Below are 72,089 nucleotides of genomic sequence, written 5' to 3' on the forward strand. Positions count from 1 at the left end.
GAACCTCCTTCCCTCAGCCAGGGCATTGAAAATGGGTCGTGGATGGATATTCCAGCATGACAATGACCCAAAACACACGGCCAAGGCAACAAAGGAGTGGCTCAAGAAGAAGCACATTAAGGTCCTGGAGTGGCCTAGCCAGTCTCCAGACCTTAATCCCATAGAAAATCTGTGGAGGGAGCTGAAGGTTCGAGTTGCCAAACGTCAGCCTCGAAACCTTAATGACTTGGAGAAGATCTGCAAAGAGGAGTGGGACAAAATCCCTCCTGAGATGTGTGCAAACCTGGTGGCCAACTACAAGAAACGTCTGACCTCTGTTATTGCCAACAAGGGTTTTTCCACCAAGTACTAAGTCATGTTTTGCAGAGGGGTCAAATACTTATTTCCCTCATTAAAATGCAAATCAATTTATAACATTTTTGACATGCGTTTTTCTGGATTTTCTTGTTGTTATTCTGTCTCTCACTGTTCAAATAAATCTACCATTAAAATTATAGACTGATCATTTCTTTGTCAGTGGGCAAACGTACAAAATCAGCAGGGGATCAAATACTTTTTTCCCTCACTGTAAATACATAGCTTGTCAACTATTATGTCCATTTTTGAAAAAGTAAAAAATTACAGCTTCACCCCTGACTCTTGCAGAGTGCTGGAACTGGAGACTCCTTCCAAGTCGAATGAGCACTTTCATATAAACCTGTGATCTTCCTTGCAGCCAAATCTAAACACCAAACACCTTCTGACCAATCAGATTTGAGAACTCATGTATGGAATATAAATACTCAAAATATACAGTATGTATCTGACCTGTTAAGCTCCTTGGACAATGTTGGCAAACACTTCTACGTGTTTTTCTTATGGTTTAGCTTCAAATTGGCCTACATGTACATAATTATAATCAAATCAGATGTTTGTGTCATTTTGTTGGGTCAAAAGATGGTGACAAGAAAGCCAGACAAACCAGGCTACACATTTATTCACATGTAAAGTATTTTTAGTGTCTAGAAAAGCGCCATATAACTGTAAGGAATTATTATTATTATTATTATTATTATTATTATTATTATTATTAATGCAGTGACCTTTTCACATATAAATAACAGAGGCCTTTTTTGCACTCAGATTTAACTTGACACTATTGATTTCATGAGTAAGGAAACAGAGAAAGGGAACAGACAGTTTTTTTTTTTTATTACTGGCAAGAAAAGACAAGTAGGTTGAGGAGTAGTTCAGAGAGTAGATATGTCTTTTTTAAGGCATTCATGGCTCTATTCATTTTTTGCTTATTAACTGCATATTTTTTGTTCAATAAATAAAATCCATTTTAATTAAATTGGCTAAATTCGGTCCACTGAAGCACGCATCTGCATTACATGAACTAGTTAATCTGGGCAAACAGATAAAAACCTGACCCCCCAAAAAGTCAATATATAATCCACACACAGATTATATACTTATATTCTGAAATCTATTGAAATGTTATGGTCTTTAATCTCTAGAGAGCTGAATCTTTTTATCTTCATGAACAGCCAGAGGGCTAAAAAAACAAAAAAAAAACAAAACAAAAAACTATTTTTTAAAAATGGTATTATCACTATACATTAAAGTCTTAAGTGTTTTCTTTTGCAAGCTTCAGTTTATCACCTAATTTGTTTTTGTTTTCTATTTCTATTTCCTTTTTGTTTATTTTGTTTCATGCCAGTTCATAAATGTAACAACAGGTGGCACTGCAGCACAATACTAATATTGAAATCATATAAGAAAATATTGAAATCAAATAAAACTGAAAAAGAACTACAAGAAATGTTCTATAGGCTCAATTCCATTTTTACCACAACCACAAAGAAAAAGAAGGAAAGAAACTTTGGAAAATTATAAGCATTCGGCAGTTTTTTTGCGATGCAAAACAAATCTGTGTCATAAAACTAATCTTGCACTGTATGGTGTTTTGTATTGTGACCCTTGAAACGTTAGATTTTTCCAATTTCAATTCAATTTTATTCGTATAGCACTTTTAACAATGGACATTGCCAAAAATCAGCTTGCTGTATATGGATGTAAACAAAATTATATTTCTCAAATACATGGTGTTACAATAACTTTTCTGTCAGTAGGATAAAGCCCCACCCCAGGAAATTGCAGCTCCGCCTACTCATATAGCAGCTTCCACAGTTGTTTTCACAGTCAGTCTGGGACTGAGGAGACATGGCCACGATGTACTCCAACCTGACAAGTAGGTGGAACTTTCATTTTGCATCATTGTTAAGTCTGGCAACTACTTAGCTACTACTTTCACACTGTCTAGACTCTAGAGCAAATGATTGAAAACAGACATTATTTAAAGCTCTCAATAGATGGCGATCCAACAGAGTACCAAAATAAATGTCTGATGTTAAAACAAAGGCAAATAGTTTTAGATGATTAAAAAAAGGGCATAGTAACAATAGCATCAGAAAAAAACGTGTTAGCCTTTTGTAATGTATTATTATTTATTATTATTGACCTTTTCATTTATTATTGCATTGTACTTTTCTGTGATAATGAGACCATTGTTTGTTTCATATATAGCTGAGGACTACTCTGAATATTACAATCAAATATTTGATGAAAACACACAGCTCTGCAGCAACACCAATGTAAGTGCTTTTAGCCAAGTCTTCATACCTGTCCTCTACAGCATTGTCTTCATCGTGGGATTCATTGGCAATGGCATGGTGTTATGTGTCCTTGTCAAGTACCACAACAGGTCAAATGTGACAGATGTGTGCCTCTTCAACCTGGCCCTTTCAGACCTCCTCTTCCTGATCTCATTGCCTTTCTGGGCCCACTATGCCACCATCTCTGAGTGGACCTTCGGGGGCTTCATGTGTCAGGCAGTGACAGCGCTCTACATGCTGGGATTCTATGGAAGTATCTTCTTCATGATCCTCATGACCTTGGACCGCTATACTGTCATTATCCATGCCCATAACTCTCTCTTCTCCAAGCACCGGTCTGTCAGAGCTAGCATAGCTGTGGCTTTCTTTATGTGGGCACTTAGCTTGGGAGCTTCTCTGCCAACTATTATTTTCTCCCAAGTGAAGAATGAATCAAACGGGTGGATATGCAAAGAGGAATATCCAGAAGGGTCAGCATTTAAGTTTTTCTCGTACATTGAACTGAACCTTTTTGGTTTGATTGTTCCTCTCTCTGTGATGGTGTTCTGCTACTCGCGCATCATCCCCGTCTTAATGGCCATAAAATCTCAGAAGAAACACAAAGCTGTCAGGCTCATCCTGGTCTTGATAATTATTTTCTTCCTCTTCTGGACGCCTTACAACATCGTCATCTTCCTGAAGTTCCTGCGTCAATTAGGCTACATGAGCACCTGTCAGTGGGAACAGGATCTGCACATGGCTACGCAATGGGTGGAAACCATAGCGTTCAGTCACTGCTGCCTCAACCCCATAATCTACGCCTTTGTGGGACAGAAATTCAGGAATTTGGTTCTCAAGATACTAAAACAGTGGTTTCCTGTTTACTTTGGTCGGTGCACAACAATCGGCAGTGAGTTCTCAGAGAGGAAGGGCTCTATGTCGTCACGGACCTCAGTGATTTCCAGCACAAAGATTGTGTAGCCAAAAGTGCAACAGCTGAAACCTGGGTTAATCATTGAAAATTAAAACTGTAACCCTTACTGTTAAAACATTGCATATAAATTTGTAAAAAGTTCACAATTCTATTTGTGTAGCCAAAAGTGCAACACCTGAAATCTGGGTTAATCATTGAAAATTAAAACTGTAACCCTTACTGTTAAAACATTGCATATAAATTTGTAAAAAGTTCACAATTCCATACTTTGGTTAAATCCTGCGTATTAAGTACAGATACTTTTTATTGACATGTTGTCCTTATGTATTTTTTTTTCTACTTATTTGGTCATTGTTGTTTATGTATAGTTTTTGTGTACTTTATGTGCTTAGTTTTCCATTTTTAAATGAAATGAGCATGTATTGCTTACAGCATGCAAATGGTGTTGTGAGGCAATTTTAGAGATATATTTTACTGAATGTAAATAGTGCCATCTCACATAATATGTAATCATTTTATATCAAGCATCATTAAATCACATTAAGACTTAAGAAATCTTTTCTTGTCATATATTTGTCATACTATTTGCACAGCATAATTGTGTTTCTGAAGCCCCTCTATTTTCTTGTATTTTGAATTATGATCCTAATTCGAGGTTTGATATTTCAATGCTTGATGCCACATACTGAATAATAGCAGAAAAATCCCCCTCCGCCACCTCCCCATGCAGCCAAGCGCTTGTGGCATACACTATATAACATAATGTATTCAACTGTACTAGTTTATATGCCTTAAGTAAGAAATAAAACCAAACATACTATTACTGGAAAATAATCAGTGACGGGGTGAGGTGATGTGGCCTGATATGAAGCTGAACATGACATGAAAGTACCCAGAGCTCACATCATGGCTGATTCGGAGTCTGACACTTGCATCTGCGAGCTGATAGTTCAAACCCCTCTGGATGCTGCCAGAACCAGGATCAAGGTGAGTTGGAAGAGTTTCACCATGGGGCATGAAGTATTGTATTTACCTTCAGCTCCAAAACCAGTTATTGTATCTGAGCCATGTCTGATGTCAATGACTTCATCTGCTCAGAGAGAGCCTCAAGGCAATTTCTGGGCTTTTTCCTCCAGCACAACGTCTTAGTATTTGCGTTTCAAAAGGCTTTCCTGGCTGGACCAGGATTTTAGGCCTGGCCCCCAACCTTGGGTTTTAGGCCAGCTTGCCATGCCTGTTGAGTTAGCATTGGCATAGTCTTGCATTTGGCACAGGAAGCATCTGAGACAAACAAAATATATTTATTGTAATAGTTCATATGCATTAAGTGAGAAATAAAACATTTTGATGGTGTGCTTTTACTGTTCCCACCCTGAAGCTGATTATTTCCCAATAACAGCACATCCTGAAGTGTTTTAGTCCTCTCATGCCACAGTGATTTGCCAACAATTTCCATTTTTATTTTCTTTAAGAAATGGCACCGTTTGCATCATATCCATTTATAGTTATATTTACTGGTGTAAAGTTAAATAAGTTTTAACAGTTCAGATACACAATTAAGGACAATTAGGGTTCAAGCATTTTGTAAATGGTTTTTCAAACAAAAGAAATCCATCTTTCTAAACAATTATTGTTGTTGTTGTTATTATTATTATTATTATTATTATTATTTACAAGTATGAGGGACTATGATAAATAAATCAAAGTGCACTAATTGAGTCAATATTAGGTGCTTGGTGCAAAAAGTTGACAGTAGTAACACTGTGTATTAGTGCATTAGTGCTAAACAACATGCATGTGTTATACTGTACTTTAATGCAGCTTGACATGAATCTGTTCCTTAACATGATAAACCATTGTATCACATTCACATACAAAGCACAATATCTCTGTAGCCCTACTAATGGAACCTGGCTTTGGGAAGATGGAATGTCACTTTGCCACCACACTGGTGGGAAAAGAGCCAGAGTTAGTGTGTTAGATGGAAAAGTATGGGCCAGATATAGTTGGCCTTACATCCTCACACATTAAGGGCTCCTGCAAGAAATATTTTTATTTTTTGACTTTTACCAAGTTGATATCTTTCCTACTCTAGAGTTGTCATCCACCTCAGTGTGGGGACACACTCCAGTCCCCAGTTGGGGGTTTTCCCAGAGTACAAGACATTTGCCTCAATGAGATTTTAACTCTTAGAAAGGAAAACTCTGAGTGGTGTTTGTACATGACTATTTCTTGGAGAAGTTGAAGCAGATGCTTGACTAAGTAATTGCTAATGACTCCATAGAGCTCCTGAGGAAAGACAAAACTCTAAAATGTGTGTTCAAGGACATTGAGTCTGAATAGACTATGTTCAAGTCCTCAATCTTAGAGGTAGCTGAAAGAGGGTATGGCCAGAAGGCTGTCCGTACCTGTTATGGTAGTTACCCTGAGATGGGCTGGTGGACACCAGTAGTGAGGGAAGCACTCAAGCTGAAGAAGGAGGTCTTCTGAACCTCTGGCAGGCATTTGGGTAGTGACCAAAAGTAGGTTCCTGATTGCTGGACTTATTTTACATGATAGGATAAGAAGCTTCTCAACGAGTAGAGCCCGCTGCTTTGAATTGAGGGGTGGCATTTGAGCTGGTTTGGACACCTTACAAGAATGCTCCTAAGCAGCTAGAGCTTTAATCAAGCAAGTCTCACTCTACAGAAGCTCAGAATCGAAGCACAGATCCTGGATCCTGGACCTGTGAGGTGGCAAGACTTGAATCCATCCATCCATCTTCTACCGCTTACTCCTTCTTCAGGGTCGCGGGGAAACCTGGATCCAATCCCAGGGAGCATCGGGCACAAGGCGGGGTACACCCTGGACATTGTGCCAGTCCATCGCAGGGCACAATCACATATACACTCACACACCCATTCATACACTACGGACACTTTGGACACACCAATCAGCCTACCATGTATTTCTTTGGACTGGGGGAGGAAACCAGCTTACCTGGAGGAAACTCCACACACCCCAAACCGCAAACCCCACACCGCAAACCCCATCGGGAATCGAACCCCGGACCATGGAGGTGTGAGGCGAACGTGCTAACCACTAAGTGAGCTGATCCTTTACAACATCCTACTAACAGTAATTCTCAGAGTTAATTTTACCTTCAGGAACAGCCAGAGGGCTAAAAATCTAAGTAGCATTTTTAAACACAGGATTACTGCTATACATTAAAGACCCAGGCTTGTGGAATGTTTATGTCAGTTCAGACATGTACCAATAGGTGGCACTGCAGCACAATGCGAATGATTTCCATGAGCAATAAGTGAGAAAAGATTCAAACTAACAAAGAAGTACAAAATAAATAGATAAATAAATGCAAATAAGGAAACTTGGGGAAATTATAAGCATTCGGCAATTTGCCTGGTGTCTTTTCTTTGTTCTTGTAGCTAAACATCTTTGGAGTTTTTTTTCCTAATGCAAAACAAATCTGTTAGTGTCATAACACTAACTTTAACCTTGCACTGTATGTTACATTGTCCTGTGATCATTGATTCTTTATATTTTATCTCACTGTATAAATATTCAGTAATTTGATGAAGTGTAGCTGAAAATATAATTATATTATACACTTATTACTTGAAAACCCTGTATATACTGTCCATGCTAAGAACATTTTTATTCTTTAAGTAAATCATTAGACTATTAGGGCTGCAGTCAGTCCTGTTTCTTTTATGCATTTATTTTTAATTGCTAATTTAATAACTGAATATGCATTTAAAGTGCTTCTCATTAAAAGTTTACAGTGGGGATTATGCTATATAACACAATTGAATGTATGTGCATTCAATTGAATTTCAATTCCATTTTAGTTGTATAGTACTTTTATTAATGGCCATGATAACAAAGTAGCTTGTTGTATACGTATGTATATAAAAGATCTTAAATACAAGGTGTTAAAATGACTAATAAATACTTTCCTGTCAGAAGGAAAGCCCCACCCTAGGAAATAGCAGCTCAGCCTATTCATATACACTAGCAGCTTCCACAGCCTGCTGTCACAGTCAGTCTGGCACTGAGGAGACATGGCTACGATGTACCCCAACGTGACAAGTAGGTGGAACGTTTCCATTTTGCATCATTTAATTGTAATGGCTGTCAATGGTCATTACTCCAGTTAGCAAAGTGTGTTTGAAATTTCTAAAAAAACAACAAAACACTTTCATACTGTCTAGAGCAGATTACTGAAAACAGACATTATTTATAGCTCCCAACAGATGGCGATCCAGCACAGTACCAACATTTGTGATGTAAAACCAGTGACAAGTTATGTATGTATATGTGAAAATATATATATATATATATATATATATATATATATATATATATATATATATATATATATATATATATATATATATATATATGTTATGTATGTTTATGTGTTTAGGGGTATATATGTGTATATACTGTGTAAAGTGACCTTGGGTGTGAGAAAGGCGCTATATAAAATAAATGTATTATTATTATTATTATTGTTATTATTGTTATTATTATTGTCGAGTTGTTGATAATAAAAAGGCACACTAGCAATTGCATCTGCTTTTTTTTTTTAAAGTGTAGCCACACAGAAAAACATGTATTAGCCTTTTTTAGTATGTATTATTGCATTTTAATTTTTGTCAAAAAGACCATTGTTTGTTTCATAAACAGCAGATGAATACTCTGATTACGGAGGTCTAGATGACAACTTCCAGCTCTGCAACAACACCAATGTAAGTGCCTTCAACCAAGTCTTCCTTCCTTCCCTCTACAGCATTGTCTTCATCGTGGGATTCATTGGAAATGGCCTGGTGCTGTGTGTCCTGGTCAAGTACCACAACAGGTCAAATGTGACAGATGTGTGTCTCTTCAACCTGGCCCTTTCAGACCTCCTCTTCCTGATCTCTTTGCCTTTCTGGGCTCACTACGCTGCCATCTCTGAGTGGACCTTCGGGGGCTTCATGTGTCATGCAGTGACAGCGCTCTACATGCTGGGATTTTATGGAAGTATCTTCTTCATGATCCTCATGACCTTGGACCGCTACGCTGTCATTGTCCATGCCCATAACTCTCTCTTCTCCAAGCACCGGTCTGTCAGAGCTGGCATAGCCCAGGCTTTGTTTATGTGGGCACTTAGCTTGGGAGTTTCTCTGCCAACCATCATTTTCTCCATAGTGAAGAATGAATCAAACGGGTGGATATGCAAAGAGGAATATCCAGAAGGGACAGCATGGAAGTTATTCTCTTACATTGAACTGAACATCCTCGGCTTGATCTTTCCTCTTTCGGTGATGGTGTTCTGCTACTCGCGCATCATCCCCATTTTAATGGCGATGAAGTCTCAGAGGAGACACAAAGCTGTCAGGCTCATCCTGGCTTTGGTTATTATTTTCTTCCTCTTCTGGACGCCCTACAACATTGTCATCTTCCTGAAGTTCCTGCGCCAATTAGGCTACATGAGCACCTGTCAGTGGGAACAGGACCTGCACATGGCTACGCAATGGGTGGAAACCATAGCGTTCAGTCACTGCTGCTTCAACCCCATAATTTACGCCTTTGTGGGGCAGAAATTCAGGACTTTGGTTCTCAAGATACTAAAACAGTGGTTTCCTGTTTGCTTTGGTCGGTGCACAACAATCGGCAGTGAGTTCTCAGAGAGGAAGGGCTCTATGTCCTCACGCTCCTCAATGATTTCCAGCACAAAGATTGTGTAGCCAAAAGTTCAGCAGGTAAAACCTGGACTAATCATTCCAGGTGTTATCACCAAAGCGCATTTCACAATTCTTCATACTTTGGTTTGATTTAACTTTTTCTTAAGAAGTTTTTTGGTTACACATTGTCATTATTTTACTTTTTAAGTTAATGCTATTTGCATAGGTTGTGCGTAATTTAAAATGTTTATGCTTGTAACAGAGCATGCAGCAATCAAAAGGTGTCAGAGCTCATTAATATATATATATATATATATATATATATATATATATATATATATATATATATATATATATATTCTATTCTTATAATACGCAATCACATGACGTTTACATTTCAATTAAATCTCATTAAGATGTAAATGTTTGCGTGTTATATATATATGTCATACTCTACATACGTCATTATGTATACGGAGCCCGTCTATTTTATTTGATTTTATTTTGAAAGAAGGTTCCTAGAGGTTTGATATTTCACCCCACTGAACACATGAGCAATGATGGGACGCTAATAATAGACCTGTCGTTATTCTGATTAATCATTTCAAAAGTTTTGAAAAAAACCTGTTTGCACCTTCAATGCTAAGAAAAAATGTGTAATGTCACATTCTGAGTCATGATGGGATGAAAAAAGTTCCCCCAGTGCATTTAATATATAACAAAATGTACTTAATTAAAAGTCAACATAAGAAAACAATTAATGATAGGGTGGTGTGATTTGGCCTGACTCGAAACAGCATTATTTTTACCATCCCGAAGTTACATTGATGGCAATTGGGATAAAGGTTAAGGGTTAAGGCCCAGCAGTGAAAGTTTGATAGTAAATTTAATATAATGTAATCAGTATTATTTGTCAGTTGCAAAGATGTGAGTATGGAAGCCCTAAGCGGGAATGTATTATTATTTTTTTCTTTGGGTTTTCTAGTGATCTTGACACATCAAAAGCTGTTTCCTTACAGTGTTATTTAATCTCGCGCCTTGTGAATGGGACTGGTGTTACATGCACGTTGACATCTTCACCATCATAAATGTAATAACTGCTGCCCGGTGTAGAGACAGACTTTATCTCCACATTAAGAGAGAAGGGAGTGTGTCTCCCTTCTCAAATGTCGGACACTAATGTGGAAGTCCTTGATCCTGCAGGCATGAGGTATTTTTGTTGGCCAACCCGGAAGTTAACATCACGCTGGTTCCCTCGACAAAAATCCAAAAGGATTTTTCCATTGATTTTTGCATTATTGCAGAAAATAAACTCTGTGACAAACAAAAGTTTATGATTCTTACACGTTTTGTTCATTAAGATAATCTTCACAAATGAACACAACTTAAATGAATTTTGAAGCCTATACACTCGCCAGAAGCTATAAACGAAGTACACCACGGTCGCATGGCTTTAACGTCACCACCGCTACGCTTCCGACAACTCTTTCAAACTTTATTTTAAAAATAATACAATCGGAAAATGCTATAAATTGATAAATCTACAAGTTGGAAAGTTTGAGTTGAAATAGTTTGTAAGAGTGTGAATATAAACACAATGAGGCTGTAGTAGATGAGTTTTCCTGTTCGGCGCGATGATGTTTAACGTCCCCGACAACCTCTATAGTCTCTTTGAGCCACTTGTTAGCAACCGCCTTTTTCAAACCACGTAAAAGCTTTAAAAAAATCACGAGTGGTGTATTACTGATGTATTTTATGTCGTAGAATAAAATGAGAAAATATCGTGAGCTTGTCTTCATCCTAGACCTTATTTCAGGCATTTAACCAAAAACCCAGTAAAAAAAAACAAAAAAACATTGACTTTAGCACAAAGGATGATGGAAGTACACAGAAAAATTAAGTCGAGACCACAAGAAAACGAGAAAGAATTAATAATGCTGCTTAGGGTTTCCGTACATGACAGCAGTTAGGAATGTCCAATTGTGAACACTTTACAGGAATAACAAAGGTTTCAAAATTGATATACATGTGAATGATATTCACCTTTTATACATTTTCACTGAATACCTCTGATCCCGAGCCACAGCTCTCAAGTTATCGTCCTGCAGAGTCTCATTTTTTTTTTCCAGACTCCCAGAGATGCTCCAAATATTAAGGATTTCCACCAGTTTAGTCAGATTAGTTCTGTTCACAGTAGGAAAAATATCAAACTCCACAGGGCAGTAATCTCTAGGAACCCCTGGCCTAGATTAAACGACTGAAATCAACTAATATTTTGAGCTACCAGTAGAGGGCTCTGCAGCCCATTACTGAATTTTACAGTTACTGTGAGCGGCAGGTCTGTGATAAGAGAGATCAGAGGAGAATGACCAGACTAGTCTGAGGTGACAGGAAGGCTTACAGCAACTCACATAAACCACTCTTTACAAAAACGGTGAGCAGAAAAGCATCTCAGAATGCAGTTTTATCCATCTCAAAACAAAAAACACGAGTTGCACAGCAATTAATAATAATAAACAGATGCTGTGGAAGTCATCCCTTTGTTACTTTTGTGTGCATTTTGAATAGGAACTAATGTCCTATATCTTTAAATTAACCTTAGCAACCATGTTCTATATAAACTATAACAAGAGAAGAGGAAAAATGGGTTTTCAGTGTCACAAATGAATGGGCATATATTTAAAATGGCCCATAATTACCCACATACATGTACACTATTTGGGAAAAAGTTTGCGGACACCAGACCATCACATCCATATGTCTTTGTTGAACGCCCCATTCCAGATTTAGTCCCTCCTTTGCAGTTACAATAAACACCACTCTTCTGGGAAGACTTTGCAGTAGATTTGGTAACATATATGTGGAGATTTTCTTATTTCAGCCACAAAAGCATTCGAGAGGTCAGGTACTGATGTTGGGTGAGGAAGCATGGCGTGCAGTCGGTGTTTCAGTTCATCTCAAAGGTGTTCAGTGGCATCGAGGTCAGGAATCTGTGTAAACCAGTCACATTCTTCTACTCCTTGGCAAACCATGTCTTCATGGAGCTTGCTTTGTGCACAGAGGCATTGTTAAGCTGGAACAGGTTTGAACCTCTTAGTTCCAGTAAAGTAACTATACAACTGTGGAAGAACCACATGTGTGGGATGGTCAGGTGTCCACATGTTTTTGGCCATATAGTCTAGCTATAAAACTAAATAAAAATCATACCATTTTTAGTGCATGATCACTATCTTCATATTGAAATATTTAGTTTGTTTCTTGTGACAAACAGCTTAATTAAACTTGTTTTTCTTTCTGTCTGCTCTTTACCTGTAATTTCATTTCCTGTTATTGGCTAACCATGAAGTACAGGGCTAACTTCTGTCATGGCTAGCTAAATGCTAGCTAGCTAACTAGTCAGTGGCCATCATTGTTTGCTACATCTTTTAGATTACACTAAGCTATAGGAGCTAGCTAGATAGCCCGAGGCTATAATAGAATATGTTCATCTGTGGTTATGCAGTCAGGTGCAGTTTTACTTGTTAGATGGTGATGTTGTGGTAAATATTCATTCATAGTAATTAGATAATGATAACTACATGCTTATAGAGAAGATTGATCTACACTTGAAAACTTTTAAAAGGTTTTTTTTTTTTTTGGCAATGCAGTTGACAGTGCTGTACGACAGAGCAAGAACAGTATTAGCCGGACATGAGACATCATGGCATCGTTAATATGGGGATATGGGGATGATATTGGAGTAGTAGAACATCAGTGTTAGTTACTAAGAGGTCACAAATAACACTGTCAGGAACTTAAATATTTTTGCTTGAATAAAAATGTTTGGCATCATTTCACGAGTATTTCTTTAAACATGTATTAACTTAGAAATATATTGTATTAGTTTCTGAACTCAAGCCTGGTACAATAAAAAGTTCTAGGTATCAGCCTAAAACTTCTAAACAACATTGTGGGTGCATTTTTTGGTAAGATATACTCATGTGTATGATGTGGTAAGATATACTCATATTCAGTATTTCGTCAATACAAAGAAGATCCGCCTCAGGAAACTGCAGCTCAGTCTCTTATCAGATTGAATCTGTTATCAGATTGAAGTTTAATGTACATAACCTGATTTGACAGTCAGCATTTGAACTAATGAGACATGGCTCTGACATACTCCAGCAATATGACAAACTCCAGCAATACATGTAAGTTTAAGTTGCCTTATTCCAATTTCATTATTGTTAAAATTTCTTCTGTAGTTGGAAATGCACTTGGTTTTGCTAAAAGTAATATCAAGTACTTTGTTTCTCTAACTTAAATGTGGGTTCGTTGAGTTATTTACTTATGTATTTATTTTAAAAAAATAAAACAGTTTGAAATAAAAACTTTTCCTGATCTGTAGTTGGATTTTTGCAGACCCTCACCATACCTGATAAAACCTGTGTTAAATTGCGCGAATGAATCAGTTGCATCCAGTTTGTTTGTTGGTAGATGGTCAAACTCTCCAGAGGAGTGATCTCCAAGAATTTAATTTAAGCGGCTGGTCTTGAGTAGATTACCAGATTACATGATATTTCTAGCTATGAATAGAGGACATTACAGGTCATTACTGAATTTTCCACAGAAACAACATTTAACCTGAGGAATTTCCTTTATGCTAAATTCTATTTTACCACAGCAACACAATTTTGACAAACTTACATATGTAGTGATGCTTGATAACAAAGGTGATTTTTTTTCTTAAACAGCTGATGATTACAACGATTACTATGCCATGGCTCCTGACATGTACCAGACGTGCAACAACAACAATGTAAGGGCCTTCAGCCAAGTCTTCCTTCCTACCCTCTACAGCATTGTCTTCATTGTGGGATTCATTGGCAATGGCATGGTGTTATGTGTCCTTATCAAGTACCACAACAGGTCAAATGTGACAGATGTGTGTCTCTTCAACCTGGCCCTTTCAGACCTCCTCTTCCTGATCTCATTGCCTTTCTGGGGCCATTACGCCGCCATCTCTGAGTGGACCTTCGGGGGCTTCATGTGTCATGCAGTGACAGCACTCTACATGCTGGGATTCTATGGAAGTATCTTCTTCATGATCCTCATGACTGTAGACCGCTATGCCGTCATTGTCCATGCCCATAACTCTCTCTTCTCCAAGCACCGGTCTGTCAGAGCTGGCATAGCTGTGGCTTTCTTTATGTGGGCACTTAGCTTGGGAGCTTCTCTGCCAACCATCATTTTCTCCAAAGTGAAGAATGAATCAGATGGTAGTACATGCAAGGTGGAATATCCACAAGGGACAGCATGGGAGTCCTTCTCTTACATTGAGCTGAACATCCTCGGCTTGATCATTCCTCTCTCAGTGATGGTGTTCTGCTACTCGCGTATCATCCCCATCTTAATGGCCTTGAAGTCTCAGAAGAAACACAAAGCTGTCAGGCTCATCCTTGTCTTGATCATTATTTTCTTCCTCTTCTGGACGCCCTACAACATAGTCGTCTTCCTGAAGTTCCTGCACAAATTGGGCTACATGAACACCTGTCAGTGGGAACAGGACCGGCATATGGCTATGCAGTGGGTGGAAACCATAGCGTTTAGTCACTGCTGCCTCAACCCCATAATCTATGCCTTTGTGGGGCAGAAATTCAGAAATTTAGTTCTCAAGATTCTGAAAGAGTGGTTTCCTGTTTGCTTTGGTCAGTGCACAACAATTGTCAGTGAGTTCTCAGAGAGAAGGAGCGCTATGTACTCACGCTCCTCAGAGATATCCACGACAAAGATTATGTAGTCACAGGGTGCTGATGGCAATGGGGTTTTATCAGAGGAAATCAAAAAGCTGCAGATTTGCTCAGCAATGCACAGCATTACTGGTGCAATGCTTTCGAATTTCTAAAAGTATGTCATTGCGTTTATTCAATTTTGCTTCTTTTGGGATTCTGTTTTGGTCATGTGAAATTGTTTTACTATACGTTTATTGTTAGTTATGCACAGCTTATGCGTATGTTTAGAATAGAAGCTCAATTTAAAACTGCATAAATGGTCTGCATATAGCATAACAGGTATTACATACAATGTCTTTACTGAGCAGCTGAATTATGTTGAAAGTGCAAATAAACATTAAGTGTTTACCCAATGCTCCTATTGTATTAGTAATTTACTAATCCAAGTATCTGTTCTGTTTAATAAATTGACATGCTTACAGTTCATGCATTCTCACAAGACTTTTAGGAACTTAACCCTTTTGAGAACTTTCCGAAAGCAAGAGAAGTCTCTGTGTGGGAGAGTAATGTGAGAAAAGTGGTAGAGAAATGGTGTGCATTTGAGGCAACAACACAAAGGCACTGAATGACTTAAACCTTGGCCAAAACAAAGCTGCCACAGTTGGGTCCATGAGAAAGCTCCTCAAGCATCAAATGCTCAGATGTTTCCTGTCTCAGGAGAAAGTCCTTGGATAAAAAAAACCCCATTAGCCAATGTATATGCAACACTGACCTACTTCTTACAACCAGGTTAATGTCACCCCACATAACAAATATGTTTGCAACCTTAATAGTAATTAAAGTCATCTCACTGAATTTGTTCTGTATCAAATTAGAACAACTCTGGTGTCGCTACTAAAGACCAGTTATGCCAAAGGACTTTCTATCATTTAATTTAATTTAATAACATTTCAGATTTCTATATTCAAAATTTTTTACATTTAAAACATTAATATCATAACATTATTCATGCAATTTAAATTACAATGTAAATGCATTCGTGCCACAAAATGCCACTTCAGATGCAGCTTCTGTGCCACTTCTGCAGTGCAAAGGTGGATTTTGTTGATACTGATTTCATTTGATTGGTAAGAGCCCTATAGTGTCTTATTGTTCTAAATGAGTTTATTGATTAAACATACCATTTTGACATGAAAGATGACATCCATTTAATAAGGTTAGAAAAATTGCCCTTTTACATTATAAATGTAAAAAAATGCCCTTGGAAATAAATTTAAGTGGGAAAACATCACCCCTTAATGGAAAAGTTATTTTTTTCCACTGCAGTAATAATAATAATAATAATAATAATAATAATAATAATAATAATAATAATAATAATGAGAGGTCCCCCTGCCACAGTGGGACGTAAGGCCCTTGCACGGCTGTGTAAGCCTTAAGGAATTGATTTCCGTGAGATACAACACTAAACCAGATACAAAAGTCTTTGTGGACAGGACAGAGTTGAAAACTTGTTGGAAAATGCACAAATTTCAAAATGGCCGACCTCCTGTTGGGCGGATTCTCTCAAACCAATGTTAAAATTTTCTGAAATGATGACAGTTATGCTCATGCCAAATTTAATGAATGTGAATGCAACTGTGTCCTGTCCACAAAGACCTTTGTATCTGGTTTAATGTTGTGTGTCAAGGAACTAAATTACCTGTCATTCCATTTCTTTTGAGATATCCACTAGTCCTTCTCAATTTATTATAATATATGTCGGGAGGTTAAATCCACCAAATTTCAAGAGAATCCAATTAACCTTGTAGATGCAGTACGAAAGAGTTTGTAAAAATTAGTTGGAAAATGCACAAATTTCAAAATGGCCGACTTCCTGTTGGGCGGAGCTAATACAAGCCAATTAGTAATATGTCCGACATGGTGAGGACAATGTCCCTACAAAATTTCATGAATATTCAATGAATTTTGTGGCAACTGTAGTGATAAACTAATTAAAAAATGTTAGGGGGCACTATGGAGTGCACTGGCCACACCTAAGTTAAAGGACCAAATAAATGTGTCATTTTGCCATACTTTAATAAGTGTGCCAAATATCCTGAGCTTTTAAGCATTCCAAAGGTGTCAAATTTGCATTTAAAACGTGTGGGGCGCTATGGAGCCGATTAGCCAACTATGATAAAATGCAACATCACATCAATTAATGCCGTAAGACAAATGCATATATAAAGTTTCATGGATTTTCAGCCATCTTAAGTCTCTGAAAACTCCGCGGGAAACTTTGAAAATCCAACATTTCATCCAACATAGCCGACTTCCTGTTGTGCGGAGTCAGATACAACCATGTGAACTTTGTCTCACTTGATGAGAGCAATGACTATGGTAAACCTCGTGCACATTGGAGCAACTTCATCCCGACCATTGCCTGCATTCTGGGGTGCTATGGAGGTCCTCGACCATGCCCATGCCCTATGTAACTATTAAATTTTCACTAGGTTTGACACCTATGTCGAATTTCGTTACTTTTAACATGACCTGAACGCCTTAAAATCACATGAATGCATGAAAAAAATAAATAAATAAAATGCAGAAAACAATAGGGCCCTGCACCTCCGGTGCATGAGCCCTCCGGTTTGCACTGGAGGCACGGCATTTTCGTTGCTTGGGCCCTAATAATAATAATAATAATAATAATAATAATAATAATAATAATAATAATAATAATAATAACAACAATAATAATAATAACAACAACAACAACAATAATAATAATAATAATAATAATAATAATAATAATAATATGTATTTTTATATAGTGCCTTTAAAGCAGCTGCCTTTAAAGCAGCTTCTCAAGGCACTTTACACAATAATAAAAAATAAAGATAAAAAAAAACACAGGTAAAAACACAAACATACAAAAAAAAACCAGACTCGAATACAAAATGATTAAAACCATTATGAAAAAGCTAAACTAAAAAAAATTAAATTTAAAAATGCTCAAATTCTGTGCATCTCTAATATGAACAGGGAGTGCATTCCAGAGTCTAGGAGCATAGGATGAGAAAGCCCTGTCCCCTACAGAATGCAACCGTGTTTGTGGGACAGCCTGAGCGGAGTGCAAATGATGCTTGGTAGTATATCAATTTAAAAGCGCAGACAGATACTGGGGGGCCAGACCATACAGTGCCTTATATGTGAACATAAGGATTTTAAAATCAACTCGAAACCTGAGCCAGTGCAAGGAATTCAGTATTGGAGTGATGTGTTCATTTCTCCTGACAGCAGTCAGGATCCTAGCAGCAGACTTTTGCACACATTGCAATTTATTTAGTGTGGCTTTAGGAACCCTGAGCAAGAAGTGCACTGCAGTAATCAATACGAGAAAATACAAAAGTGTTGATAAGCCTTTCAATCACAGGACAAGATAACATAGGGCAAAGTCTAGCAATATTTCTGAGATGAAAAAAGGAATCCTTGACAGTAGATTGTATGTGTGGGTCAAAAGACAAACTTGAATCAAATATGACACCTAGATTTTTTTATTTAGTTTGGAACTCCAAAGCAGAGACGTTTACCTTCAACATTAGTAAACCAGCTTTACAAAGCAGATGAGAAGAGCCAATAAGCAAAACCTCAGTCTTATCACTATTAAGACACAAAAGGTTTTGGGTCATCCATGTTTTTATCTTAGAAATACAATGCGAGGGAAAAGAAACAGCCACATTTTGACCAGGCTTAGAGTGAATATAAATCTGAGCATCATCTGCATAGAAGTGATAATGAAGCCTGAGTGATCTTTAGAGCAATCCAAGAGGAAATATATAAATACTAAAAATTAAGGGGCCTAAAATTGATCCCTGAGGGACACCAGTAGGAACAGAGCCGATCTCAGACTTGAAACCTCTCATATAAACAAACTGGTGGCGATTAGAGAGATAAGATCTAAACCAGGTTATAACAGTCTCAGAAACACCAGACATTTTCAGGTTGGTTGAGTAAGAGGTTGTGATTGACAGTGTCAAAAGCAGCGCTAAGATCAAGAAAGATAAAGATGGAAAGAGAACCAGAATCTGAGGCTATTAACAGATCATTCATAACCTTAAGCAAAGCTATCTCTGTACTGTGACGTTTACGAAAACCAGACTGAAGGGGCTCGAAAAGATTATTAACAGTAAGGTGATTATGAAGTTGCAAAGCCACAACATGTTCTACATTTTTTTGCTAAAAAGGGAAGGTTTGATGCAAGATGCTAATTATTTAAATTGTCCAAATCAAGATCATGCTTTTTTGGAACTGGGGTTACAGCAGCAGTTTTCAATGCTGCTGGTACAAGACCAGTGCACAGAGTTGTTAATAATGCTGAGAAGAATCGGGCAGAAAGAATTCAAACAAGATTTAAATAAGCTTGTAGTGAGGGGATCAAGCATGCAAGTGGTGGCTTTCATACATGAAACCTCCCTAGTAAGAAACTCTGAGTCAATTTGAGAAAACATTTGTGAAAGATGTGCCGGAGATATTAGGCAAGCAGAGTGTTAAAGAGGAAACAGGTGTAGCATGAAATAGGTTATAAACATTGTCAATTTTAGAACTGAATAAATAAAGAAAAACTCATTACATAACTGATTTGAAACAGGTAAAGAGGTGCCACTTTGAGGAGTTTGTTTATAGTACAGAAGAGATGCCTGGGATTACTTTGATTATTCTCAATAATCTGAGAAAAATAAGCAGATCTTGTAGACTCAATTGCAGCTCTATATTCCCCCAGGCTCTGTTTCCAAGCTTGAAAAAATACATTCAAGCCAGAGTCACGTCACTTGCGCTGCATTTTAGGACAAGCTGAATTCATAGAGCGCAAGGTGACATTATACCAAGGAGCAGAATGAGCAACAGTCACATTGCATGGCTTCAAGGGAGAAAAGGAGTCCAGATTAGAATCGAGAATATTATTCCCCTGTAAAATCTTATCTTCAAGAGGAGCTGATCAGAATCCATGAAGAGAGGAAACGACAGAGTCTGCGAAAACTGTTGGATTCATTGATTTCAATTTACGTAAATGAACAGTGTGTGAAGATGATGTACAAAGAAGAGGCAGTTCCAGATTTAAAAAGATTACCAAATGGTCAGAAAGACCAATATCAACAGAAGACAGCTGAGACACTAATTAATCATTTGCAATCACATGGTCTAGAGTATGAACTTTGCTGTGTGTTGGGCCACTAATAAACTGTAAGATTAAAACAATCCAGTAAAAATAAAAAGTCCTTTGTCATCACACAGTCATTTTTGTCAATGTCTGTATTAAAACCCTCCCAAGATAAAGATTCTCTTGAATTTAAAACACAATAAATCAGCAAACTTAGACAAAAAAGCTTCATTTGGCTTTGGCGGTTGATAGACGGTAGCGATGACAGTTGCTTTGGAGGCAGAGAGACTCAACACAAAGTGTTCAAATGATGGAAACTGTAATACACACACAGTGATGATGTCAAGTTGCAGTTTGTCTACTACAATGTTTCCTCCACTTCTGCCATGAGTTGCACGAGATCAAACAGCCCATAGCCCTTTGGAGTATTCTGGCTAAAGAGAAGTCCATCATTTTGTTTATGCCACGTTTCCGATAAGAACAGTGAATCCAGTTTCCTATCTGAGATGATGTCCGATAAAAGCAGAAACTTGTTGGTTGTTTACTGAATGAGCAGTAAATAACACAGCAATCACTAGGCTCTGGGACATCACAGAAAGCAACTCCGAATGTACAAGCGAAGATAATTACTGAGGACCGCACCAATTTGAGACACTCGTTTAATCTGCCTCATAAGAACACTGATGTTAGAAGAAGGAGAAGAAGAAGAAGAAAAAGAAGAAGAAGAAGAAAGGCTATAACTGTGTCCAAGACTCCGATGTATATACCACCTTGGTCTCAACAGGTTGACAGTGCTGCACAACATTGATTATGCTCATTTACCGATTCACGCATAATACCAACAAAGCACAGGTTATGAAATCAGAAAGAAAGGGAGCTACACCAGGCAGTCCAGGGTAGCAGCTCTCTTCTATCCTGGATCAGGCCATCTAGCAGTAAGGAGGACGAGGGAGATGTATTGCCACCTGATACAGAACCCATCACAGATGAAGAAGATAGTTCACAGTCTAGAGCAGAGTCATGTGCAGGGACAGCTACAGAAACAATTCTCTCTAACACAAGATCAAGATTATGCTGAGTTACAGGCTGGACCCTCTATAGCACATGAAGTGAATGAGCAAGAGCCAGCTGTTAATGAAGGACAGGAAGTAATTGCAAACGTAGCTACTACACAACAAAATGGGTTCAATTGTAATAGCTCACATGCATTTACAATTATAGTTACACAATGAATAATTTGGTAACATACATTCAAACAAATTATGTTTCACACAAGTCAAACTAATTTGTTCTTAATCAGTAGGAAAACTGAATAACTTACACATCTATCTAACTAATAACTAAAGAAGCGCACAATTTGAGTCAATATTAGGTGTTAGTTACTAAGAGGTCACAAATATCACTGTTAAGTCCTTAAATATTTTTTGCTTGAATAAAAATATTTGGCTTCATTTCTTGAGTATTTCTTTAAACATGTATCAACTTAGAAATATACTGTATTAGTTTCTGAACTCAAGCCTGGCACAATAAAAAGTTATCAAAGGTATCAACCTAAGACGTCTAAACTACAATGTGGGTGCATTTTTTGCATTATGTATCCTAGAAATCTAGAATATTTTAACCATTAAACAATATTCTGATGAAAAAGATACATTTTGTTTAGTTATTGCATGCATGTGGAAAGATTGGGTGAGGCGCATTAACTCATATTCAGTATTTCATCAATACAACGAAGATCCGCCTCAGGAAATTGCAGCTCAATATGTTATCAGATTGAAGGCTAATATACGTACAGTAGCCTTATTTGACAGTCAGCATTTGAACTAATGAGACATGGCTATGACATACTCCAATAATATGACGTACTCCAACAGTACACGTAAGTTTAAGTTGCCTTATCCCGTTTGCATCGTTGTTAAAGCTAGCATTAACTTGAAGGTCATTATTGCAGTTTGTAAATTGTTTCTAAAATTTCTTCTGTAGTTGAAAATATATTTGGTTTTGCTAAAAGTAATATCAGGTACTTTGTTTCTCAAATGTAAATGTGGGTTTGTTTATTTATTTATTTATTTTTAAATAAAACGGTTTAAAATAAAAACTTCCTGATCTGCAGTTGCATTTTTTCAGACCCTCACCATACCTGATAAAACCTGTGTTAAACTGCACGAATGAATCAGTTGCATCCAGTTTGTTTGTTTGACAATCTGGTCAAACTCTCCAGAGTGGTGATCTCCAAGAATTTAATTGAGAACTGCTGGTCTAGATTAGATTATCAGAACAGCCAGTATCTCTAGCTACCAATAGAGGACACTACAGCATATTACTGAATTTTTCACAGAAACAACCTTTAACCTGAGGAATATCCTTTGGGCTAAATTGCAATTTACCACAGCAACACAATTTTGACAAACTTACAGATGCAGCCTTGCCGCTCTGTTGAGTATACATTGTGTAGTCATGCACGATAACAAAGGCAATGTTTTTTTTTCTTAAACAGCTGAAGACTACTCTGACTATAATCAAATCCAAAATGGAGACAACTTCCAGCTCTGCAGCAACAACAATGTAATGACCTTTAGCCAAGTCATCCTTCCTTCCCTCTACAGCATTGTCTTCATTGTGGGATTCATTGGAAATGGCCTGGTGCTGTGTGTCCTTGTCAAGTACCACAACAGGTCAAATGTGACAGATGTGTGTCTCTTCAACCTGGCCCTTTCAGACCTCCTCTTCCTGATCTCATTGCCTTTCTGGGCTCACTACGCCGCCATCTCTGAGTGGACTTTCGGGGGCTTCCTGTGTCATGCAGTGACAGCGCTCTACATGCTGGGATTCTATGGAAGTATCTTCTTCATGATCCTCATGACTGTAGACCGCTATGCCGTCATTGTCCATGCCCATAACTCTCTCTTCTCCAAGAACCGATCTGTCAGAGCTGGCATAGTTGTGGCTTTCTTTATGTGGGCACTTAGCTTGGGAGCTTCTCTGCCAACCATCATTTTCTCCAAAGTGAAGAATGAATCAGATGGTAGTACATGCAAGGTGGAATATCCACAAGGGACAGCATGGGAGTCCTTCTCTTACATTGAGCTAAACATCGTCAGCTTGATTTTTCCTCTCTTGGTGATGGTGTTTTGCTACTCGCGTATCATCCCAGTCTTAATGGCCATGAAGTCTCAGAAGAAACACAAAGCTGTCAAGCTCATACTTGTCTTGATCATTATTTTCTTCCTCTTCTGGACGCCCTACAACATCGTCGTCTTCCTGAAGTTCCTGCACAAATTGGGTTACATGTACACCTGTCAGTGGGAACAGGACCTGCACATGGCTATGCAGTGGGTGGAAACCATAGCGTTCAGTCACTGCTGCCTCAACCCCATAATCTACGCCTTTGTGGGGCAGAAATTCAGAAATTTAGTTCTCAAGATTCTGAAAGAGTGGTTTCCTGTTTGCTTTGGTCAGTGCACAACAATTGTCAGTGAGTTCTCAGACAGAAGGAGCTCTATGTACTCACGCTCCTCAGAGATATCCACGACAAAGATTATTTAGTCACAGGCTGCTGATGGCAATGGGGTTTAATCAGAGATAAAGCCAAAACCTGCAGATTGGCTCAGCAATGCACAGCATTACTGGTGCAACGCTTTCGAATTTTCTAAAAGTATGTCATTGCGTTTATTCAATTTAGCTTCTTTTGGGATTCTGTTTTGGTCACATAAAATTGTTTTACTATACCTTTATTGTTAGTTATGCACAGCTTATGCGTATGTTTAGAATTGCAGCTCAATTTAAAACTATTACTGCATGGTTTGCATACAGCATAACAGGTATTACATACAATGTCTTTACTGAGCAGCTGAATTATGTTGAAAATTTAATTAAACATTAAGTGTTTACCCAATGCTCCTATTGTATTAGTAATTTACTAACCCAAGTATCTGTTCTGTTTAATAAATTGACTTGCTTACAGTTCATGTATTCTCACAAGACTTTTAGGAACTTAACCCTTTTAAGAACTTTCAGAAAGCAAGATAAGTCTCTGTGTGGGAGAGTAATGTGAGAAAAGTGGTAGAGAAACGGTGTGCATTTGAGGCAACAACACAAAGGCACTGAATGACTTAAACCTTGGCCAAAACAAAGCTGCCACAGTTGGGTCCATGAGAAATCTCCTCAAGCCTCAAATGCTCAGATATATCCTGTCTCAGTAGAAAGTCCTTGGATAAAAAAAAAAACCATTAGCCAATGTATATGCAACACTGTCCTACTTCTTACAACCAGGTTAATGTCACTCCACATAACAAATAGGTTTGCAACCTTAATACTAATTAAAGTCATCTCACTGAATTTGTTCTGTACCAAATTAGAACAACTCTGGTGTCGCTACTAAAGACCAGTTATGCCAAAGGACTTTCTATCATTTAATTTACATTAATTTAATAACATTTCATAATTCTATATTCAAACTTTTTTTTTTTTACATTTAAAACATTAATCTCATAACATTATTCATGCAATTTAAATTACGATGTAAATGCATTCGTGCCACTAAATGCCACTTCAGATGCAGCTTCTGTGCCACTTCTGCAGTGCAAAGGTGGATTTTGTTGATACTGATTTCATTTGATTGGTAAGAGCCCTATAGTGTCTTATTGTTCTAAATGAGTTTATTGATTAAATGTAAATATTTGGCATGAAAGATGACATCCATTTAATAAGGTTAGAAAAATTGCCCTTTTACATTATAAATGTAAAAAAAATGCCCTTGGAAATAAATTTAAGTGGGAAAACATCACCCCTTAATGGAAAAGTTATTTTTTTCCACTGCAATATAATAATAATAATAATAATAATAATAATAATAATAATAATAATAATAATAATAATAATAATAATAATAATAATGAGAGGTCCCCCTGCCACAGCAGAACGTAGGGCCCTTGCACGGCTGTGTAAGCCTTAGGGAATTGATTTCCTTGAGATACAACACTAAACCAGATACAAAAGTCTTTGTGGATTGGAGAGAATTGAAAATTTGTTGGAAAATGCACAAATTTCAAAACGGCTGACTTCCTGTTGGGCGGATACACTCAAACCAATGTTAAAATTTTCTGAAATGATGACAGTTATGCTCATGCCAAATTTAATAAATGTGAATGCAACTGTGTACTGTCCACAAAGACCTTTGTATCTGGTTTAGTGTTGTGTGTCAAGGAACTCAATTACCTGTCATTCCAGTTTCAAGATATCCACTATTCCTTCTCAATTTATTATCATACATGTCAGGAGGTTAAATGCACCAAATTTCAAGAGAATCCAATTAACTTTGTAGATGCAGTACGAAAGAGTTTGTAAAAATTAGTTGGAAAATGCACAAATTTCAAAATGGCCGACTTCCTGTTGGGCGGAGCTAATACAAGCCAATTAGTAATATGTCCAACATGGTGAGGACAATGTCCCTAAAAAATTTCATGAATATTCAATGAACTTTGTGGCAACTGTAGTGATAAACTAATTCAAAAAGGTTAGGGGGCACTATGGAGTACACTGGCCACACCTAAGTTAAAGGACCAAATAAATGTGTCATTTTGCCATACTTTAATAAGTGTGCCAAATATCCTGAGCTTTTGAGCATTCCAAAGGTGTCAAATGTGCATTTAAAACGCAGGGGGCCCTATGGAGCCGATGAGGCACAACTATGATAAAATGCAACATCACATCAATTAATGTCGTAAGACAAATGCATATATAAAGTTTCATGGATTTTCAGCCATCTTAAGTCTCTGAAAACTCCGCGGGAAACTTTGAAAATCCAACATTTCATCCAACATAGCCGACTTCCTGTTGGGCGGAGTCAGATACAACCATGTGAACTTTGTCTCACTTGATGAAAGCAATGACTATGGTAAACCTCGTGCACATTGGAGCAACTTCATCCCGACCATTGCCTGCATTCAGGGGCGCTATGGAGCTCCTCGACCATGCCCATGCCCTATGCAACTATTACATTTTCACCAGGTTTGACGCCTGTGTCGAATTTCGTTACTTTTCATGTGACGCGAACGCCTTAAAATCACATGAATGCATGAAAAAAACGTATCTAAATAAAATAAATTACTGAGGACTGCACCAGTTTGAGACACTTGTTTAATCTGCCTCATAAGAACACTGATGTTAGAAGAAGAAGAAGAAGAAGAAGAAAGGCTATAACTGTGTCCAAGACTCCGATGTATATACCGCCTTGGTCTCAACAGGTTGACAGTGCTGCACAACATTGATTATGCTCATTTACCGATTCGCGCATAATACCAACAAAGCACAGGTTATGAAATCAGAAAGAAAGGGAACTACACCAGGCAGTCCAGGGTAGCAGCTCTCTTCTATCCTGGATCAGGCCATCTAGCAGTAAGGAGGACGAGGGAGATGTATTGCCACCTGATACAGAACCCATCACAGATGAAGAAGAAAGTTCACAGTCTAGAGCAGAGTCATGTGCAGGGACAGCTACAGAAACAATTCTCTCTAACACAAGATCAAGATTATGCTGAGTTACAGGCTGGATCCTCTATAGCACATGAAGTGAATGAGCAAGAGTCAGCTGTTAATGAAGGACAGGAAGTAATTGCAAACGTAGCTACTACACAACAAAATGGGTTCAATTGTAAAAGCTCACATGCATTTACAATTATAGTTACACAATGAATAATTTGGTAACATACATTCAAACAAATTATGTTTCACACAAGTCAAACTAATTTGTTCTTAATCAGTAGGAAAACTGAATAACTTACACATCTATCTAACTAATAACTAAAGAAGCGCACAATTTGAGTCAATATTAGGTGTTAGTTACTAAGAGGTCACAAATATCACTGTTAAGACCTTAAAAATTTTTTGCTTGAATAAAAATATTTGGCTTCATTTCTTGAGTATTTCTTTAAACATGTATCAACTTAGAAATATACTGTATTAGTTTCTGAACTCAAGCCTGGCACAATAAAAAGTTATCAAAGGTATCAACCTAAGATGTCTAAACTACAATGTTGGTGCATTTTTTGCATTATGTATCCTAGAAATCTAGAATATTTTAACCATTAAACAATATTCTGATGAAAAAGATACATTTTGTTTAGTTATTGCATGCATGTGGAAAGATTGGGTGAGGCGCATTAACTCATATTCAGTATTTCATCAATACAACGAAGATCCGCCTCAGGAAATTGCAGCTCAATATGTTATCAGATTGAAGGCTAATATACGTACAGTAGCCTTATTTGACAGTCAGCATTTGAACTAATGAGACATGGCTATGACATACTCCAATAATATGACGTACTCCAACAGTACACGTAAGTTTAAGTTGCCTTATCCCGTTTGCATCGTTGTTAAAGCTAGCATTAACTTGAAGGTCATTATTGCAGTTTGTAAATTGTTTCTAAAATTTCTTCTGTAGTTGAAAATATATTTGGTTTTGCTAAAAGTAATATCAGGTACTTTGTTTCTCAAATGTAAATGTGGGTTTGTTTATTTATTTATTTATTTTTAATTATAACGGTTTAAAATAAAAACTTCCTGATCTGCAGTTGGATTTTTTCAGACCCTCACCATACCTGATAAAACCTGTGTTAAACTGCACGAATGAATCAGTTGCATCCAGTTTGTTGGTAGATGTTCAAACTCTCCAGAGTGGTGATCTCCAAGGAGATCTGAGAACTGAGAACTGCTGGTCTAGATTAGATTATCAGAACAGCCAGTATCTCTAGCTAGCAATAGAGGACACTACAGCATATTACTGAATTTTTCCCAGAAACAACATTTAACCTGAGGAATATCCTTTGGGCTAAATTGCAATTTACCACAGCAACACAATTTTGACAAACTTACAGATGCAGTTTGCCTCTCTGTTGAGTATACATTGTGTAGTGTTGTATGATAACAAAGGCAATGTTTTTTTTTTAATTAAACAGCTGAAGACTACTCTGAATATAATCTAATCCAAGATTCAGATTCCCGATTCCAGCTCTGCAACAACAACAATGTAATGACCTTTAGCCAAGTCATCCTTCCTTCCCTCTACAGCATTGTCTTCATTGTGGGATTCATTGGAAATGGCCTGGTGCTGTGTGTCCTTGTCAAGTACCACAACAGGTCAAATGTGACAGATGTGTGCCTCTTCAACCTGGCCCTTTCAGACCTCCTCTTCCTAATCTCATTGCCTTTCTGGGCTCACTATGCTGCCATCTCTGAGTGGACTTTTGGGGGCTTCATGTGTCATGCAGTGACAGCGCTCTACATGATGGGATTCTATGGAAGTATCTTCTTCATGATCCTCATGACTGTAGACCGCTATGCCGTCATTGTCCGTGCCCATAACTCTCTCTTCTCCAAGCACCGGTCTGTCAGAGCTGGCATAGCTGTGGCTTTGTTTATGTGGGCACTTAGCTTGGGAGCTTCTCTGCCAACCATCATTTTCTCCAAAGTGAAGAATGAATCAGATGGTAGTACATGCAAGGTGGAATATCCACAAGGGACAGCATGGGAGTCCTTCTCTTACATTAAGCTGAACATCGTCAGCTTGATTTTTCCTCTCTTGGTGATGGTGTTTTGCTACTCGCGTATCATCCCAGTCTTAATGGCCATGAAGTCTCAGAAGAAACACAAAGCTGTCAAGCTCATACTTGTCTTGATCATTATTTTCTTCCTCTTCTGGACGCCCTACAACATCGTCATCTTCCTGAAGTTCCTGCACAAATTGGGCTACATGAACACCTGTCAGTGGGAACAGGACCGGCATATGGCTATGCAGTGGGTGGAAACCATAGCGTTCAGTCACTGCTGCCTCAACCCCATAATCTATGCCTTTGTGGGGCAGAAATTCAGAAATTTAGTTCTCAAGATTCTGAAAGAGTGGTTTCCTGTTTGCTTTGGTCAGTGCACAACAATCGTCAGTGAGTTCTCAGACAGAAGGAGCTCTATTTACTCACGCTCCTCAGAGATATCCACGACAAAGATTATGTAGTCACCGGCTGCTGATGGCAATGGGGTTTAATCAGAGATAAAGCCAAAACCTGCAGATTTGCTCAGCAATGCACAGCATTACTGGTGCAACGCTTTCGAATTTTCTAAAAGTATGTCATTGCGTTTATTCAATTTAGCTTCTTTTGGGATTCTGTTTTGGTCACATAAAATTGTTTTACTATACCTTTATTGTTAGTTATGCACAGCTTATGCGTATGTTTAGAATTGCAGCTCAATTTAAAACTATTACTGCATGGTTTGCTTACAGCATAACAGGTATTACATACAATGTCTTTACTGAGCAGCTGAATTATGTTGAAAATGTAATTAAACATTAAGTGTTTACCCAATGCTCCTATTGTATTAGTAATTTACTAATCCCAGTATCTGTTCTGTTTAATAAATTGACTCGCTTACAGTTCATGTATTCTCACAAGACTTTTAGGAACTTAACCCTTTTAAGAACTTTCAGAAAGCAAGAGAAGTCTCTGTGTGGGAGAGTAATGTGAGAAAAGTGGTAGAGAAACGGTGTGCATTTAAGACAACAACACAAAGGCACTGAATGACTTAAACCTTGGCCAAAACAAAGCTGCCACAGTTGGGTCCATGAGAAAGCTCCTCAAGCCTCAAATGCTCAGATGTTTCCTGTCTCAGTAGAAAGTCCTCGGATTAAAAAAATCCCATTAGCCAATGTATATGCAACACTGTCCTATTTCTTACAACCAGGTTAATGTCACCCTACATAACAAATAGGTTTGCAACCTTAATACTAATTAAAGTCATCTCACTGAATTATTTGTTCTGTACCAAATTAGAACAAACAACTATGGTGTCACATGTTCAGCGACAGCTACAGAAACAATGCTCTCTAACACTTTAGATCACGATGATGGTCAGATAGAGGCAGGATCCTCTACAGCACATGAAGTGTATGAGCAAGAACCAGCTGTTAATGAAGGAGAGGAAGTTATTGCAAACATAGCTACTATGCAATATCCTACAGAGCATTTCACTTCAGGTGCAATGAGAGCTACATTTCAATGTGTTGCTGTGTAGGCATAGCACATCCTGTCAACCAGATATGGTATATCCCAGAAATGCTGAGGGATCGTTCTCTGGAAATATGTGTCTTGAGTACCCTTGGAAAAAAATCAGACAACATTCAGTCACAGAGTTCCACACGACAAGCATGGTGAGACCCCCCCCCCCCCCCCCCCCCCCCAAAAAAAATAAATAAATAAATAAATAAATAAATTATATATATATATATATATATATATATATATATATATATATATATATATATATATATATATATATATATATATAAAATAGAGAAATTGTGACCAGGTTAATATACAGCATGGCAGGGATAAGCATTCCCAGGTGACGATCAGAGCAACACCAGTAACAACCGTAGAAGCTTCCTTGAACTTGTGAGTGTATTTTTTCATATTGTATTTGCGCTGAAGTTGCATATAGAAAATGTTGCCAGATTGAAAGTCACCAAGACAAGGCCCCAGGTGTCAATTCTGTCTAATAGAAGCCAAAATGAAATAATTACATCAGGACGGAGCTACAACGTGAAATAAAAGAGGCTGAAATGTACGCCATCTTTTTGGATGAAACATCTGATGTTTTGCATCAAGAACAAGTGTCAAGTTTCACTGCAAGATCTTTGAAGTGTTCATCGAGGTGTATAATATTGATACAACTACAGGCCAGGACCTGGAAAGTGCTGGAAAACATCTCTCTGACCTTGTCCTGCTTGCCGTAGAGAAAGACATCCAGATAAACCATAGCGAGGTCATCAGTATCTTCCAAGACAAGGCAGTGAGGAGGATTCTCCTGCTCCCTTCACTTCAGTACACCTTCATGCACTTAACCTAATTGTTCCAGCTGAACATAGGCCTACATTGTATTTTCGATGGTAGATTGGTTGGTTTAATATTTTATTTATTCAAAGAACAAGCTTTTTTGTTGTTGTGTCAAGATTTGTTGATTTTGAATGGATATTTCTTTTATAGACTACTAAAGCATGCACATTGTGGCATTGTTTTGTTTTGTTGTTGCCTGTTCTTGTGATAGTCTATATGTAGAAATAATGAATGCTAAAGACCATTGAGAATTGAGAATTTTCTAGAAATCTGTTGAGTATTGAACTTCTGCATGAGTGTATGGGTATTAAAATATATAAATAAATAAATATATAAGCAATTAAAAGATGTTCTACATTATGTAATAGTTTTTTTTTTTGTTTTTTTTTTAAATAAAGAATTAGGAGAGGGGTGCACGACCCTGCCAAAGACTTTTCTAAAGTATTTTTTGTCTGAAATTTCTGCACGCTCCTGGCTTAAACAACATTAATAATCGACACTAGTCTAAATATACCTGACTCATAGAAAGTGTCGAGAAACAATCCATAAAAACACTTTAATGCAAAGGCATCATGGGTAGTCATGGTACAATTAGGCCAAACAACAAACTGAAAGAGTAAACAAGAAATCAGCCATAGGATCAGTGGAGTAACAAGAGTCTTACCCAATCACCCTGTTTGTGGAACTTACGCAGTCACAAAGTTTGGAAATGTTCAGCAATGTTTCATAAAAAAAAAAAAAAATGTTACAGTTTATAACTGATGAGTCAAGAAATGATGAAGAAGAGGTTGCTCTGGGGACCACTAGACTACCTCAGCTGGTGGGTAGCAGTGTTACAATGATGACACAGTAATGATATGAGTAATGATGTATGAAACATGTGTGCAATCCTGGATGACTGTTGTAGGGGAAATTAGTTTATTCATACAAGAAGCACCACTAATTAGTACCAACTCATTAGGCAGGGAACTTAAAAGTGCAGATTTATAAAGGTTCAATAAGTCAAAGTTATTAAAATTTCAGCTCAATTTTCAACTGGGAGACCTAATAATCATTGACTAATAAGAGACCTAATAATCATTGACTTCTTTTTACAGCATTGGTTCTGAATAGTTAATGCAACGTCAAAGAAATCCATCCATCTATCCATCTTCTGTACCGCTTTATCCTTTTCAGGGTCACGGGGAACCTGGAGCCTATCCCAGGGAGCATCAGGTACAAGGCGGGGTACACTCAGGACAGGGTGCCAATCCATTGCAGGGCGCAATCACACACACATTCACACACTACGGACACTTTGGACATGCCAATCAGCCTGCATGTCTTTGGACTGGGGGAGGAAACCGGAGTACCCAGAGGAAACCCTCACAGCACAGGGAGAACATGCAAACTCTGCACACACAGGGTGGGAATCGAACCCCCGAGCCTGGAGGTGTGAGGCGAACGTGCTAACCACTAAGCTACCATGCACCCTCAAAGAAATAATAAGACGATGCAATTAATGCATCAATTAATGCAATTAATACAAGTAATGTAACTGCTTTTTCTATTTGTAAACAGCAAGTCAAAAGGGTGACAGAATATTCAATTCAATTCAATTCAATTTTATTTGTTTTTTACAATAGACATTGTCTGAAAGCAGCTTTACAGAAATATATAAACACATTATACAGATATTAAAGGTGCGAATTTATCCCAACTGAGTGGCGACGGTGGCAAGGAAAAACTCCCTAAGATGTTAAGAGGAAGAAACCTTGAAAGGAACCAGACTCAGAAGGGAACTCATCCTCATCTGAGTAACAACAGATAGTGTGAAAATGTTCATTATGGTTTTATATGAAGTCTGTTTGGGCTTAGAAGCAGCCGTAGTCCCAGTAATCTGGAATTGGAGTAGATGGGAGCTCCATCCAGAGGTACGACATCCGAAACAGATCAGCCAGGTCCGGTGAGCAGAGAGGATCTGGATCTCTAGTATCCACATAAAATCGTATGTGGCTCGACAGAAGGAGAGAGGGAGAGAAAAAAATGATTAGGACTGTGCTTAGCGTAACAGAAAGTCTAGTCAGGGTAGGCTTGAGTAAACAAATACATTTTAAGCCTAGACTTAAACACTGAGACTGTGTCTGAGTCCCGAACACTAATCGGAAGACTGTTCCATAACTATGGGGCTCTATAAGAGAAAGCTCTTCCCCTGCTGTAGCCTTCACTATTCGAGGTACCATCAAATAGCCTGCATCTTTTGATCTAAGTAGGCGTGGCGGATCATATAAAACCAAAAGGTCGCTTAGATACTGTGGTGCGAGACCGTTTAGTGCTTTATAAGTTAATAATAGTATTTTATAATCAATGCAAGATTTCACTGGGAACCAATGCAGTGTGGATAAGATCGGGGTGATGTGGTCGTATCTTCTGGTTCTAGTTAGGACTCTAGCAGCTGCATTCTGGACTAACTGGAGCTTGTTTATCCCCCTACTGGAACATCCAGACAGTAAGGCATTACAGTAGTTTAGTCTAGAGGTGACGAAAGCATGAACTAAAATTTCTGCATCATGTAGTGACATTATATTTCTTATCTTAGAAATATTTCTGAGATGAAAGAAGGCTATCCTAGTAATATTATTTACATGAGCATCAAATGAAAGACTGGAGTCAATAATCACTCCAAGGTCTTTTACTACTGCACATGATGAAACAGAAAGTCCATCCAGAGTAACTATGTGATCAGAAAGCTTACTTCTAGCTACACGTGGTCCTAATACAAGTACTTCTGTCTTATCAGAATTAAGTAAAAGGAAGTTAATAAGCATCCAACTTTTAATGTCCTTTACACATTCCTCAACTTTATTAAGCTGCTATCTGTCCTCTGGCTTCATAAGTGTGTGTGTGTGTGTGTGTGTGTAAGCAGAAGGTGCGAGGAGGAAGGAGTAGGTGTGAATTGTTGCACACTCCACCCTAGAGGTGTAAACAAAAATAAAAAAAGATCACTGACTGAGTGACCGTGCTAGGAAGCAGAAAGGAGATCACATATTATGTTAAGAGAGAGAGAAAGAGAGAAAAAGAGAGAGAGAAAGAGAGAGAGGGGGAGAGGTGAGCTTTAATGAACTTTAAGCAGCAGCTGTTTTCTCTGTGGAAAAAAGGGGAAAAATGAATGAACATGTAATTGTAGAGCAGGATTTGTCTTTACAACCAACAATTGTTGGTTTCCTACTAATAAGAGCTGTGGGCCTTGTCTTTGTGGGTTGATTGCCAGGTGTTTCAAACATAGACCTAGAGGTTCTTTTGGTACTTTACCTGTGTGATGCATCACGTGATGTCCATCTGGTTTACGGTAATAATACAGTCTCAAAGGGAACCCCTATCTGTGGAAGCATGGTACTGACACTGATACTTGGTGGTAAGAAATTGGATTAATTTCTTATTCATTCTGTATTTGAAAAGATCTGGTGCACGCGTAATCCATTTGTCCATTTTTTTTAGCTCACTTTCTGGAGATTACTTTGTACTGCCTTCCCGATCTGCAGTCACCACTCATCAACAGATGGGAGTTTTGTTGGTTCGCCAGATGATGGAAAAAATGGTGGTTGGTATCCAAGGACATGCAGTCCTATGTTCTCCATCCAGTCCACACTTCGTTCGTTCTATTTTTTGATTGGGTTTTCAACTTGATTTGAGTGGCTCCATTTCAGGGTTTTGGACCTTGCTTTGTGTTAAGAGGAGCTGTCATGATCTTCCATTTGTTATACTCTCTCATCGGGATGAGGTTATACACATATGTTAATCTAGCTGGTGAAGATACGAGCAAGACGGATTGCGCTATGGGTAGTGGATAGCAACGTTTTAATGTAATGGCATTTAGAACCCTATCATCACAGAGTTCAGAGACTCTGTCCCGGTTTTATAACAGATTCTGATAGTGTGTCCAGCAAACATTTCTGATCTTTCTGGAATGTAAATAAAAAACCTAAAAAATAATAATAAAGTAAATCGGATAAAATATTATTACATGGCTATTGTTGTCAAATGTAGCCTAAATCAGTGTTTCTTGATTTGGGAAAGATGTTATTGTGAAACATAATTAGCCTTTTGCTAATTGTTGTTATAATTTGTGAATGAAAAATGGCTTTATTTCGAGCAGCCCTGCTTTTCCCCCCCATTGTTTTCCAGTTTCTAGGGCACAGTGGTAGGGTTAACATTTAAAAAAAAAAAAAAAAAATTGCAGATGGAGTAATTACATTGATAATAATATTGGGGACAATACTGTTTAATTTACTGGTAGTATGCTTTTCAGTGAGGTTGGTAATTTAGAGGAAATGCATAGGGGACTCTGAGGTTAAAAACCGTGACTACAGCTTCCTATTGTCTAGAACTAGCACTGTGACCATGTTTAAAAGGTCAAAATAAGAATAATTGCTAAGGCATAAGCTGTCAAAGCATTCTATAGTGGGTGGCCTTTGACTTTTGACCATATCATTTACTGTTCTTTAAGAGTAATGCCGTGGGTGGGGGAGCTCAAGTAAGTTTTGAGTAGAAAGTCTTGCCTAAGAATAAATGAGTCATGAGCCATCTTATCTCTTCTGTTGGAATTTCTGCAGTGCATCCAGACAAGCTAACTTGCAAATGGCAGGAAGTCTCACCTCATCTTCCCCCTGTACATCTGAAAAAAAAAAAAAAAACTCACTCATGCACATACTCATACAGGCCACGTTTTACAGGAAATTTGCTCGAGCTAGGGTTCAAGAAAAACAGCAAGTTGAAATGCCCTTGTCTCACTTGAATGTATGCCTAGGACTCCAAAGAACACCAGAGAGGACAACAGCTTATTTCCATTATGGAGCAAACTGGAACCACAGAAAGGTAACCTGAAATCTAAATCTGTATCTGGTGCCTTAAGCTGTCTGTGTGTCAGTTGTGAAGTGATCATAATACAGGAACTACAGATCAAACCACAGTGATAAAAAAAAATGTCAACGAGTAGCAAGATTGTGGTGGGCTCTTTAAGGGGCCTGTGGTTAAGAGAAGGTGCATATGTTGTGGTTTGAATTGCAAAGCTGAAAGGAGATCATATATTTTTACTTCAAAATATAGCATTTGGTCAAGTCAATTCTGATATTACAATACAGCAGTTTAATAAGGATTCAGGTCAATGTAATATAAATTCAGAAAGAGTGACTGAAGTTCATCCTTCGTACCAAAAGGACAATTTGATCTGATTTAAAAAGAGATTTCAAGAAAGAGACAGTAAAGTGTTCTATCTATTGTATCTATTATTGTAATGTGTATCTATTAATTCATTACATGTTTGAATAAAATGTAATAATATTTAACTAAAAAATGCATAGATATATATACATATTATGTTTATATATATATATATATATATATATATATATATATATATATATATATATATATATATATATATATATACATATTATGTTTATATATATATATATATATATATATATATATATATATATATATATATATATATATATATATATATAAATATAGGCATTTATGAATACATATACAGTATAAGCACACACAAACATATCTATCTATCTATCTATCTATCCACAGCAAAATCACCAGTGTTGATTTAACACCCACAGTGTTGAATTCACACCCTTCAGCGTTTATATTATTCCATTGGACTCATAAACACTATGGGTGTTAATTCAAGACTAGGGATTTTACTCTGTGTGTGTGTGTCATATTATATATATATATATATATATATATATATATATATATATATATATATATATATATATATATATATATATATATATATATGAAATATAAATAAACATTAAATGAAAACTCATTAAATGTAAGTAAAAATTTGCATTGCCAAACCAAAGACAAAATATTAGAGAAAAACGAATCAAATTTGCATTGTAATTTTATTTTACATTCCTGACAGCACAAGTAAAATATTATCATGGAATGTAGTGCTTCAGAAAAGTCATAATATTATTTGTTCCCCCATGGGTTAAATAAAATTTCTGTGTTTTCATAATATGCAAATGAATGTCTCCGTAAAGCACCCCCCCCCCCCCCCCCCCCCCCATCCCCAAGGCTTCGTCCATACAGTTTCACTGAATAATAATGTCAATCTCTGTTCATTTCAGAATGACCACTATGGACACCACTATGAACTTTAATAGCACTGATAATTATTACGATTACATAGAGCCTTGCTCTCATGAGTCTGCGTTGAACCTGACGTTCATGGTTACCATCTTCTACCTGGTATTTGCCCTTGGACTTCTGGGTAATGGTATGATTTTGTGGATGTTGCTGAAGATCATGCGCATAAAAACCATGACAGATGTGTGCCTGCTAAACCTGGCAATTTCTGACCTGATCACCGTGCTCTCACTGCCTTTGTGGGCGATTTACTTCCAGAAGAATTTACTTAATTCTAATTCCATGTGCAAACTCATGGTTGGTACCTATCAACTGGGCTTCTACAGTGGCATACTTTTTGTGATGCTGATGAGCCTTGACCGCTACATGGCCATTGTCCACGCAGTGGCATCTTTAGGAGCACGGACTTTGCGTTACGCCATTACTGCTAGCCTTGTCATCTGGACCATCTCTTTCTCCGCTGCACTCCCAGGGGCCCTTTTCCACAACATGATCAAAGATGTGGATAACAACACACAGTGTGATTGGGATGTCAAAGATGGATCAGTCAGGACGTGGAAGCTGTTCCTTAATTTTAGCCAAAATACAGTAGGGCTCTTTGTCTCACTGCCTGTCACAATCTACTGCTATGTCAGGATCCTCCTAGTGCTAAGGAGAACAAAGAACTCCAAGCGAGGACGAGCCATGAAGTTAATTTTCGCCATTGTTGCCGTCTTCGTGGTCTTCTGGGTACCATACAACATAGCCGTATTTCTGAAGACCCTGCAGGACTTGGAAATTGGTGATACGTGTCAGAGCAATCAACAGGTATCTATTGCCCTGAGTGTGACTGAGACCATTGCATTAACCCACTGTTGTGTAAATCCTGTGATCTATGCTTTTGTTGGAGAAAAATTCAGGAAATGTCTGGCCAGAGAGTTTTCAAAATGGCTACTTTGTGCAAAGTTTTACAAACCAGCATCGACGTATTCGAAAACCTCAGAAAATGAGACATCCAACACACCTGTATAAGAAAACTGTTTTTATAATATCTATGTATATATATGTATGTATTTGTGTAAATGCCAGAGGATATAGAATCAGAGGTGACTTGAATTAAACTGTACATACTTCTTTTATCTACAGTAAATCAGTTAGTATATTAGGGTAGTATTGCCGACTCACAACTCCAGAGTGCCTGGTTCAATCCTGAGCTTTGGCTGCTGTCTGTGTTTTTTGTTCTTTCAATATCTTCCTGAGTTCTTTGTTTTCCGCCAGCCTTCCAAACCCACACTGGTACGTGCCCTGAGCTGGACTGCTGTCCCATTAAGGGTGTATTCCCGCCCTGCTCCCAGCCTTCCCAGAAATCACTCCAGATCCACTGCAAATACAACTAGAATAAAACAGTTACTAAAGAATGTTCCAATGTTTGCAAATATTAGGTCTTACTACATTAGTATTATATTATATTTATTATATTAATAATACCAGAGTCATAGGAATACTAAAACGTGATGGTAATTTTGTTTGATTTAGTTCTTAAGAAGATATAGAAGCTATAAGACCTAAGACCCCTTAGTTTTCCCTAAGACAATTCTTGTGAATTATGAGATAATGATGAATACCCCATACCAAATAGAACATTACAGATATTCTGTCAAAAACAGAATCATCCACTAAATTTAAGTTCTATAAACATAATGTACCACATTGAGGGTTCAAGTTTCAGTGACTCCTTCATTATCTGGTTGAATGATGGTTTATATATTAATTATGTATATGACCAATATTAACTGTCCTGTGCATTATTACAAGCCCTATTAAAAACCTCTTAATTGCCCAGTTCATAGTACATAATTGCATCATTGCAGTCATGTTTTTAAAAAAATTTTTATTCAAATGTGCACAGTTTAACCCCTCCTTAAATCAAGCCACAAAGCCAAATGTTTTGAAAGACTTGCTGTAGCGCACGCAACTGTGAGAGCCGGATTTCCTGCATATGACTCTTTGTTCTTACAAGAAAACCTCGGTAGCATGCGTGTAACAAATGACTGAAGGACGAAGCTTGAAAGTGTCAAACATAACAAGAAGGCGCATGTTGTAATATGCATAAATGTATGTTATGGTCTATTATTATAACAATCAAAGTAATGAAGCTTTGTCAGTTTTGCAAATTGTACACCACTGCAGGGGGGGGGGTTCTTTGATATGTTCTAAGCAGAGCTGGCCTTAGGGTTTGTGAGGCGCTAAGCAAGATCATGACCATGGGCTCTAAACCCACAATTATACAGTCAACCAATTCATAGTACAACATGACCCAGTTTCTTTCTTTGGTTAAAGTGAGCACTCCAAAGAAAGGACATTTTTTGTGTGGCTTTGAGTTGGGGCAGACCTTTGTATAAAAGTGCATATGATTTAATATAACTATCAAGAATGCGAATTCAATTGGGGGAAAAAAAAGTGTGCATTTAGAGCGAAATGAAATAATTAAATAGTCCAATAGATTTAGTAAAACAACAGCATATTGAAAAGGCTCTACGCATGTATGGGAGCTCTTCTTGTGTAACATGGGCTAACTTCTTACTAAAGTTAATCTTTCTTTGACAGGACAATGGTCCAGGAAGCAGGAGTAGGTGGCAGTATATAAATGCAACACTGAAGGGAGAAGCAAGTAAAAAAAAATTAAATCCTGCATCTTGGCTTATCAGGTTTACGACAGCAGTGCAAATGATATCTGGCTATAGTTTTAGGTTTTGATTGAAGGTAAATATAAATTAAATAATGCAATTTGCCCTCACTAGGAGCACATAGAACATTCTGAGTTTGGGTTGTCTCTACAGCTTTAGGTACACTTAGAAATTTCAGAATAGCACCTTTAGAAACAAACCCAGAGCATAAAAAGTATCACATTAGAGATACCACTTGTAAGACATGTGTAAAACATGTTGTCTGTTTTCACATAAACTTGCATACAAGGGTATATTTCTCTATTATTCAATATTAAGATGTAATGTCTTACTCTTCTTGAAAAAGGAACAGCCAAGTTACACTATATGGCCTGACCATCACACCCACATGTGTTTTTTGAACATCTCATACCAGATTTCATGCCACTTTGTGTTTATAATAGCCTCCACTCTTCTGGGAAGGCTTGCCACTAGGTTTTGGAGCATGGCTGTGGGAATTTTAATCATTCAGCCATTAGAGCATTAGTAAGGTCAGGCACTGTTGTTTGGCAAAGTGGCCTGGGTTGCAGTCAGTGTTCCCAATGTTTCTCAAAGGTGTTCAATTGGGTTGAGGTCAGGGATCTCTGCAGGATACTTGAGTTCTTCCACTCCAACCTTTGCAAACCATGTCCTCATGAAGCTTGCTTTGTGTACAGGGGCGTTGCTGGAACAGATGCTGGAACAGATTTGTGTTTTTTAGTTCCAGTGAATGGAAATTTTATATTGTAAAACATACACAGACACCTTATACAACTCGGTGCTTCCAACTTTGAGGCAACAGTTTGGGGAAGGCTCGCATATGGGTGTGATTGTCCACAAACCTTTGGCCATATAGTGTAATTAGCTACTCTGAGTAGATGAAAATGAATTGCTAGACTATAAGCTATGACACAAACCACCACTACCAGCGAACCAAGTCACCTTGGCATAATATCATACATTTTTATCAACTTGGCTAATATGCTAGCTGGCTATGTTTACAGTATTTAAATAATTCTGAACAATGTAGCTAGCTAATACTGGGTGCTGCTAGCTAGCTACCATGAATACTCTAACCAATAAAGCTAATATGACAAATGTTAACTTTGGGAATAACATCTGCTTGAGAAGCTGGGAACTTGATTCTGTCTGGGAACAATGTTGTTATTATAAATGGATAAAATTTACGGTATCATTAAATCTATATTAAGTAAACATTTAAATTGTTTGCAAATTGCTGAGGCGTAAAATGAAAAACGCACTTCAGCACAGGATGCAACTGGAAAATAATCAACTTTGTGCTGGTAACAGTAAGTCAGTCTTACTGTATCACTGCTTCATGACAACACCCTGCTATTGACACACATTTTTTTCCATCACTCTTCATTATATTTCTGGTGTTTCCTTTTTGCTTTTTTTTTTTTTTTAAGCACAAATGCAAAAAAATTGCATCGGAATGAGTGGAATGGAAATTCCCTCAACAGACAATTATGCATGTGTTAAGATGCCAGTACAGAAAGCAGCATTTACCTGCACAAACAACATCTGAACCTACATTTTAAGAAGAAATATAGATGAGAGCTGTAGATTAACAGGCCACTTCCTTGCTGTGAACAGCTTCTGATTTGTATCGGCACAACTATTAGCATCAGAGACCTGCTTTTGGTACGGTTCTGGGAAGTCTTAGGCGGTGTTCTCATTCTGAAGAGAATTTTATCAGCATCACTATCAGTATCCATATGTACAATACATGGGATTTTATAAAATCAAGTGCTTAGATTCATGTAATAACAAGAAAGGCTGCAAATGGGAGCTTCAGATTTCTTCCATTTAAAACAGAGTCAACAGCAGAAACTCTATTTAATAAAACTGATGTTGATCAACGTCATAAGAAAAAGGGTACAAGCCCTATACTCTCACATTCTGAGGAAATGAAAGGAGTTTCTCAGTGTCATTGTGAGTACGGCCTGAAACTTGATTCATACCAAAAAATTTGAAAGAATTCTTATCTTGAAGGAATTGAGTAATACGAGTTGCAAATAATGTGGAGCTAACCTCAAGGCTCACCTTATTTGACCTATTTGCCATTTTCTAGTTTGCAGCTGGTTTTTTTTTTTTTTTTTTACACATTTGGAATGATGAGACTACTTCGGAAATAGAGAAAACACTATGAGGAAATTTTCCAGTACAAGTTCAATAATATATTTTTTTAACTTAAACCCCCGTCTTCCTTTTACATGTTGATGCACTGATTCATTGCTGCACTTTAGAGCCTGTACCTGTTCACACCTCATTTGCATATGATCTACAGTTGCAGTCCCTCACCTCATGTGAATGAGCGAAGTACATTTACTGTATATGTATTGTTTTTTAAACCACGACAGTTATTTATCTTTGAGAGGTTTTTTATTTATTTATTTATTTATATTTCTTCTTCTTATGTCATTTTTATCTTGTTCCAATGCATATAATATACTGCACAATTTCTAAACCCTGGTCTATTTTTAACTATATAAAGTTATTGAGTAATGTGTCTTAAAATAACGTTCAGTAACATTCAGTAGCCATATCTCCCTGCAGTTCTCGCCTGGTGTCCCACTGAAGTTAAGCAGAGTTGAGCCTGGCCAGTACCTGGATGGGAGAACTCCTGGGGAAAACTAAGGTTGCTGCTGGAAGTGCTGGTGCTCCCCCTGTGGTCTGGGTGGGTCCTAATGCCCCAGTTTAGTGACAGGGACACGATGCTGTAGAAACAGCATCGTCTTTCGGATGAGACATTAAACCGAAGTCCTGACTCTCTGGGGTCATTGAAAATCCCAGGACACTTATCGTAAAAGGAGTAGGGTATAACCACTGTTGGCAACCACCGCTGCCACTGTTGGACCCTTGAGCAAGGCCCTTAACCCTCTTTGCTCCAGGGGCGCTGTATCATGGCTGACTCTGCACTTTAACCCAAACTTCCTGACATGCTTGGGTATGCGAAGAAAATAATTTCACTGTGCTGTTATGTATACATGATCAATAACGACTCATTATCCTTATATAGAGGCCATATCACAAGATGCAAACCACTCATCGGCAGAAAGAATCAGAAGGCCACGGGGTATTCCAGAAATATGATTTACCTGGGTAAGTTTACTCAGAGTTAATGGATAACCTCAACTTTCGGTTCCAAAAATGGAGGTAAGTTTCAGGGTATGTAAGTTGCCATAGCAACTTACCCCAAATAGTTGCCAGGGTTAGTTTGTTTCAGAGTGCTGATGAGCATAGCGTGTCCTTTTGAAGAAGATCCAGAGGACGAGGAAACGCTGATTATACGAAATCTTTTTCATACCCAGATGAATATTTGCGGGACTGTTACCGTTTATCACGAGAATCGTTAATGTAACATTTTGAAACCTCACATCGCCAACGTGACACATTGTGGATCAGCGCTTTACACCGAGAACATTTCACCCTTCATTATTTTTTGCCACAGGGAGTTTTCTGTATATAACGTGGGTGATGCAGCGCATGTGGAAAGGACAACAGTGTGTAGAACCGTTCGTGAGTACGTCTTGCACTCAAACGGTTCCTACACAATTTTATGCAGTTTCCTGGCCATAAACCATGTTGAACCATTGATGAAGATGGCAAGAGGAACTGCCAGTGAACCAAAGAGATTGCAGGGTGTTACAAGATGTGATCCGCCCACATAATTTCTAATGAAATGACTAATGCACAAAGTGAATAGTGGGGGTTCATTGTTTCTTTCTTTTCTGTAATTGAAAAAGACATTTGAATTCATTGCTTTACCAATAATTATCAACAATAATTGACATAATAATAATAATAATAATAATAATAATAATAATAATAATAATAATCAGTTGGCAAATACTTTGTCCACCTTTAACCAGTGCTCCAGCAATTCAGTTTCAAGCCTGGCCTTTTTTATGTTCAGCTTTTTTTCCCTCCATTTAAAGCTGTAGAAGCTCTATCTCCATGTCAGTGTTTTTCTAATTTACCTTTGAAGATGGACCTTATACAGCTCCTTTGCAGGAAGCAGGAATGATAATTCAATATAATTGATATTATAAATGTCTGTTTTTTTTGTTTTTTTTTAACACTCCCAAGATTTTGTGTGGAGGTAGATGGACCCTCCTCTGTACAGGAATCCCGAGCCATAATCTTTAAGGGGACAATGAAAAAGTTTTAATAATCCCATAATTTAATAAAAGGATTGTATTATATGTTAAACCACTGAGGGCCTCCCAGCATCTTCATTTTGTACCTCTGTCACAGCAGAGAAGGTTTCTTCATCTTCATCCTACACTGCAAATCAGTAATGATGTTTGGTCTAGCAAACAGAAACAATACCTGAAGACAATAATCACTTTGTGATTATAATCACACAACTGTGGCAGGATGTGCTGTTGCAGGAGGGTCAATTAATACAATGTGTCCATCAGCAACTGTATGAAAATTAATGAAAGTGTGTACATTCTCAAACAAATACAACCAATATACAAAGACATATGGAACATCTAGTAGGGGCATTACAATTAAGATTACCGTACACACCATATGCAGTAAAATAAAATAAATATGCATAATACACAAGTGAAACATTGCCAATAAAGGGTTATTTTAAAATTCCTTTTTTTTTTTAGACCGTGGCAGAGTTTACTGTCATCTTGATTGTTTAAGAATTAAATCACTTAAAGCACTAGAAACTTAAAAAAACAAAAAAACAAAAAATAAACAAACAAAAAAACATGTCTTAAGCACTAATATGCTACACACACATTTTACCAAGCCACTTATATCATGGGAGGTAGCCGACTCTGACGAACTGACCACTGGAACTACCCCTTGATTAAGGGGCAGTGCTACCTCCTCAGCCGGCGTGAGTGAAGGTGTGCTCCTCAGCCGGAGTGAGTGAAGGTGCTGGTGGTCCCCCACCCATTTTACGGTCCTCTTTCTTCTTCCTGGGGCTATATAGAACCTAGAGAAAAGTTATTATAGAAGGTTGGGCCAATTAGTTAGGTCACAATTTAGGAAGTTTATGAAATATGATCTTTTTGGTGTTTCATTTTGACTTGGATCCAAGTTCTTCAGGTCCAGAAGGATTACACCTGAAAATATAAAGTCTATTATATTATTAATAGTATGTGCAATGTTAAGAAATTGATGGAGAGCTAAAATGAAAGGATCTAATTGGATCAAGGTTTAATTTTGTGTCATAATTAAAGGAAACTTTTCAGATATTCTGAGCTTTCAGAGCTTATAAATTCACGCATTTACTCGATCCCCATTTACTCGATTCATCCATTTACTCGATACTTTTTGATCCAAAGGAGCAGTTACTTGTTTGTTTGTTATGAATTACTTATATTCCTCATAAAAATGGCCCCTGGGCTGTGACCTAACAAATGGCACCTCATTTGAACCAATTGGAGCTTCCATGTCCTGTCTATAGGCTTCAAAATCCAATGAGAGTCTGTGCTTCAGCAAGATCCTTCCCCCATTCCTATGTGAATAGCTCGAGCTGTGTAATGGCTGCTGGGGGGATGACTAGACCAGTGAACTGCTGAGAAGAATTATATCTGGCTTCACGGGTGTGTTTCCACACTTCAGCTTAAAAGTCCCTGTATAAAGCTCTGTAACCAATAGCACAAGAGCACGTACAAGTGCACAAAGGCTTTTTAAAATAATATACATATAAATATACATTTTGTAGTTTTCTGGATATGTGATAAAGATAATTATAAGAAAAATCAAGAGTAGCAGCCTTTTATCCTAATTATGCGTACATGGTTACTAAGGGCCCTTTGGAGTCTCCGAAAGGTTTTGCTATAATAACACATGGTCATACCCTTAGAAAAACCCTTAAAATATAAATTTTTATTTTGCATTGTTATCAAATTTGAACTTGGACTAGAAAAGGTTTCATGCTGTGGTCCAATTGTGTTTTCCAGCTAATAGTTCCAAGCTGTAGGCATATGCAGGCCTCTGTATGCAAAAAAAAAAAAATTAATTAATTAATTGATGAATTAAACAAATAAAAAATATCAGTCAAAAAATACCTAATCTTTCGGTGTATTCAAACCTCTATTACTCGATACCAGTAGCACTTACAGTGATTCTGAATTCTCGCAACAAAACCTCAGAGTGTCCCCTTTCAAAGGAGACCAAAAGCATGCATGTACTCCAAATGGTTCAAGAACACCTTTAATTTAACTTTGTGTGTGCTTTGGTTAGGCGTTGTAGGCTAATTTTACTGAAACATCATGGGGCTTAACTGCTACCAAAGCGATGGAAAAACTGTCTGATCCAATAATTTTGCTCACCGACAAATTTGGTGGTCCACCACCAAATAATGTGGTATTGGCCCCACCATTAAGCCCCTAGCTCTAGCCTGGAACACAAATAAATGCCCAGTGTGTGAGGTGGCAAAGGTCAGTCACAGAGGCATCAAAATACTTAAGAGGAAACACATGGTCAGTAATGAAGAGATTATATTGTTGTTGTCACGCTTTGTAGGCGGAGACGGAAGCAAGTGCAGGTAGGCAGATGTATATCAATAATCCAAAAGGGGTAAGGCAAAATCCATGGTCGATCAACAGGCAGGGGTCGGGCGATCAGGCAAACAGACAAAACTAGGAAAGGGAGAAAATTGAGATTGAGAGCAAAAACAATGGTAAAAAGTCACTTTGGCAAAACATGAGAATTCAATACAATTCAATTCAATTTTATTTGTATAGCGCTTTTTACAATAGACATTGTCTCAAAGCAGCTTTACAGAAATATCAACATGGTATACAGATATTAAAGGTGCGAATTTATCCCAACTGAGCAAGCCACTGAGTGGCGACGGTGGCAAGGAAAATCTCCCTAAGATGTTTTAAGAGGAAGAAACCTTGAGAGGAACCCGACTCAGAAGGGAACCCATCCTCATCTGGGTAACAACAGTTAGTGTGAAAAAGTTCATTATGGATTTATATGAAGTCTGTATGGCTTTAGGAGCAGCCGTAGTCCCAGAAGTCTGGAATTAAAGAAGATTTGAGCTCCATCCAGAGGCAGAAAGATCTGTATCTCTAGTATCTCCATAAATTCGTGTGGGGCTCGGCGAAAGGAGAGAGGGAGAAAAAAGATAATTATGACTGCGAAGTAGTAGAACAGAATCTAGTCAGGGTAGGCTTGAGTAAACAAATACGTTTTTAAGCCTAGGCTTAAACACTGAGACTGTGTCTGAGTCCCGAACACTAATAGGAAGACTGTTCCATAACTGTGGGGCTCTATAAGAGAAAGCTCTTCCCCCTGCTGTAGCCTTCACTATTCGAGGTACCGTCAGATATCCTGCATCTTTTGTTCTAAGTAGGCGTGGCGGATCATAGAAAACCAAAAGGTCGCTTAGATATTGTGGCGCAAGACCATTTAGTGCTTTATAGGTTAGCAAAAGTATTTTATAATTAATGCGAGATTTTACTGGGAGCCAATGCAGCATTGATAATATCGGTGTGATATGGTCGTATCTTCTAGTTCTAGTTAGGACTCTAGCAGCTGCATTCTGGACTAACTGGAGCTTATTTATATTCCTACTGGAACATCCAGACAGTATGGCATTACAGTAATCTAATCTAGAGGTGACGAATGCATGAACTAGTATTTCCGCATCATGTAGTGACAATATGTTTCTTATTTTAGAAATATTTCTGAGATGAAAGAAGGCTATCCTAGTAATATTATCTACATGAGCATCAAATGATAGGCTGGAGTCAATAATCACTCCAAGGTTTTTAACTGCTGTACATGATGAAACAGAAAGACCATCCAGAGTAACCATGTGATCAGAAAGAATACTTCTAGCTACACGTGGGCCTAATAAAAGTATTTCTGTTTTATCAGAATTAAGTAGAAGGAAGTTAATTAACATCCAATGTCTAATGTCCTTTACACAATCCTCAACTTTACTAAGCTTCTGTCTGTCCTCTGGCTTTGCTGAAACATACAGCTGTGTATCATCAGCATAACAGTGGAATCTAATTCCATGTTTACGAATAATTTGACCTAGGGGTAACATATATAAAGAAAAGAGCAGTGGGCCTAAAACAGAACCCTGTGGAACTCCAAAGGTAACCTCAGTATGCATGGAGAAATCACCATTTACATCTACGAACTGATAACGATCGGTCAGACAAGACCTGAGCCAGGAGAGGACTGTTCCCTTAATACCAACAACATTTTCTAATCTATCAAGTAGAATAGTGTGATCTATAGTATCAAAAGCTGCACTAAGGTCGAGTAACACAAGCATCGAGACACGACCCTGATCGTAAGTCGGTAGAAGGTCATTTACTACTTTAACTAACGCTGTCTCTGTGCTATGATGAGGTCTAAATCCTGACTGATACAATTCATGAATGTTATTCCTATCTATGTGTGGGAAGTGTAATCCTTAGTGGCTATGTTTGTAGTTAGTGGTGTCTCCTGGGAAATGGAGTTGCTGGTTGGCTGTGCTATGACAGTTGTTCATTGACGATACATTTTCAGTTGGTTTTACTTCAAATCAAAGACTCCTGGGTACAGAACAAGTGTGCAATTAAACTGTATTTAATTTTTCATGCGGTCTGCTGCAGCTTCCCTCTAACAAAAGCAACATCAGAAAATTCCGGTTCATTCTGCTGAATCTCTTTATTTGTTGTGAGAAAACTGATGTACATCTTGTGTTAGGAACAGGGTTGCCAGATCTGCATGACAAAGCAGGCCAACGGACAAGTAAGGAATAAAGCATATGGGGTCATCCTGGAGCATAGAAGGCGATTGTAACAAGACACAAAATTTGATACAGTATGTGGTGTCTCAATATGAGGCAATGATTATGCAGCAAAAATAACCATTTTCTCTACATGTGCGCTAGGTTTACTATGCATCTGGGCATGTAAGAAGTCCACTGGATGAACATTTTGACTAGATATGTTCCTACATAAAATTAGCATACTCTGGAGGAAAGCTTTATCAGCCTGGAGTTCTTTCACTTTGACTTCAAGATAGAAGCGTTTGTTTTGTTTTTTCTGCTTGAAGCTGAACTTTCAATTTCTGCAACTCCAAGACTGCACTGGGTGAATCTAAAGGATATTAGAAAAACTGTTAAAAAAAAAAAAAAAAAAAAAAAACCCAAATATTGAAGCTCTGTTGCTAAATTGCAGGCAATATTGTATTGGGTCCTTATTGTGTTTTCTAGTTTAAAACCTGACTAAAAAGGCACTTCACTTGGTGCACTTTATATGACACATTATAAAATGTACTGAGTGACTGGACAGACATAGCCCAGCCTTACAAACCTTTTGGCTTAGGCATTGACTGGTCAGATATGGGGTTTCATATTTCCAGTTAAATAAATTATGATCCACAAGTAAATGTAGGGAGATTCACAAAAAGAAAAGAATTTCACTGTGTATATGTATATGTGATCAATAAAGACTCATTATCATTATATATATATATCATTATACTCTTTTCATTACAGATGCAGATAATTAGCGCATGGGTGGATATAATTGCTCAGGTAGGCTCTGAAGGAGAGCGACTGGGGGCATATCACAGCAGAATACCTATCCCTATGATTGCCACCAAGAGTTATTAATGCCCCCTGCTGGATCATATTTTCACAACATGCTGAGACTTGCACAGAGCTTGGTCATATTCTCCCCCCAAATGTGTGCTCCTGAATACTGCTGGTATTGAGTAATGGGAGGTCCATGAGGTTAAACAGATATACCAGGACAGCCATCCTGTAGTATGTGTGGTGATAACTGGGGACAAATTCCTTTGCAACTAGAGATTCTCCTGAACTGAAATATGCAGCATGTATCTTAATCAAAGTGTATTTTAAAATGTGGTTATATTTCATTCCAATTCCACTGAAAGAAGCTCCAACTATACCTCTATAATGTAAGACAATCTTCATATGGAAAAACAACAGACCAATTTGAAAGTATTAAAGGTTTACAATGGGAATTGACTTCTCACTTTAATTACCAGTCTCTGTCACATGACCTGCGATATAAATCTCTCACCACATTTAAATGCAAGCCTCATTGTTGTTTTCACTCAGCTAATCTCATGTCATTTGTATATATATATATATATATATATATATATATATATATATATATATATATATATATATATATATATATATATATATATGAAATATTATGAAAGTGTTTTTTAGGCAACAGGTTAAAAAGTAATTTATGAAAAAATTGAGGAACTAAAACATTCAGGCCAAACTGAGTCATTTCACAGCAGCCAGTCAGTTAGGCCCTTCAGGGTTTGAGAAAGAATACGGCAGGAAGTGTACAAGGTTCCGCTGCTACAGGAAATGTACAAGCGTCAGCTGCTACTTTGTGGAAGGACAGTGGTGATACACATGTAGAACCCCAACCTACATAGCCTTAATCGGTATCTCGATTTAATGCCAAATTAGTATATATCAGACTATTACTATAGTATCTGACTATTTTTATTTAGGTAGGCTTATGCATGCTTATAATGCTCAATTTCTATAATGTTCAGGTCCTGCTTGAGGCTGGCACTGAAGTAGCTCCAGCCATGCATGGCAACATGCAAAGCCTCTCCGGCACTTTTTGAGCTCATTATAGTAGCATCTACAGCCCTGCAGGTAGGGTCTGCCAAGGAGGTTGCTCCACCCCTATGCTTTGCGAGGTCTTTGCTCCACTGTCTAGCCCTGCAAGGTCGTCGCTTCACATCCTGGCTCTGCCAAGGACAGTGCACTGCACTCAGGCTTCACAGATGATGTCTCCTATCCACCTCCTTTATTTGATGACTTCATGCTCTCTCTGCCCCCTGGTTTTGTCCTCTGTCACAAATCTTAGTGTGACATTTATTTTCAGTTCATGTGGGGATGGACTGTCGAAACCATTAGTGCGGCATGTTCACGGCATGACAATAACAACATAATTGTTAAGTGGTTAATTAGCAGTTGCTTGCCAGTCAGTCTACTGTAGTAATGCAAACAGTAGTACTGTTTATGCATTACTGCTTTCAAATGAACTCGGCAAAAAAACCCCAGAAATGTCCCTTTTTCAGGAGACTAGATTTTAAAGATCATTTTGTAAAATAGGCTTTACAGATCTTTATTGGAAAAGGGTTTAAACAAATTAAAAAATTATTGGGCATGCACCTGTGGAACAGTCCTTAAGATACGAACAGATTACAGGCGGGAGGCAATAATTAAAGGTCACAGTTACAATAAGTTCGGACACTAAAGAGACCACTCTACTGAATCTGAAAAACACCAGAAGAAAGATTCCTAGGGTTCCTGCTCACCTGCGTGAATATGCCATAGGCCAACTGCAGGGAGGCGTGAGGACTGCAGATGTGGCCAGAGCAATAAACTGCAATGTCTGTCATGTAAGACGCCTGAGATAGTGCTACAGGGAGACAGGAAGGACAGCTGATCATCCTTGAAGTGGCAAACCACGTGTAACCAAATTTCCCCCCAGACATGATTGAGAACTTGAAAATGCCTTGGTGGAAGAGTGGAGTAACATCTCACAGCAAAAACTGACCAATCTGGTGCAGTCCATGAGGATGAGATGCACTGTAATACTTAAAGCAGCTGGAAGCCACCAGATACTGACTGTTCCTTTTAATATTGACCTCACCTTTGTTCAGGGACTCATTATTCCATTTCTGTTCATCAAACATCTGGGAAACTTGTTCAGTTTATGTCTCTTCTGTTGAATGTTTTTGTTAATACAAATATTTAGACATGTTAAGAAATTTGTTGGGAATAAAAGCCAATGAATGTGAGAGGATGTTTCTTTTTTTTTTTTTTTTTTTTTTTTTTGCTGAGTATATAAATCCTTGTCATATATAAAACTGCATTTACTCAACTTAGATTTTTTTGGTGACTTAAGTCCAAAAGTTTCATCAATATTTACACAGGTAAAGTCATATGCATTCAGAATTGGGTTCTGCGACAAGTCGATTTTCTGGGTGCCCCATTAAGTTAATGCAAATCATTCCATTTATACATTTATACATTAAGTAAGTGTTGTTCATGATTGTATCCCAAAAACAGCTCATTCTTGAGATAAGCAATGTCTCTATGTTATGTGGTGGAAGAGGATGCAGTTGCAACCACCCCAAAATAAAATAAAAATCTAAAGCACTATAGTAAAGTCTAAAATACCAGTAAAGCATTCTCAATAATAAAGGCTTGGCACATCAGGAAAAGGCACACTGAATGCTACTTTTTAGTATACTTTTAGGAGTACATTTTATAACGGGGAAGATGAATCAGGTGCGTACAATCAGAAGTCAGGGGAGCTGGTAGTTGTAGTCTAGAGCGGCCATGTTTGCAGGGCGTGGTGCAGCATGAGAAATGGAATCTTTTCCAAGTCTAATTAAATGCTAATTAAAAATGTATTTAATTAATAGGGTCTTATTTATATATTTTAATATTGGTCTTAAATGGTATTTCACAGAGTTTATTTGTGTGTGTGTGTGTGTGTGTGTGTGTGTGTGTGTGTGTGTGTGTGTGTGTGTGTGTGTGTCCAAAACAGGAATTTCAGCATTAAAATATTGTAATTACATCCCACTGTCAGACATTGGCACTAGACTTAATAATGCTACTTGCTGAAGCCAATATCACAAAGAAACATGGGCTTAAGTTCAAGGGCAGGGATAAGTGTAAAAAGAGCTGTCAGTTTATTGCAGTCACACAACAGGGGCCCAAATTTAGTGCTTTACCATTTCATCCTTGCTTATATATGGACATTGTATGCATTTTTATGCATTTTTGGATAAGGTTGAACATGATCGGCCCCACTATGTTTACTGACTATACAGGTCACTGACAATAGCATTAGTACTGTATGCACCATAAAATAAATAAATAAATAAATAATGAATGAATGAATGAATGAATGAATGAATGAATAATACCCAGGTGTAAAATCAAAAGGAGGTCTAAGAAAAGATGTCAAGACTACAAAGTCAGATTGTCTTCTACAATAATAAAAAGGCCAATTCAGAATGTTTTCTATCATAATCAGAATAAATGCAGACATCTAATGTGTATATCACTACCACATAACTGATTACTACAAACACCATCTAGGTTCTACATAGAGTCTGATTCTACGTTGTAGTTTGTGTTCTTCAACTCCTAGAAGATGTTTGTCTGAAATTCCTTTGAAAGAAGAACTGAAAATATCCAAGAAAAGGCCAAAGACCACAGAAACACACTGATATCAGGAAGTTACAAATTCTACAGTTTCCTCTATTCTAAAAAAAATGTTTGTTTTAGAAAGCTTTAGGTGTCTTTTTTCTCTCTCTTTCTAATAAATGTATATTTGTAATACCGTAGACACATGCCCAGAAATGCATGCACTGAAAGGTAACATTTTGACTTCTTTTTTTTTATTATTCAAAAGTTAATTCAAATGTATATATATATATATATATATATATATATATATATATATATATATATATATATATATATATATATATATATATATACATATATGCATATTTTACTGTTGTCCATATTCCCTACCATAAACCTTCCCAACCCCGCTGTCCCAATATGGACAACAGTAAAATATGCGTATATATATATATATATATATATATATATATATATATATATATATATATATATATATATATATATATATATATATATATACGCATATTTTACTGTTGTCCATATTCCCTACCATAAACCTTCCCAACCCGCTGTCCCAATACACACATTTGCAGGTTTATTTACTTACTCATGCAAAGATATCATGAAGTGAAAACCATGAAATGAAACTCTAAACTCAATTGCAGAGAATGCTTTTATTAAAAAGTTTTATATAATCAATAAAAACAATAAACTACAACACAAACTAGGGTCAAAAACAGAAATAGCAAGCATATCAGGTGAAAGTAAAGAAACGAGCTATACTTCACAAGTCCTATGCTTGTATAAGCGAGTGCTTATATTGTGTGTGGAGGTGATTATATTGAGTCCAGGTGTGTAATTGGTTGAACATGGTGTGTGCGTGTTGTATTTACATGTAGACATTATCAAAATAAGAGATACGACAGTTTACAGCCATGTTTTTGCATCATTTCTTCATGAAATTAGCTGGAATTGCTCTGTAACTGTTGAGCTACCACTACCTTAAATAAGATATTTATATATTTTTTATTTTAGGGGTGAAATATATTTGAGTTTAGGCACGTATGGGCCAATTATAGACATGGTAAGTATATGTTAGGCCAAAAGTGTCCCCATAGTAAACATCCACAAATAAAATTTTGGAACCTTTTGGAATGTAGGACATCAATAGCCAAAATGCAGAAAATGTTTGTAATTGCGGAAAATCAAATAGTTGCGGAATTTCAATTTTGGGCCTAAAGTGCTCTAGCTGTAAATATGTTGTCTCTTCAATGCTAGGCTTTAGCTGTGTTGTGGCAATCAGGTATAGATGAATTCATCATCGTCATCATGCCAGAGCAATGTGCCATCATTGGCTCATTACTTATTTGTCAAGTTTGTTTATCATTTGCACAGTATGCAGGACATTGAAATTCTTGTGGCAAGGTTAGAGTAAGCTACTCAGCATAGACAAGTAAATACAGTCACAAAGTACAATATATACTACAACATAGTGAGACAAAACGCAGCACATATGTAACCAAGTGGTATATGGTATGCATATTTTGTTTCTTCCCTTGCATTGAATGAAATCTATTTCATGTTCAGATGAACATTTCCAGCGAAGTACAAAGACAAGAAAAGTTGTTATTGCCTAAGTTATCCTGGAGGTGTCTGTAAGTAGCAATGTTAGGTATACAAGTGAAGAGGCTACACACACGCACACAGTACACAATTCTCAGTGAGAAGTGTAAGAGAAGCTCGCTCTTGGGCTCACTTGGTAGATTTCACATTATCCAGTGGTAAATGTAATAGTTCATGACAATATTTTGGTTAAATACCACTTCTGGATGTGTTTTCTTGTTTTATGACAACGAAATATCATTTTGAGAGAGTTCTATCATGTGTAATGTCTGCAGTGGTATGATGCAACGCCATGTGGTGCAAGGCTATTTTTAAATGTTTTCCCTTTGCTCATTCACAATGTTATACACTTCAGTTTAAATTGTTTTCTGAGTATCTTATTTGATTTGTCATTTATTTTCTGTGATTTTATACAGTGTACAACTAAAATCTTGGGAGTTTCCACTCCTTTGGATTGAGGGTAGTGTGGTACAGGCACTCATAATTTTGTGAGTGTTATTTCATTTTTATGTCTTCCAAATGATGTAAGTCGGCAGTATGAAGAATGTATTCATTTGTTTTCTTTTTATTTTATTTGATAAAATTAGTCCCCATGCCATATTGTCAGATGTAACTAGTAGAAACAGTTTGGTCTTGCATAGTTCAAATTGTGATAGCCACATCTGGTCATAATATACCGTTGTCCTATGGTGAAGATATTTGAAATGATGCTATGAATTGATCATACGGTTGTTAAATGTCAAAAAGAGTGAACTGAGGGAGAAAGTAAGGGTTTTATCATCAGCTCTGTCAATTTTTGCTCAAGTATGAATGCTGTTTCTGCCAGTTAAATTTGTTAGCAACACTATAGTCTATAAATAACTTATCAGATCAATTACTGAATAAAGTTAAAATCTAAGAACCTTTTAAATGTGTTCCTGGTGGTAAATCTAAACCCACGGTCACACATAATATTGCACTAAAGTTGTGTCCAAGTGGCAAGTGTGTCAAGTCACTTGGTGATCTTTGGGATGCAGAGAACCTGTTTGCAGGCTGTTTAGGAGCCTGATAGCCTACAGGTAAAAACGGTTCTTTGTTTGGCTTGTTGACTTTGAAAACTCAGGCACCATGACAGTAGATGTCCCCTATGGCTGTGAGTTTGTTACCTGTGATAAGTTCTGCTGTTTTCACCAGTCTCTGGAGAGTTTTACTGATTTGTGTGGGGCAGCTGCCATGCCATACCACACAATGAGGCACCGAGTCAGGATGCTCTCGATGGTCCAGCGGTAGAAGCTGGTCAGGGTTTTGGGGTTCAGTCCAAACATCGTAAGCTTCCGCAGGATGTAGAGCCTCTGTTGAGCAGAACTTAGGATTGACTCAGTGTGGACGGACCAGGCGTTGTCATTGGTGATGTTCTTGACACAGCAGCTCCACTGATGTGCAACGGTGCAAGAACTGTGCCCTAGTACTTCCTGTAGTCTGCTTCCTGTAGAGCAGTCAATGTCATGGCACCACTGGGACACACTGTGTTGACTCTGCTGTCATTAACACACTTGAAAAGGATCGTGGAGTTGTGTTTGGCAACACAGTCATGCATGAACAGAGAGGGAGGAAGGGGGCTGAGTATGTATCCCTGTGGGGCAAATGTGTTCAGAGTCAGTGTGGCAGAGGTTCTCACCTGTTTCACAATATACGGAATTTAGTATACTTGTGTCCTCATTTGACGTTGTCTTTTCTCGCCCAAGTACCATTCCATACCATTCCATTACTCAAGAACACAGCTATCAACTATAGATTAAAAAAACAAAAACCCAGAAGTCCTGATTACCCACAAATTTCAAGGATGTATTGAATGGTGACTTGTCAGCTGAAATGTACTGAAAGTCTCATGATTCATTACGATCATCACTCTGGCAGAGTGCTCAGTTAAAAATCATAGGTAGTTTTATGTTTACTTATTTTTATTAAAATGAAGCATGGAATTAGTAGTCTAGTTGTTAAATCTTTGCTTATTTGATACAATCAATAGATAATCTATTAACCAAATGTTGGGTGGGGGAAGGCTTTCTAATTGTTCTTAAGTATGGGGGGGGGTCCATTAATCAATTTGTATATATTGTTCAAAGCGCATGATTTGTCTGAGGTGGAATGTAAACGGCTGTGAGGAAGACGGAAGTGAATTCCTGAAGCAAATAAACAAGTGGGATTTTGACTGTGATTTTGACGCAGCATCTGGCAAGAACGGCAAAGTTTGAAGCCAGGCAATCGTTTATTCATGGAAGTTTGGACTAATTTTTTCCGTTACAATAATTTTTCAAAAAAACTATAAAAACTGAGAAGTGGTAAACCTTTATTTGCTGTTGATGCATTAAACTTCCCATTTTTCCTTTTGACTTTTTCAGTTGCATGTTAGTTCCTTGTTTTAGAACATCTTCAACGCAATCTTATATTTTACAACACCTCCCGAAGCTGTTCCAAGAGGTAAGTTTCATAAGTGAGCGGCACAGACAAATTAGGGACAATACAAAGTGTATTTAAACATAAGTTTTAAATTTTAAACATCAATGAAAATTAGCAAGGTTATTAAAAATCTATAGTTTTTATAGGCGTAAATGCTAATGTGCAGTGATTACAGAGTGTGCTTGTAGACACGATCTTGTCTATCAACTGTCCTCAGTGTTAAACACAGAGTATCGGAACTGTAAATAAATAATGAAATGTAAATTACCCATATATTAAATAGTGATGAGTTGCCCGGGTTTTGGGTTTCAGGTTATGAACCTTACGCAGGCTCGTAAGTAAGTGGAAATCATCATTAGTAAATTAAGTAGATCACGTTGCTGAGTTGAGAAATTTGAAAACAAATGCTTCCATGTGTTATTCTCCCAGTAAATGTGAACATAGATGTGATCTGCAAACTCATACTCAGTGGATTTAAATCATGCAAATGTTTACGTTTAGTTGTTGTCGTTGTTGTTTTGGCACACAATTAGTATTCCCAAAGCTGGCAGGAAAAAAAGGAGATCTAGAACCAAGTATTCAAAACTAAGAAAGGGTTCACATTTACCATGTTTGGTGTGGCCTTATCATACCTGTTAATATATTTGAATGTCAGTGGGAGTCAAGTCATTTCTGTTGACTATTACTTCTGGGTCACTTCTGGGTTAATAGTTATATCAGATCCCTCAATAATTTACGAGTCATTTAGCACGAGGTTCGACACAAACTTGTGGCCCACAATCGGAGAGGGTGCGACGCTCGTCCGGCCGCACCCAGGCCCGTTCGTGAACTGCTCACAGGGGGCCCCCGCAGGGGACTCCCCGGCTACTCCAGACCAACTGAAGATCCGCAGCGCTGCAGTATCGTAACGTTTAGGCGGAATTCTGACTTAGAGGTGTTCGGTCATAATCCGAACAGCTTCGCACCAGTGGCTCCTCAGTCAAAGCACACGCACCAAATGTCTGAACCTGTGGTTCCTCTCATACTGAGCAGGATTACTATTGCATCAACACATCATCAGTAGGGTAAAACTAACCTGTCTCACGGCGGTCTAAACCCAGCTCGCGTCCCCTGTTAGTGGGTGAACAATCCAACGCTTGGTGAATTCTGCTTCACAATGATAGGAAGAGATTCATTGTTCAGCCTTACCGATACTCGTTCTTGTGTAAATTCTGAGACATTTTCTTCCTGTCTGCATTGATGTGCATGAACTCTGCCTCATTTCTTGCACTTTGTCTCTTGATTTACCCTCTGGCTCTGAGTCATCATCATGTGAATGGTATTTTTGCTCTTTGCCTGTTATGATGATATTATTATTATTTAAAAAAAAATTTTTTTTAAAATTCTTTTTAAAGACATCTATATTCGCTAAACATTTATTTATAAAACTTCTGCACATGACTCCTCACTCCATCCATACTCCGGTGCACACCAAACAACTGAGTAATAATTTGTGCCACAGTGCCAGCTGAGAGAATGATGCACAGGAGTTTTGCTATTATGGAAAATAAAGGCCATCTTTATGTGCAAAACAAAATGTATACTCCTGAAAGCCACAACAGAAAAGTTTGAATCACAATGTAATGGCCATCAGCAAATTGTCTGAGATATTTTTGCTAGAAGGAATGGTGGTAATGGTGGCAATGAGTGTCTGTGAGCTCAGGTATGTGAAAGAGGGAAGTTGCGTCACATGTCTCAGAGGAAGTATTTCCTAACTTTCACACTTCTAGGTCGGTAACTGTATGACATGAATTAGTGGTATAGGTAGAAAAGGTTTTTTTTAAAGCATTTATTTCTAGAACACATGTAGATAAATGCACACACATTTGGTTTACTTGAAACGGCTTAAATACATTTGAAGAAATATAGTATTATATCACTGAACAGTGGGTATAAGATAATTTCAGAAGTGTGTGTAGAAGTTTCAGAAAATGAAGATCGCTTTGGGGTTTTTATAAACCACTTGATGCACATGAAAAACACTATAATATGTTTCTGTCTGAAACATGGCTGATCCCCTTGGTACCGGAACCAGCTGTAACACCTTCCGTTCGACGGATGGACAGAACAGCTGAGGCCAGTAAATCCAGAGGTGGAGGGGTTTGTTTCATGGTCAGCAACAAATAGTGTGACCCTATTAACACTAATACGACGTCACGTTCCTGCTCGCCTCACCTGGAACATCTGTCCATTTTGTGCTGTTCATTCTACCTGCTCTGTGAGTTTACTTCAGTCATCGCCTCTGCTGTGTACATCTCTCCTCAGGCAGACACAAGCTCCATGATGTGCTAAGTGTCTATCTAAACAAACGTCTGAACTCATTGTGGCTAAGGGACTTTAATAAAGCCAACCTCAGCAGGTCAGGCTGAACTTTTATCTAACTATAGGGGTAAACACACTGGATCACTGCTTTTTAGTTTAGGAATGACTACAGAGCTAATTTACTACCAGCTTTCGGTAAATCGAACCATTCCGCCATTTTCCTCATGCCAAAATATAAACAAAGACTCTTACACGAAGCTCCAAAGAGGAGGGTGGTGAAGCACTAGTCCATCAGAAGCTGTGCTACAGGACACACTTGACGACTGGGACATGTTCTGGTCGAGTTCCGCTGACATTACCGAGCTTGTGGATGTAGCAGTTAGCTTTGTTAGCATGCTAATTGAGAAACACACACTGTCACTATAAGGACTTTCTCCAACCATAAACCATAGGTGGATGCAACAATGAGTCATGGTGAACGTGCGCAAGGCCATGTACAATGCAGGGCTCATGTCGGGGAAGTACAGAGCGGTGTGCTATGTTCCCCAACATGCAGTGAGAGCTGCTAAACTCTGGTACAGGGAGTAGGTGGAGTATCATTTCCAGCTCAATGACTTCCGAAGTATGTGGCAGGGACTGAGGACAACCAGTGCCTTCAATTTTGGAATTGGGGTTGTATGTGAGGCATCTAATTATAGACATAGCTCAACTTTCAATACTATAGACCCACACAGGTTGGCCTGCAAGCTCAGAGACCTCAGCCTTAATGCCCCCCTCTGTGACTGGGTCCTGGACTTCCTCACAGGCAGACCCCAGGTATTGACAGTGGGTCAGTTTACCCCCAACACCATCACCCTGGAGCACTGGAACTGGAAAGAGTGAGCTGCTTCATGTATGCTTGAGTACACATCTCTAAAGACCTGACCTGAACTCATCAAGTGCAAATGAACATAATGATTGCACCATCTGAGACTGCTAAGGAAATTCAGGGTTTCCACAGTGATCCTGAAAACGTTCTCTACTAGGGCTATAGAAAATTTACACTCTCCATGCATCTCGTTGTAGTACGGAAACTGCTCAACCCAGGAAAGCAAAGCCCTGCAGAGTGTGGTGCGCTTAGCTGAGCGTATCTCCAAGTCTGCTTTCCCCTCTCTGCATGACATCTACACCAAGTGATGCAGTACCAGAGCTCCAAAACTTATCACGGACTCTGTTCAGCCTGCTGCAATCAGGCAAGTGCTTCCGTTGTCTGATGGCTAAAACTCGGGAGGCGCTTCTTCCCTCAGACTCCTCAACACAGATATTTCCACCATACAGATGCCTTAGAACTCCATAAGGACTCTCCAGTCACTCTGTACTCAATTGAAATGCTGCGCTGTGCACTTCGTATCGTTACTACATGTAACATACTGCATATCTTGTACATCCATTTTATGCACATTCCTGAACAAATATATCTTACTTATTAACTTATTCATTTTTAATTTTTTAATGTTATTTAAATACACAGTCTAAAGAGGAGTAGGTCAAATTGTATACTGTATATAACTCTGTGTGTCAAAATGACAAATAAAAATCCTGAATCAATATGTAATCATCTGAAGAATATATATATATATATATATAATGGCTGAAATAAGTATTGGACATGTCAACATTTTTTTCAATAAATATATTTCCAATGAGGCTATTCACATGGAATTTTCACCAGAGTTTGGTTTTAACTCAAGAAATCCACACATATAAAGAAATTCAAACATTAAAGTCCATAAATAAAGTTATGTGTAATAAAGAGGAATGACACAGTAAAAAAGTATTGAACATGCTAACTGAAATGTATTTAATACTTAGTGGAGAAGTCTTTGTTTGTAATGACAGCTTCAAGACGCTTCCTGTATGAAGAAATTAATGGGCCGCAGTAGTCAGGTGTGATTTTGGCCCATTCTTCTAAATATATTGTCTTTAAATCTTGTTTAAATGGATTCAATTCAGGTGATTGACGGGCCATTCTAACGCCTTGATTTTTTTTCTCTGAAACCAATTGAGAGTTTCGTTTGCTGTATGCTTTGGATCGTTGTCCTGCTGGAAGCTCCACCCACAACTCATCATCATCCTGGTGGATGCAGCAGATTCTTCTCAATAATCTTCCGGTAGAGGGCTCCATTCATCGTTCCTTCAGTTATATGAAATCTGCCGGTACCATGTGATGAAAAACAGCCCCACACCATGATGCTTCCACCTCCAAACTTCACTGTTGGTGTAGTGTTATTAAGGTGATGTGCAGTGCCATTTCTTCTCCAAACATGGTGTGTAGTATGACAGCTAAAAAGTTCAATTTTGTTCTCGTCTGACCAGACTACACTCTCCTAGTATTTCATAGGATTGTTCAAATGAATTGTAGCAAACTTTAACCGAGCTTCGACATGCCTTTACTTTAGTAATGTAGTCTTGCGGGGTAAGCGTGAGCAGCTATTGTTTTCTCTGTGACAATGCCACCTGCTGCCTCCAAATGTTTCTGGAGCTCTTTCCAAATGGTCCTTGGCTCTTGGGCTACTCTTCTGACTACTCTTCTGACTCCCTAGTCAGAAATCTTGCGAGGAGCTCCTGTGCGTAATGCGTTGATGTGAGAGTGATGTTGCTTCTACTTGAAGATAATGGCCCCAATCATTCTTACTGGAAGATTCAAAAGTTTTGAAATACGTCTGTATCTGATTCCATCAATATGTTTTGCAACAGTAAGGTTGTGAAGGTCTTGGGAGAACTCTTTGCTTTTATCCATCATGAGATGTTTCTTGTGTGACACCTTGGTAATGAAAAGCCTTTTTATAGACCATCAGTTTACTAACCCAGCTGATATTAATTTGCACTGATAGGGGGTATAATTACTTTCTAACTACTCACGGGTTTCAGCTGGTTCCTTGCCTTATCTTGCCTTGGAGAACCGCTTTTTCTTAGCACATTCAATACTTTTTTCCTGTCTCACTCCACTTTATTACACATAACTTTATTTATGTTATGAATTCTTTATATTTGCGGATTTCTTGAGTATATACTGATGTCTATTGAAAATTTCATGTGAATAACCTCATTTGGAATAAATTTACTGAAAAAAATGTTGACGTGTACAATACTTATTTCCTCCATTGTATATATATGTATATAAATTCAGCCTTGACAACCAGACTTAGACAATTAGGAGAAGAGGAAACCAAAAAGCCACAGCTCTGAACTGAAGTATAACAAGACTGCCACATTGAAGACAAACAGAAGAACGTATACAGACCTTTCAACCCTAAAGAGGAACAATGGGTAGTTCCGGAGGGGAGGGGTGGTGGTGGTGGTGGTGGTGTGCTGGCAGTGTTTATGATAACCACGAGTCGCCTGGGGGGAAAAAAACTGCAGCTCATCTGTTTTAAGATGTAGACACTAGAAAAGTTCACAAGTAGAAAAGTGTCAAGAACTTTATAAAACACTAAATGTAACAATATCAAGTGTCAAGTATCATGTGTCAAGAGGAATAAACCATACTGGACCCTGGAATAGTTTTTTTATTTAGTATTTTGTATTTATATTTTGTTAGAACAGCATTTTCCATCATGTTTTGTTGCTCGTTTTATAAATTCCTTCATTTATCAGCTAGGTATTTGTGATAAATAATAAAATTATACAGGAATTACATAATAATAGTTAAAACATTTTTAAGCTGAGCTAAGAGCATAAATAAATATATAAGCAGAATCTTTATTTCATTTATCATCACCAGTCATGTCATAGACATTAATTTGACATTAAAAAAGGAATTTAAGACAGCATCTACGAATTGACCAGATTTCTGAGTAAAAGACGTCACTGCGTGCTATTTGCAAACTCAGGTTTTTCTGAGCACAATTGTAAGCTTAAGAGTAGGCGTACAAGCCGTAACACTTCTAATATATTGGTTTCTTTGGTTGGTTTTCGCATTTCCTGTGATTGTGGTCATGAGAAAAATGCAAGCCATGCTTCCACTATCTTTTCATTTTTTATTTTTTTCATTGGTGTGAAAGCCTAGTGTGAACAAGCACAAAGACTAGAATTTATGATTGCAAATTCCCACTATTATGCCAGTTTAAACCTGCTCTCAATCATCGTTAGTGCATCATAACATAGTTTTGAATGTACAGTGCCTTGAATAAGTATTCACCCACTTGAACCTTTCCACATTTTGGAGCGTTACAACGTGGAACTGAACTTATATGTCATGAATATACAGACAATAAACCATTTATTTGCAATAAAATATTTACAAATAAAAAATGGAAAAGTTGTGAATTCATAAGTATTCATACCCTGTTGGTGTGAGATGCCTAAATTAGTTCAGAATTTGTGGAACGGAGTCGACCTGTGTGCAAGTAAAGTGTCACATGACCTCAATATAAAAGTACATTCTTGAAAGGCCATAGAGTCTGTTAGAGGACATATCTAAAAAAACAGCATCATAAAAATAAAAAAATGCCTAGGAGAAATTTTTGGAAAAGTGTCAATCAGGGTTTTATTTATTTATTTATTTATTTATTTAAATATCCCAAACCTTGAACACCCTGTTTAGTATCATTGAATCTGTTACTCTGGCAAGAAGAGCCAATACAAAAATTACTGTTCTGGTAATGAAGAAATTAGTCAGAGAAACATTCAAGAGGCCAAAGGTAACTTTCAACATGATAGGATACTTCCACCACCATGCTTCACAAGGGGTACAACAATACTCATGCAATTACAATGTTTTCATTTATATTTGTACATAATTTTGCAGGCTACATTTATCTAAAGCAACCCACAAACATTTTCAAGGTACTGTAAATCTAATCAGCCAGTCAAAAACATGTTTAGTTTCCTGTGTTGCCTTCTTTGATTTTGCACTGGAGCTACCAGGCTCATTTAACAGATGAGAAATAGAAGTCTGTTTTTGCTCCAAATGACATCAAAACGCTACAAAATCTCAATAAACGTTTTTGGTAAATTGCATGGACGGTGCTTATTTGTAAGCAGAACAACATTATCATCTGTATTATCGACCAGCATTCCAGAACAATTTAACAGAATGGTATGGAATAGTGTTGAGGAAAAAAGGGATTCCACTTCTCCAGATGTCTGCCCCCATATTTGTGCAGTGTTCAGCTACATAGTGAAGTTTTGTTCATGTTTACAGATTACAGTAAGTAAGTAAGTAAGCACTATGGCCTAAGCACTAAGTCACATCAGAGAGCTTTTGTAACATCAGCTGGGTGATTGGGTGTTTGAATCCTGCCACTTCGCACGCAGAGCTTGCATGTTTTCCACACGATTCAGGGATTTCCCCTGGGTACTCTGGTTTGTGTACGATAAGTGGTATGGAAAATGGATAGATTTTCAACTACCATTTATAATGTACACAACTTCTAACGTATTTTCAGAGATTTTCTTCTTTTTTTTTTTCAAGGCATCAATATAATTTTTGGTATCTAAATCAATTTTTTTTTCTTCTGTTGACAGATATTTAGGTGTTTTTTTTTTTTCTTGGAACCACAAATGGCTGGGAAAAAAATACACAGAATGGCGTGACAGTGGCATTTCTCAGCCTGATTCTCAGACACATCCATAAGACATCATTGGCAGTGATCGGGAAGGTGCATGTTAAATCCAGTCGAGGGTGTAATGAAAGTAAACAAGCGGCACTGTAAAACTGGATAGGTCATTAAACTACAAAAATTTGAGGAAACTAATTACCTCAAAATTTTTAAGTTGATAAATCAGTTTCTTTAAGCCAAATACACTTAAATTGAACAAAAATATAACTCAAACTTATCAATTTAAGTGTATTTGGCTTAAAAAATTAGTTTTGAGGTAATTAGTTTCCTAAAATTTTTGGAGTTAAATGAGCTTATCTAGTTTTACAGTGTGGATTATTTACTCAGTCATCCTTTTTTCCCCATCATGATTACAAAATGCCTTTGGAGAAGAAACTAAAAGTAGATTTTTAGGCTAAGCACACAATGTACAATCGAAGTAAAAATTGCACAAAACACCACAAGACAGAATCATACGTTTAGTGCGTTTGTTTATGGTATGAATGATCGGTTGCAGCTTTTCTGTTTATCATGTGTGGAAACACGGTATGAACGTAGTAGAACTTGAAATACACAAACATTTTAAATCACAAATGCAGTTGCGTATCTGCTCTCTGATCTAATATCACAACCAGCTGTCTCTGGCACGACCTCAGTCAAAGCCTGAGCCTCAGGAAGCATTCTATGGATCGATGACTAAATTCGCTAAAACCACTGATGGTCTGATAGTACAACAGTGGTATACAGTATACCTTATACCTTTTCACTGTTACGCTAAGCCACTTGAATTTGCTTGGTTTTCAGGTGAGAACCATACTTATGTGTGGGGGAAATTTCTTCAGGTTTGGTTTATACCTCATGCACAAGTTTCACAAACAAAGACGCCTTCCTGAGTAGTCAATGCCTTGCAAGCTCAAAACAATATGTTGAAAATTATTGCAAAAGAACATTAGCCACTAGCTTAGTTTCAATTTGTCACGAGCCAATCGTCTGCTTGCTCTGAACAAACATAATTAAGTGCAGACTGTTATGCACTTTTGCAAAGAGCCCCCATACTCTTCACAAAACGGAAGTGTCAAAACCAGAGACCTCAAACACCTGTTATCTTACTTCAGCTCTGGCTTTTGAGCCGCATAGGCCAAGTCCATCAATTTTGAATTGTGTAAGTATTTTCTGCCATTATTTTCCCCAGTACCCTATTATTTGCTTATACAATTTATTATATAGTTATATTGATTTTGTTGTATGTATTCATTTTGATCTCTGTGTCTGTTGTGGTTCTGCACAGCTAAGACTTTCATACTTATAGTACTTTCATACTTGCATACATATAAGTACAGACAGTGCAATTTAGCAGTTTTGTGACTAATTTGTTGAGCAGTTTCTGTTACCAAATGCTATATAAACCCGTGGTATGCAAAACATGTACTGTAAGTGTGATCAACTTCCCAGACAGTTGAGCCAGGTTTACAGACATTTTATGACATTTTGCCTATTTCTTTCAAAATTATTTAGATCGTCATTGAATGGCAGCAATGTCAAACAACAGTAGCAGTCTTTTGGAAGGAAGGTGAGAACTTTTAACACATTTTAAAGGCAGTGAGTATAATGGATAATCGAATACACATATAAAACAAATGAACTGTTTTGTGTTAATTTAAAAATGGTGTAAATTCATGATATAAAATGTAATTCTCTTGTGTTTTTTTTTTTTTTTTTTTTTTTTTTTGGGGGGATGGTATTTTTGGCGCTACAGTCTTTTATCAAGTCCCAATGCCACTGAAGGGTTTAAAAGAGATAATGATCTAAGGTGAGACCTGCAATATCTAAAACTTCTTGATCTTCCTGAAAAAAAAAATTCTTTCAAACCTTCCTCCATAATGACATGTATATTACCAGTCCTAAAGCACATATTTAATGGAATAATGCAGCTGTAGACATAAACAGGTTATTTCAGTATTTGCATAATGACACAAAAAGTTTAATAAGGTAAAAGAGCTTGAATTGGCTTCTATCCACAAAGTGTTGAGTCGAAATCATTCATCTGCCATTTGTACTATGTTGATTGCAACAGAAATGATATATTAATTATATCTTTTAGAAGTATGTATAATTAAAATAACATTTGTGCAATAATAAATATACTGCACCTTTAAGACTTTGAAAAAGGTAAAGTTGAAATTTTACTGGAAAAGTAGAAAGGGTTCACGTCTGTGAAAGAGAAATCATTCCATGCTTCTTCAGAAATCACAAAAGGTGGTGTCATTTGAGGTTATTTAAAGATGTGGTTATGGTTTATAGTAGATGGTTAGATCATTTGATGCAAATAGTCAGTACAGTATGTACCTGCTGCCTTTGTTTATATAGCACAAGACATACTTTGACCAGCCTATACCAAGGTAACACAAACACAAAATCAGGGAGCAGAATGACAGCACTGGTGCTTGTAGATGAAAATGAAAAATTATCGATATTTATGTAACCATCAGGTGGCATGGTAAAATGTGGTGTGGGGAAAATATATATTATTGTCTTCTTTTGAGCTTTAGTGATGTGTGAGAACTAATTTGTATGATAAGTAAGAAATAAATAAATAAAAAAAACAGCTTAAAGTAACAATCAAAGACAGGGTGCTGTTATGGCCAAGTCTTTTATTTTCCTATAACAGCACCTGGATTGTTTTATTCCTTATACAACAGCAATTGCATTAAAAAATAATAATAATGACCAACACATTATGCAATTGATCCCGTTATAGTTATATTTAATGAGTCTCACTTATTCATCTGGATACAAAGGAATTTATTTGTCAGTCATGAACAGGAAATGTGGAAATGTGGTATTCACAAAAATACGGTTAGCTAGAAAAAATGTTCATATCCAATCAAGCCTCGATTGATCAGCTTCAAATTTTATATTTGGTCAGTCACTGTGAATGTATTTTATGAATTATGTGGTCATGGATAAATTGCTTATTTACTTACACACACAAGTTTAATTAAATTAATTTTAAATTATTAATGACTTGAAAGAAAGCAACCCAAAACAAATCTATAAATCAAGACAAATAAAAAAAAATAATAAATTGTGCAAATTTTGTTTGGCTTTATACTTAACTTTACTAAAAGCTTATTCTTTGTAGACCAATACTGTGGAACATTCACAAAAATTTTTTTAAAAACTGCCAAGTTTGTGGCAATAGTTTGGGGAAAACCTTTGTAGGGGTGCTATGGTCAGGGGTCCACAAACTTTGGTCAATATAGTGTATATTGTCCACCATAGAAGTCCCTGTGCAAGTTGTTATTTTAGAAACAATATGTGACGAGGAGGAGGGAGGGGCCAGGCTGGAAGGATGTGCTGCTGGCACTGTGTTGTCTAATCAGTGGGAGAGAACAATAAAGGAGCAATTTGAAACGCCAAAGAGGGGCACAGAGACGCACGTGCACTTTGTATTTGAATAATGTTTTTGTGTTTCTATTATGTTTGAGTTCAGTTGGTTCCCGCCTCCTCCTTGCCCCTCTTTGAAGTGTGTTACAATGGTGCCGAAATCCGGGACTGGTGTAACGCACTTCAGAGACAGGTAAGGACTAGGTGGGAACATAAACGCAAAGTTCCAGCACCACGCTTCCTCGGTGCCGCGATCCTCCCACAGTGGCAAGGCCTCTCAGACAGCTCATCCCTCCTCCTTCCTGGGTTCCGGCTCTAATGTAACAAACCTCAAAAGACGGGCAAGGAGGAGGCAGAAACCAGCTGAACATAACGGTAAACTTTTATAATAAACAGAACTCAAACTCAAAGCACACATGGGTCTATATCCCGCTCTCTGGTGTTTCCAGACACTCCTTTATCACTCTCTCCTACTGACTAGACATCTCAGTGCCAGGCATGCGTCCTCATGGCCTGAAACCTCCCTCCTACTTCCACACAATAATAACTTACAAGTGCAGTAATATCTTCTACTAAAAATAAAATCAAGACCTGCCACTTCGCATAGACTTTATCAGGTACTGTACTTTAATATATACTGTATGACAGGTTACCATTCTATAGCTAGCATAACTCATCATAGTTTATAGCCATTAAATGTATTATAACATACTGCTGTTGAATTCTCAATTGTCGGTCAGAAGGTGTTGATGAATTTTCTATCGCTCTGACAGTATATCTGGCTGTAATTCAAATGATACGATAACATTAATGTCCTACATACACAATATGGCCAAAGGTTTGTGGACACCTGACCATCTTACACAACTGTGGGCCTTCTCCAGGATTAAATGTCACTATAATTGGGTAAACAAATACAACAAAACAAAAAAACCAACACGTCTTTATTATTAAATTAAAAACTGTAATTACTTGCAAATTGCTGTGGTATAAGGGGAATGAAACACCTTTTGTGTTATTGTGGTATTTTGTGGTTTTGTGGTTAATTAATTAATCAACTTAATTTTGATGGAAAAAGTAATTTCATTTAGTATTGGGTCACATCACAACAGCAAATCCTCAAGTGTTCTATTCCTTACCTAAATGCATCTATAGTAGGGATGTAACCCAATATAAATACATCATTCAGACTGAACAGATAATGTTTCCTAAATGAATATGAAGACATATGCAAATAGTAGGCGGACTAGTTTTATTATTATTATTATTATTATTGTTGTTGTTGTTGTTGTTGTTGTTGTTGTTGTTGTTGTTGTTGTTTTTCTCAGTTTTATCATGGGAAAGAAATTATCAATGATTTGCAGTTTATGCAATATACAGATATTATAATATGGAACCTGGTAACCTTGCACATGGAAGATAGACTAAAGAGATAACGAACTATAAATTTTTTCCATTATTGTTTTGTTCATGTAGTTTGACCTAAACACTGCCTTAGTAATCTAGAGTGATATTAGCTACATAACCAGTCGCACATTCATAATTATGAAACTCTGTTTGTTTATACTATAGTTGTTGTTGTTTTGTTTTTTACTTATTAACAAGCATGTTTAAATACCACAATACACCTTATTTATAAATGAACTGTTGCTTCTTTAAAACAGCAAAGATTATTCAATTTCTTTTCTCACTGTTTTCAGCTTCAGCCCAGCATATGACTACTCTGATTATTATTCAAATAATGGTACTGTTAACACAGAACCATGTGGTTATCGAACCCATGCAAACCATTTTCTCCCTGTGCTGTACTCCCTGTTCTTCGTGGTGGGCTTCCCGGGCAACACGCTGGTGCTGTGGGTGATCTTGGGGGGCGCTCATCTAAAAAGCATGACTGATGTGTCTCTCCTGAACCTGGCCATCGCTGACCTCCTACTAATCTTCTCTCTCCCCTTCCTGGCTCACTACGCCAGGCATACCTGGGTTTTTGGTAGAGCCATGTGCACTCTGGTCCTCAGCGTGTACTACATTGGATTTTATGCCGGCATTTTCTTTATTGTGCTGATGAGCGTCGACAGATACTTGGCTGTCGTCCATGCTGTGTTTGCCTTGAGAATCCGAACCAAGACTTATGGGATTTTAGCTAGTGTAGTCGTCTGGATGCTAGCTTTTACAGCATCATTTCCTGAGTTACGGTATATTGAAGTTGAAGACAATGGGACTGAAATAATTTGCACCGCTTATCCAAAAAGTCACCATACTGGGAGAAGTATAGCTTTCTTTAAAATGAATGTTTTGGGAATGCTAATTCCACTGAGTATCGTAGGATATTGCTACTCGATGGTGCTCCGGAGGCTTCTGATGCTTCGTACATCAAAGAAACTGGCCATTCGTCTTGTTGCTGTGGTCATGGTGGTGTTCTTCTGCTGTTGGATACCGTACAACATTGCAGCATTCCTCAAAGCACTGGAACTACAGGGAATCCTGCCATCAGAGTGTGAGGACGGCAAAAGGCTCCTGCTGATGCTGCAAGTCACTGAAGCTATAGCGTATTCGCACAGCTGCCTTAATCCATTCCTCTACGTGTTTGTGGGCGAAAAGTTCAAGAGGCACCTCGCCAGGCTCCTGCGCCAGACACCATGCTTCCAAGTGCAGGGTATGAAGCGCTACATGACCCAGGCTGCAGGCTCAGTGTATTCCCAGACCACAAGTGTGGACGAACGCTCAGTTGTTGTCTGAATTGTATAGGTTGTTAAAGGAACACAATTTTATAAATGTGCATATGTAGTAAGGATTTAATACCAAAATTGAGCACAAAATTGAGCATTTAGGCTTCGGATATAATTCCAAACTTATTCAGAAGTTATACATTTTGGGTGGAGTTTGAGTAAACCATATGAGTATATCAGTTGCGTATGATTCTGACCTTTGACTGAAGTCCATTTTCTTACACGAGCAAGGAGCAGTATTAAATCTAGTTCCACTGTCTGACAGTGTGATGTAATTTTTATGTCACACCGAGAAAAAAAAAAAAAAAAAAAATATATATATATATATATATATATATATATATATATATATATATATATATATATATATATATATAATATATGAATATGTCACAAAGTCCACGAAAAGGTTCTTTTTCCCCATGGATGACACTCGGAGGAGACGGCATCTTAATCAGGGACACTGCAAATCTTTAGGACTGAATATTTTATGGATAAAATTATGAACAACACTTAAAGTGAGCAGTCAGTATAGTAGATGAATGCTCTTTCAGTTTATTCCTCAAGCCATAGGCAAACCGTGGCTACATTAAATTCTGCACACAATTATATGGTCTTGTATAACATAACAATACTGGAGGTGGCCTAGATGCTGGATCCATCTAAAATCTCGCAACCTCAAAAGGCTTGAGCTACACAGATCATTTTAATAATCTGCATAGAATTTTATCTTAACTACCCATGTAAATTGATTCTGAAGAGAAGTAACTTTTCCTGTGTAAATACTGACACAAAATTAGGATTAAAGTTGCCAACTCTGAATAATGCCCTTTCATTTTATATCCCTCAATTCCTGGGTCACTACAGGATAATTGGGCTGATGTTGAGTCCGATGGGGGGGATATCAGCCCACAGGTTATCTAGTGTGAAAGACCGATGTCCTGTCTGAAAGAACAATAAACCAGGCATTAGTTGGGTGTGAGTTTGTATGTGTATAGGTTATATATCTTTAATATTCAATTTTAAAAC

General features: G+C 37.6%; 7 protein-coding genes across 8 annotated transcripts; all 7 read left to right on the forward strand.

The window, feature by feature from the left end:
* Positions 1–2,157: 2,157 nt before the first annotated feature.
* On the forward strand, positions 2,158–4,118 carry LOC108274740 (C-C chemokine receptor type 4). The gene is made up of 2 exons (XM_017485083.3): positions 2,158–2,233; positions 2,569–4,118. Exons 1-2 carry the CDS (start codon positions 2,206–2,208, stop codon positions 3,615–3,617), a joined length of 1,077 nt encoding a protein of 358 aa, XP_017340572.1. The 5' UTR covers positions 2,158–2,205; the 3' UTR covers positions 3,618–4,118.
* A 3,480-nt stretch (positions 4,119–7,598) lies between these two features.
* On the forward strand, positions 7,599–9,523 carry LOC108270506 (C-C chemokine receptor type 4). The gene is made up of 2 exons (XM_017477275.3): positions 7,599–7,659; positions 8,260–9,523. Exons 1-2 carry the CDS (start codon positions 7,632–7,634, stop codon positions 9,300–9,302), a joined length of 1,071 nt encoding a protein of 356 aa, XP_017332764.1. The 5' UTR covers positions 7,599–7,631; the 3' UTR covers positions 9,303–9,523.
* Positions 9,524–9,670: 147 nt separating this feature from the next.
* Positions 9,671–15,365, forward strand: LOC108270505 (C-C chemokine receptor type 5). Its single transcript, XM_017477271.3, has 2 exons — positions 9,671–13,429; positions 13,973–15,365. Exons 1-2 carry the CDS (start codon positions 13,384–13,386, stop codon positions 15,016–15,018), a joined length of 1,092 nt encoding a protein of 363 aa, XP_017332760.1. The 5' UTR covers positions 9,671–13,383; the 3' UTR covers positions 15,019–15,365.
* A 6,561-nt stretch (positions 15,366–21,926) lies between these two features.
* On the forward strand, positions 21,927–23,927 carry LOC108270504 (C-C chemokine receptor type 5-like). The gene is made up of 2 exons (XM_017477262.3): positions 21,927–21,972; positions 22,591–23,927. Exons 1-2 carry the CDS (start codon positions 21,927–21,929, stop codon positions 23,637–23,639), a joined length of 1,095 nt encoding a protein of 364 aa, XP_017332751.3. The 3' UTR covers positions 23,640–23,927.
* Positions 23,928–27,138: 3,211 nt separating this feature from the next.
* On the forward strand, positions 27,139–30,300 carry LOC108270521 (C-C chemokine receptor type 5). The gene is made up of 2 exons (XM_017477315.2): positions 27,139–27,433; positions 28,052–30,300. The coding sequence occupies exons 1-2, from the start codon at positions 27,388–27,390 to the stop codon at positions 29,101–29,103; spliced, it is 1,098 nt and encodes a 365-aa protein (XP_017332804.1). The 5' UTR covers positions 27,139–27,387; the 3' UTR covers positions 29,104–30,300.
* A 4,138-nt stretch (positions 30,301–34,438) lies between these two features.
* Positions 34,439–41,860, forward strand: si:cabz01093077.1 (C-C chemokine receptor type 4). The gene is made up of 2 exons (XM_047151664.2): positions 34,439–35,833; positions 37,114–41,860. Exons 1-2 carry the CDS (start codon positions 35,808–35,810, stop codon positions 38,141–38,143), a joined length of 1,056 nt encoding a protein of 351 aa, XP_047007620.1. The 5' UTR covers positions 34,439–35,807; the 3' UTR covers positions 38,144–41,860.
* A 24,104-nt stretch (positions 41,861–65,964) lies between these two features.
* Positions 65,965–71,355, forward strand: LOC108274138 (C-C chemokine receptor type 5). Of its 2 annotated transcripts, XM_017484090.3 has the most exons (4): positions 65,965–66,109; positions 66,463–66,517; positions 66,704–66,757; positions 70,035–71,355. In XM_017484090.3, exons 2-4 carry the CDS (start codon positions 66,474–66,476, stop codon positions 71,068–71,070), a joined length of 1,134 nt encoding a protein of 377 aa, XP_017339579.1. In that variant the 5' UTR covers positions 65,965–66,109; positions 66,463–66,473; the 3' UTR covers positions 71,071–71,355. The 2 variants fall into 2 exon arrangements, with proteins under 2 accessions (XP_017339579.1, XP_017339750.1); XM_017484261.3 differs by lacking the exon at positions 66,704–66,757 and having other exon boundaries at positions 65,968–66,109.
* The last annotated feature ends 734 nt before the right edge of the window (positions 71,356–72,089 follow it).

The sequence above is a fragment of the Ictalurus punctatus genome, chromosome 1, assembly GCF_001660625.3.
Source record: "Ictalurus punctatus breed USDA103 chromosome 1, Coco_2.0, whole genome shotgun sequence".
Lineage (NCBI taxonomy): Eukaryota > Metazoa > Chordata > Actinopteri > Siluriformes > Ictaluridae > Ictalurus > Ictalurus punctatus.

Bases quoted from the DNA above. Each gene is read 5' to 3' on its own strand.
- LOC108274740 (XM_017485083.3), top strand. From the start codon at position 2,206: ATGGCCACGATGTACTCCAACCTGACAA. The intron at 2,234-2,568 runs GTAGGTGGAACT...TTTCATATATAG, and splicing joins GATGTACTCCAACCTGACAA to CTGAGGACTACTCTGAATAT.
- LOC108270506 (XM_017477275.3), top strand. From the start codon at position 7,632: ATGGCTACGATGTACCCCAACGTGACAA. The intron at 7,660-8,259 runs GTAGGTGGAACG...TTTCATAAACAG, and splicing joins GATGTACCCCAACGTGACAA to CAGATGAATACTCTGATTAC.
- LOC108270505 (XM_017477271.3), top strand. From the start codon at position 13,384: ATGGCTCTGACATACTCCAGCAATATGACAAACTCCAGCAATACAT. The intron at 13,430-13,972 runs GTAAGTTTAAGT...TTTCTTAAACAG, and splicing joins GACAAACTCCAGCAATACAT to CTGATGATTACAACGATTAC.
- LOC108270504 (XM_017477262.3), top strand. From the start codon at position 21,927: ATGGCTATGACATACTCCAATAATATGACGTACTCCAACAGTACAC. The intron at 21,973-22,590 runs GTAAGTTTAAGT...TTTCTTAAACAG, and splicing joins GACGTACTCCAACAGTACAC to CTGAAGACTACTCTGACTAT.
- LOC108270521 (XM_017477315.2), top strand. From the start codon at position 27,388: ATGGCTATGACATACTCCAATAATATGACGTACTCCAACAGTACAC. The intron at 27,434-28,051 runs GTAAGTTTAAGT...TTAATTAAACAG, and splicing joins GACGTACTCCAACAGTACAC to CTGAAGACTACTCTGAATAT.
- si:cabz01093077.1 (XM_047151664.2), top strand. From the start codon at position 35,808: ATGGAGCAAACTGGAACCACAGAAAG. The intron at 35,834-37,113 runs GTAACCTGAAAT...TGTTCATTTCAG, and splicing joins CAAACTGGAACCACAGAAAG to AATGACCACTATGGACACCA.
- LOC108274138 (XM_017484090.3), top strand. From the start codon at position 66,474: ATGGCAGCAATGTCAAACAACAGTAGCAGTCTTTTGGAAGGAAG. The intron at 66,518-66,703 runs GTGAGAACTTTT...TTGGCGCTACAG, and splicing joins AGCAGTCTTTTGGAAGGAAG to TCTTTTATCAAGTCCCAATG. The intron at 66,758-70,034 runs GTGAGACCTGCA...CACTGTTTTCAG, and splicing joins AAAAGAGATAATGATCTAAG to CTTCAGCCCAGCATATGACT.